The sequence below is a fragment of the Acinonyx jubatus genome, chromosome D2, assembly GCF_027475565.1.
Source record: "Acinonyx jubatus isolate Ajub_Pintada_27869175 chromosome D2, VMU_Ajub_asm_v1.0, whole genome shotgun sequence".
In the NCBI taxonomy this organism is placed as follows: domain Eukaryota; kingdom Metazoa; phylum Chordata; class Mammalia; order Carnivora; family Felidae; genus Acinonyx; species Acinonyx jubatus.
In genome coordinates this window covers 79319736-79391421 of record NC_069393.1, presented here as the reverse complement: position 1 = coordinate 79391421, position 71686 = coordinate 79319736, and the positions used below count along the sequence as shown (strand labels likewise).

The following is a 71686-nucleotide window of genomic DNA, read 5'->3' as shown; positions in this document are numbered from 1 at the left end:
AATTTCAGGTAAACTGTGAAAACATTTTTAAGGGTAAGAATGTCCCAAATGTTTAGTGGAAGTGTGGCCCGTGCAGTTTGAGACCTCCTTGCACTAATCCATGTAACGTTTAGTCTTCGAGAGACCACCTCGACCCGGGGCATTGCCAGTTGAATAGTGGTGCAGCATGACAAAACAAGGCCATTAGGAGAATCTTTTCAGAATTCTGTGATGAGGGGTGATCTCGAAAATCTCACGTACCAAACACTGTTCACAGATCATCTTGCAACACTTAGAAGAATTGTCGAGGGGCGCCTGGGTGGCTCAGTCGGTTGAGTGTCCAACTCCGGCTCAGGTCCTGATCTCTCGGTCCGTGAGTTGGAGCCCCGCGTCGGGCTCTGTGCCGACACCTGGGAGCCTTGTTTCGGATTCTGTGTCTCCCTCTCTCTCTGACCCTCCCCCGCTCATTCTCTGTCTCAAAAAATAAATAAACGTTAAGAAAAAAAAACTAAAGAGAAAAAGAATTGTCGAGCTTAAAGAATGAGTTACAATATTTTATAAAAAGTGTCCCACATTTCCTCACCTTTTCTGTGATGGCGCATAGCTGTCATTAGGATGTTTTCGGAGAAAATTTCACAAAAATAAACAGACTTAATCTATTCCTCTGAGATAAAGGTGGTGTCTGAACAGCGAGTGAGAAAAGTCATTGGTTTAAAAAAAAAAAAAACAAAACCTTAGAGAGCATTTTGGAAAATAAATGTTTACAAATCTTTCCAACATTCTGTGATTTTGTTGCTAAAACTGACCTATACTGTGTATAAAAAAACTCATTTCCACACAGTCAACTTGAGAGCTGAAATTTCTCACCTCCTTTAAAACTCTTCCAAATGGAGTTTGTTTTAAATTTATTGAGGGGGGTGCCTGGGTGGCTCAGTCCGACTTCAGCTCAGGTCATGATCTCGTGGTTCACAAGGTAGAGCCCTGCGTCCCGCTCTGTGCTGACAGCTTAGAGCCTGGAGCCTGCTTCAGATTCTGTCTCCCTCTCTCTGCCCCTTCCCCGCTGACTCTCTCTCTTTCCCTCCCTCTCTCTCCCTCTCTAAAAAATAAACGCTAAAAAGTTTTTTAAGAAGGAAACAAGTGTATTGAGGACTTCTAAGGAGGACAGTGGTTTGGATCTGTTTTACCTAAGGCGGTGTGGGAGGGAAGGGAGACAGCAGAGCAGACGACATACAGAGACGGCAAGCCTGCCCTGCACACCCTGAAGGCTTGTGAAAACCCTATCCACGTGGTAATTGTTTTGTTCAATACCACTCATTGGCATTCTTAGAATGCCCAGACTGACCTCTTTGTCAGCCACCAACTGATTTGTTTACCCCAAACATGCGCCTGCAAAGTTCACTATTCCCAGCTGCCAGCAGGTGTCTTCCTTTCTGCTTTCTCTTATACATCCTGTTTTAAATTTTGCTCCTTGACAACAGTCTGTTGACCTGTCTTCCTCACCGAGGGGTAAACAAATTGCATGCAAAACAACTAACTTAATAGATCTGAATTATTCCTTGACACCATGTAATTGGTTTGCAAAAGACTGACGGGCTCAAAGAAGTTGGAAATGTAACCAAATTTTAGCTACAATGTTTGCATCGTCTATGGCTACAAGTGAAATGAGCAGTTGGACTTGGTAAGCTCTGAAACCATGTGATTCAGTCCTATTTACTTGCCTTTTGAGATATTTTAAGTAACGGCAGCCATTCCAACTGAGTTTTGAAATAAACTGAGCTTAGAAGGACACTTTAAGTTGTTCTGTCACAAAGTTTTCCACCAAGAGCCACAAAAATAAAATCGTGTCACCACTTTACTCTCGTTTAAAGAATATCAGTGGAACAGAACCAGTTTGAAGTCAACACGTAAAACACAAATATTTTAAATATTGTTTTCTCCTTTTGTGTTTTCATGTTAATGTGCTACTGTGACTGGGTCATTTACAAGTAAGTAAATACACAGACATTGAGGCTGCACGTCCAGAACATTTTTTGAACCAATAATAATGTGTGATAAGAAAGTTTATAGACAGCTGTTTTTAGAAAGACTGTTTAGGTACCCTCGGCTAAGAGTGAGAAGGAAGGAATTCTCAAATGAATCTTCAAATCAATCCCTCAATCAGGCTCTGCCTGTGGGTCCCCCTCTCTGCCTTTCTAGTTAAGGGCTTGGCCTTTGCAGACGCTAATGAATCGCTGAGCTATTAAGCATTTACAAGGAGCCTTCCAGTGGAGACAACAAAAGGAAGGCATCACTTAGTGCCAAAGTGTCAGATATCAAAGCCACCGACAGGACAGACATTTTTACTAAACATTTCTATATTTGTCTTCGCATGGGCATTTTACTTTCTCGGTGTCGTGCAGTCACAAGGCACCCAGTAATAGAATCCACTGCATGTAAAGGTCGGGCTGAATGATAAACCACCGGATGAACCATGGGTGTTAGCCACATATGACAATTTTTTTACATATTTATTTACATTTTTCCTCTCTAGGAAATGAAGCCAGAATCCACAGATGTCATGATCCATCTACATACATGTGTTTACTACCCAGAAGGCAAGGATATTGCATTTTAAAAGGGTCTGGACTTTTGTTCTTATCACAAATGACTTGAGTGGCTCTGACCATTCACGTTTACCCGGAGTGAAAGTGCCAGTGAAAGCTTTGCTTCCTGGAGAGCTTTGAGATTCTGGTACAAAAGGCATTTTATAAGCACAAAGTGGAAAAGCATCATTTATATTCATTTGCTGCTGTGGCATTTCTCTCTGGAATCTTCCTCTTGTCTGTCAACATTGTACAAAAAGACTGGCCTCATCTACATTACAAATATCATTCTTTTAATGGTCTGCAAGTAGGAAAGAGCACAAGAAGGGAGGGGGCGGAGAAACTTGAGGTCTCCTGTTGGAAGATCTAGGCTTGTTTATCCCTAAAACTGGGTGCACATCACCAGTGTGGATGCTGTGAATTGTTTCGGAAAGACTGGGGTATGGAAGTACTACAATGCTTTGCGTGCGATGAATGTTTATATGCAATTGCAGCGACTCATGGGAGGATCGCAGCCACGGGGAAAATCCTCAGAGGGGTCATTTAGAATGGAACCAATCTTTCTGGGCAGAGGGTGATCTGCATTGGCCTCCACCTGCCACAGGAAGGCTTCCGGAGCGGAGACATTTCCACTGAGATGTCTCCTGGGACCTGTGGCAAATCCTTCCTCACAGGGGACTCTACTTGGTGTGATTTAAGAAACATCAAGGACTTTATGTCCCAGAAGAGCTCAGTGCGCGGCTTATCACACACACGGGTTAGGGTTTGCCAACCGGGTTAGTTGAAGTTGAGCCCAGCTCTGAGGGGCCCCCATTCTCACCCGGGGAATGTTCTAGAACATGGGACATTACTCAAGAGGCAGGGCCTGGGATGGTGTTACTTGGCTCAAAGGTCTGAGCGTGAAGACCATGTAAATGAGTGGAGGCGAGTGTAGATTCGGGGGGGGGGGGGGGGGACAGGAGCTTGGAGGACAGAAGTGCAGCCACAGAGAAGGATGGTACCCGGAGGAAGAGAGACCTGTATCCCAATCCTGTCTCTCATACCTGGGGCCTCCTCTGAGTCTGCAAGCCAGCTGCTGCTGCTTTTCCTCCTTTGCCTTCTTCTTCAGATCTTTCCATCACAAAAATTTCAAAGATACACCTAAGTAGAGAGGATGGGAAGGCGAACCCCTTTTCACCCATCACCATCACCCGCCTTGAACAGTTGTCAGCACACATCCCGTCTGCCTCCTGCCCCCGACCCTCCCCTTCCTCCAATTATTATTGAAATTGGTTCATTCTTAATTTAATTTTTATTTTTTTTATTTAATTTTTATTTAGAATCCATTTTTAATTTAATCTTCCCTGTTGCATTTTTCTGGCCGTTTTCTCCCCTCAGTCACTGTCTTAAGTCAGTCTGCTGAGTTGGCTCTGAAAAGACACATTTCTCAGGAGAACCCTGAGCAGTTCTGAGAGAAACGCTGGGGTTGATCAAACAAGGCATGCTTCGTTAATTTCAGACACTCACTGAGTCCTAGGTACAGTGCTGGGCTGAAGACAGTAACGCAACAGGGGCCTCTGATCTAGTTCTGGGGAGAGGATAAGGGCCGTAGCAAGTACTCAGGAGTCGCAGGCAAAAATGTGAGCCCTGAAAAAGGAGAAGCTCCCAGGTGTGGTAGAACTTCCAGGATGTGATCATTCCACTTGGCTGGGAGGGGTGAGGGTGGAGGGTGGTCAGGAAGGGCTCTGGAGCCTGAGGCGCTCGGGGGGATTTGGAAGGTTGGGCAGAGCGTGGGATGGTGAAGGAAAAATGCTTGCCAAAGGGTGGAGGCGGGAGCAGCCCAGGCGAGGGGGCAGGGACAGGAGTGTCACCCCACTGACAGGTACGCACGGTGCGAGGGACTTGGTGGGAGGGGTGGGGCATGGGAAGGGAGGTGATTAGTTCTTCCTAGGTTATTAACTAAACCATTCTTCTTTTTTAATGTTTTTAATTATTTTTGAGAGGGAGAGTATGAGCAGGGAGGGACAGAGAGAGAGGGGGACAGAGGATCTCAAGCAGGCCCTGTGCTGACAGCAGGGGACTCGAACTCACGAACCCGTGAGACCGGGACCCTCGCCTAAGTCGGACACTCGGCCGACTGAGCCACCCAGACGCCCCCAGGCGACACATTTTTTAAACCTAGAAACGAAGCTTGTATGTGACTCTGTGCTTCATCCAATGTCAGATAAGCCACAGTCCTTTCCCACCGAGTTCTGAGAAGATAGGGGTTTTGCCTCTGCAATTAATAACGTGGGCAGAAAATTCCTACTGTTTCCTCCATGTGAAGGAGAGCAAAGAAGATGGTGAGCTTGGTGAAATGTTCACATTTTGTAAATGCAATAGAGTAGTAACTTGATTTTTCAAAAGAAGGTTTTCATTACAAATGTAAGCACTGTTACGTTAGAAAAGTCAAACAGTAAAATGCAAAAAGGCAAGAAACTGCATTGTCCCGTGACCCAAAGAACATAGTTTTTAATATTTTAGCATCACATAATGATTTTGGAGCATGTTTTCAAACCGAATGATTTCAATTGTTTATCCCTGCCCCCCTCCACCCCCGTCCCCATTCATTATGCTTATCAAGGAGTTTTGGCATTAAATATTTATCTCTCTGTTGACTTTAAGGGTCACTTCTCCTTTGAACTCAGATTTCAGATGGGATAAAGGGGATCATCCTGATATTAAGTGAGAGGTAAAGTTTATTCTCAGATATGCACGAAATAGTCCTGTGTCTGGGTTTTTTTTGGGGGGGGGGGAGGTGGTTGACAGGGTGTAGGGAAAATTACAAACGGAGGTCTGCATAGCATACAGCCAAATATCTCAAGTTATGTGTTAAGCCAACAAATTATTAAATAAAACAGATTCTACCCTCTTTCCTTGACTAATACACCTTCATCACAGCCACCCCTTGGCAACTATTAAACTACCTTCTATCCTCTGACCTAACAGTATGCCCCTCACCCACCCCTTGGGCGTAGGAGTGGATACACCAGGTCCTTTGGGGGACAGGCTTGGGGAGCAGCCTGCATGGGCCCTAGAGCAGGCTTGGAGCTGTTACAGCAGGTTGCCGGGAGCTCCGGGTGGGTTCATCTCTCTCTGGTGAGGTATGTAGCCAGAGAAGGGCCAGAGCAGGTGACTCTCTGGCCCTGATCGGAGTGAGTCATTCCATATTTCCTACGTGCAGGTGGTATGCACAGGTAAGTGAAAACAGTCTAGTGGGGGCATGCAGAAAATCCAGGTAAGTATCCCCAAAATGCACATTTGCCACTATGAATTGACCCAGTCGGGAAAGTCAGGGAAGAAGTAACTAAGCCAATGAGGGGAGAGAAGAGAATTCCAGGCACAGGGAAAAGCAGAGGCAAAGCCCTGGTGGCAGTGGGCAGAAGCGCCAGGGCTGGGCACAGAAGGAAAGGCAGGGCTGAGGCTAGGGCAGAAGCCCCAGGAGCTCGAGATGGCAGGTGGGACTGGAGAGACAGGTGCTTTCTGCCCAGGAAAGGCCTCTGTTGGCTTGGTTAAGAATTTTCTCTGTATCCTCAGTGAACGGCTTTGAGCTTAGCTACAGAAATTAGACAGCCGAGCCTTCCAATGCAGATGAGAACCTCCAGAAATGAAATCGCACCGGCAGTGAACTAAACGAAAAGAGACACCTTCCCGCAACCTTGCACAGGACGTTTATCACCGCAAACAGGCTGGTCGCGCACACATCACCTGCAATGGCAGAGGATTATGGATGAGTCGGTTGCTATCACACAAGGTCTTTCTGTGCTTAGGGTTTACATCAGGTGGTTACTTGCACACCATTTGGGGGGATGTATTTGTACCTGTATCTTGCCAGCATGTTTGAGGCTTCAGTTAGTTGACATCTAAAAACAAAATCAATTTTCAGACAAAATACCCATAAAACAAGTGAAATGCTATCATAAGTTTTAAGAAATTAAAATGTAATAAATGTAGCCTTCTATTCTAAAGCAATTTCATCTAGAATAGATAGTAGATACTGTAGAGGTATTTTTTTCCTGCATCTCTGTCAATTACACGACAGTGACTCTTGCTACTGTATATTCAGAAATGTATTGCTTGAAGTAGTTTCTCATGAAAAAGGAATTTTTTCTTGTTGGGGCTTCCTTTACAGTGTCAAAGAGCTTAAAGATGAATACTTTGTGTGTTGACGTTCAGCCATAATTAAGCCTTGACAATGATTATTACTTTGGGTATAAACACTATCAAATTTTCATTGGGCGAGTTCTTTTTTAATTAACGTTGAGTTATGTTCTGTTTATTATCCTGTTTGCTTCTGTTTCTGTCATTTTCCAGTTGTCTGCTTGAATCTTGTTTTTTCATAGTGAGTTAGCAACTGATAATGTGTATCGATTTCAGTTTTGCTTCTAATTTACATTTTTATCTCTTTGGTGGATGTATTTGGCTTAATCATTTTATTTTTATAAGCAGTTGTACAATTTGTTAATTTAGCCGGATGATTAAATTTGGCTTCTAAAGAGAGTTTGTTTCAGAAAATGGTCCCTGAAGTAAATTAGCACTTGGCATTTCCAACATATCAAAGGGACTGGTCTCTTAAAGATAACCGAGAACGTAACTCTAAATTCTCAAAAACGGATTCCTAATTTTCAAACCTTGGACTATATAGAGCTATGTATTCCAGTAGGTGGTGCAAATCGACTCTGTTTCAAATGGAAATGTAATTTAGAATTGTGATGTAACTATTTTCACTATAGAAATAATATTTCAACATGTTTTCTCAACTGCAAAATTATTTGTCTCTCTTTCTAATGGAAGCTCGATTTACCCTTTCGATGCTCATTGTCTTTATATTTATTTCATTCCCGAGGTACCATTATAATGATCACTGTCATAGGAGAGGTGGAGGGGAAATGGGGGGGGGGCGCTACAAAAACTGGGGAGACCTGTTAAAAATTGTGAATACAGAGGCGAGTCATCTGCTTCTGTGCTCAGTTCTACAAGGAACATAACATCCGCATCAGCAACATTCTTAACTTTTATGTCTCCATTCACTGGCTGGACACCCTGTTTTGTCTTGTATAAAAATTAGGGATACTTCATTCCTAGGAATCTGATGTTCTCATACCAGCACATAAAATATGTATACAAGGATATTCACGGCAGCATCTTTTTCAAATTAGTTTTGACTTGGATCACTGTAAGAGATGTGCAGGGAGAGGCAGCGAGGACTGAGAGCGGGACCCGGGAGACACCTGCCTCTTGGTGGTAGAGGGTTAAAGAACATATATACAAAGTATCGAAAACACAGGTGGCTGGCAGTAAGCCCCGTATAATGTTAACACGACCAACTTAAAAGTAAAACAACACAACAAGGGCTTTCATGACCAGCAGCTGTCTCTTGCCACACCCCTCCCTTCTTCCCCGCGTGCCTCACCTCCTAGTGGCAAAAGCGCCCGCGACTCGGCTGTTTTCTCCTGCTCTTTGCCACCGTAACTTTGAATATTATTCTCACACAGCTATTACTCTGTAACCATTTTCTTTTGTGGCACTAAGCGCACCCATAATGTTGTGCAACCATCTCCACCATCTAGAAGTTTTTGCCTGCCCCAAAAGGCAACTCTGTACCCATCAAACAGTGACTCCCCACTCCCCTCTTCCCTCCTAGCACCTGGTAAGCTATGAATTTGTCCAACGTAGGTATGCCCGATAAGGGGAATCACATTATCTGCCCTTTCGTCACTGGCTTATGCCACTTAGCATAGTGTCTTCAAGTTTCACCCGTGTAGCAGGTGTTAGAATGTCCTTCAATTTTAAAGGCTGAATAATATTCCACTGCATGTATATGCCACATGTTGCTTATTCATGCACCTATCTACGGGCATTTGGGCCGTTTCCACCTTTTGGCCACTGTGAGTAATGCTATGAACACTAATGCACACATTCCCGTTTGAGCCTCTGTTTGCAATTAATTTTGGCAGCCGTTTCTTGATTTTGCCACTTTTTTATGTGATCTTTTGAATTTCAGACATGGTAAATCGGACAGGTGAGGACGTAATTATAAACAACTCCCTACCTTTCCATGCACACACTCCCCATCACCACGCCCACACAGTTTTGAATAAATAAATTAAAAAAAAAAACAGTGTTTCCTTTATTATAACATTACAAATATTGTTAACTGCTGAGGCAGACATGTTCTTGTTCCTTGTCTCTCTTCTGGAACACTCGTCATTTTCTTCTGGAAATAACAACAGCATCGATTTTACATTTTCCGGGTTTTCTGTGGGTCGTCATTACATTTCCCTTAAAGCTCTGCTACATGTTTCCCAATGATGAGTCCCATCTGAGCAGGCCGGGGAGAGTTTTATTTTGTTTTGTTTCAGTCTTTCCTGTTTTCCCTCTTTTCCCAAAAGCACAGTGCCCTCCCGCTCAAGCCTGCGTCGGGGGTTTTCTTGCACCTCTGCATCCCGTGGCTTCCCTTTTCCACCATCCAGGGCCTTCTTTTCTTTCCCTTCCTCCTTCTTGCATCCCATCTTTGTTGTCTGAAGCATATCTTCTGCTAACTTTCTGAGAAAAGGTACATGGGGAGATAAAAATGTTGACTTCTTTCATATGTTAGAAATATAAATATAAATATATAAATATATTATATATAAATATAAATATATTTATATAAATATAAATATATAAATATAAATATATTTATATAAATATAAATAAATATATAAATATATTTATATTTATATATAAATTATATAAATTTATATATAAATATATATAAAATATATCATATATTTTTATAAATATATTATATATATAAATATATCATATATATATAAATATATTTATATTTATAAATATATTTATATAAATATAAATATATTTATATAAATATATTATATATATTAAATATATATTAAATATATAATATATTTATATAAATAGATATATAAATAAATATTTATATAAATATACTTATATTTATATATAATATATAAATATACTTATATTTATATATAATATATATAAATATACTTATATTTATATATAATATATAAATATACTTATATTTATATATAATATATATAAATATACTTATATTCATATATAATATATATAAATATACTTATATTCATATATAATATATATAAATATATTTATATTCATATATAATATATATTTATATTTATATATAATATATATTTATGTTTATATATAATATATATATTTATATTTATATATAATATATAAAAATATATTTATGTTTATATATAATATATATAAATATATATAATATATATAAATATATATAAAATATATGTATTTATATATATTTATATAAATATAAATATAAATTTTTAATGTTTATTTTTGAGAGGGGAGAGAGAGAAAGAGAGACAGAGAGAGAGCATGAGCAGGAGAGGGGCAGAGAGAGGGAGACACGGAATCAAAGCAGGCTCCAGGCTCTGAGCCGTCAGCACAGAGCTCGATGCGGGGCTCAAACCCACGAACTGTGAGATCATGACCTGAGGTGAAGTCGGACACTTAACTGACTGAGCCACCCAGGCACCCCCATTTTTAAAAAAATTTTTAAAACGTTTATTTATTTTTGAGAGACAGTGTTAGAAATATTTCTTCCTGCCCTGACTACTTTGGTAGATGGTTTGGCTGGGAATAAAAATCTGGATTGGGAAGCACTTGTACTCAATATCCTATAAAGTACCTTTGTTACTGGTTTTCCCTTTTACTGTTGCTGTTGAGGGATCTTATTCTGGGATTCTTTGTATTGTTGTTTTATTTTGAAAAAGTTCAAACCAACCTAGTATAAAAAGTAAAGAATGGGACAGTGAATACCCCATACCTAGTCTCATTATTGTTAACATTTTGCCACACTGGCTCCCTCTGATTTCTTCTCCCCCCTTTTCTCTGCCCATCTATCTATGTGTGTATGTATGTATGTATGTGTGGAGTATCCATCCATCCATCTATGGGTACATTCACACACATATATATCTGTATGTGTATAATTCCTTTGATGGCTATTTGAAAGGTGCAGCTCTTCTAAATACTTCAGCATGGCTTACAGGAACAAGGACATTTGCCTATATTTGCACAATACTTTTATCACCGAAAGATATGTAGCACTGGTGTAACAAAGCCCAATACAGAGTCCGTATTTGAATTTCTCCAACATTCTACACTCATCCTTTAGAGATGCCTTTCTTCCTTCTCTGACCCAGGATGCAATTGAGGCTCCCACATGGCATTTGTTTATTGTAGTGGACACCGTCTTTCCCTACTGTCTGTCCCTGCCTATGTCCTGGGACCAATCATTGTGCTCAGGCTGACTTCCAGCTGTGAAAAGCCACAACCTCTGTGCCTGAGGGCTTTTCTGCGGACCCGCAGATTATTAGATGTTCACTGAACTGCCCCGTTTTAGTCCTGTGCCTCCCTTACCCCCATGCCTCATCTCCCCCCTGTGGAGACCCTCCGTTGGCTTTCTCCAGAGGAGAAGCCTCTGCTCTTCTGCAGGTGCTGGTATCCGAGTAGAAATGGAAAAAGCCCTTGCTTGGCTACCTAGGGTGGGAAGGGGGTGAGATTTTAGCCCTCTGGCTACAGATTTTCAATGAGTATTTTCAGCCCCTGCCTTGCCCTGCCCCCCATATTCCACAATATTTGTGTCCCCAAGACTCTGGGTCCCAGGCTCTCTGTCACCTGGCTACCTTTCCATCGGCACCTGGGATATAGCGGCTCCTCTTTGTTACAGCAGCTACTACTTCTCCACCTGCTTTCCACACACCAAAAACTTGCTGAGGTCTTTCTTTTCTTATTGTCTCCTCTTTAGTTCTCTTTGTTCCTGTTCTTATGGGTCTACACTTTTGAAAAATCCCTTCATTGGAGGGTCTCCAGAAGAAACGTGTGATAAATTTGCCAGGTTGACTCAAAACTTCCCCCTGTAGCATTTTTAATAGAGAAAACATGGTTCATTCAAACTATGGGGCACCTGTCATGTAAGAGGAGTTAGGGATGTGGTGGAAAGAGCAAAACCAGGGATAATTCCTGGGTTTATGGAGCAAATAGTCTACAGGGGAGGCATGAATACATGACATATTACAAACTGTGACAGGTGCATTGCAGAAAAGTTCAGGTTTCTACATGAAACTGGGGGAACTAACTTGACCTGGAGGAAGTGATGTTTAAGATCTGGAGGATGGACAGGCGTTGGGTAGACATAGGGGCGAGGTGGGTGTGGGGCAGAGCAGTGCACAAAGGCCATGTGGTGTCACAGGATGTGGTTTGTGGAGGGGGGTGCAGAAAGGGAGGGGGAAGATGGTATGAGATGCAGCCAAAGACAAAAGCAGGGACCAGAGCAGTCAGGAGTTTGTGGACCCTGCAAGGGACATTGTCTTTATGCTGCGTGAGAATGGCCACTGACGGGATTTTATCTATCTATCCATCTATGTATCTATCAATCACCAAAGTGATTTTAACAGTTGACATGGTCTGATTCACATTTCCAACCTATGGGGTGCAGAATGGCTTGGGTGCAGAGGGCCGTGTACATACAGGGATTCCTGGAATGAGGCAGGCACCCACTTGAGAAATAGTGATTGCTTCAACCAGGTTGTTGGAAGACCAACTGGAAAGAAGGAGATGGATGGATTTGAGAGATGTGCGAAGACTTGGGGATGGCTTGGATTTGGGGAGCAGAGGAGAGAAAGGTATGTCGATGACTCCTAAGTCTTTGACGTATGGAACTAGAGGGATGGTGATACCATTCACAGGGGCAGGGAACTCTGGAAAATAACTAGATTTAAGAACTATCAGAAACAGGGGTGCCTGGGTGACTCAGTTGGTTAAGTGGCCAACCTTGGCTCCAGTCATGATCTCACAGTTCGTGAGTTTGAGACCCACGTCGGGCTCTGTGCTGACAGCCTGGAGCCTGCTTCGGAGTCTGTGTCTCCCTCTCTCTCTGTCCCTCCCCTGCTCAGACTCTGTCTCTCTCTCTCTCAAAAATAAATAAACATTAAAAAAAAGAAGAAGAACTGTTGGAAACTGTTGGAAACAACCGTTGTCCATCAACAAAATAACAATCAAATAGAGCATTACAGAGTCAAAATGGCAGCAGCCCATGGTGTTGACCAACAGAAAACCAGAAAGCTGAACAGGCTAACAAGGAAGAATTTGGACCATGATTCTAGACAATAAGGTCTGGGTCAAATCATGGATCCAGTGATTGACCCAAAAAAAAAAAAAATCCTTCTTATAAAATCCCAATCCCAGTTTTGAGAAGACAGAATTGGAGAAGTGTCTCAGGAGGAGGAAAAGTCAAGGAGGTTGGCTAAGTTGCTCCTTTTGTAATTTGATATATCCATTTCCAAGGGAGGTCAGTCATCTCTGGAGGACCCCATCATCCCAGATGACCGCAAGGAAGAGACAAGTTGGCCTCCGACACTGGATGGAGATCTATGTGGGTGGGTTGTACCTGGTACCAACTGACTGAAACGAGGAGCGGGCCAAGCAGAGTCAGGTGGCCTCTGAACCTAAAAGGGTGGGGGGCTTTCGTGAGGTCTAGTGAGGGGCTGTGCTCCAGGTGGGCACTTAGCTGCCTCTCTAGTAAACCCTCCCAGGTCCCCAACCCCAACTACAGCCCTTTCTGCTCCCACCGTCTATCCATCAGGGGTCGGTGGGAAACAGCTTGCTCCAGATGGTTTAATGAACACACTTTATTTATTTTTTTTCTTAATGTTTATTCATTTTGGAGAGAGAGAGGGAGACGGAGCGTGAATGGGGGAGGGACCGAGAGAGAGGGAGACACAGAATCCAAAGCAGGCTCCAGGCTCTGAGCTGTCAGCACAGAGCCTGATGCAGGGCTCAAACTCTTGAACCACAAGATCATTGACCCGAGCCGAAGTCAGATGCTTAACCGATTGAGCCATCCAGGCGCCCCTAACGAAAACACTTTAATGAAGGCACCACTCAGGGAGGTATGGGCAGGCAAAGGTCCCATATGGGATGGCAAGACTCTGTCACCTCCCCGGGGCTGAAAGAGTGAAGAGAGAGAGAATGGTGTTCCTGGAGCCCAGTGAGCACTGGAGCCAGGGAGGAGGTAGGGGGAAGCGAAGATTACTGGAGAAACTGCCAGAGCAGGAAGGAAGCAGGAGGGGATGCCTGTGCTTCCTCTCCTTTCCTTGGTCCCATCTCCTGTCACTCGAACCTGCCAGGAAGCCAGACAGCAAAGGGGATGCTGTCAGCAGGGCCTGAGAAGCACGGGTAATGGGCCAGGGGCACATGGAGAACCCCTGCACAGATCCCTTCTGGAACGTGCCACACTGTCGTCTGAACTCTGCAGTGACCACAGCCTGTGCCACTGTGGCTTGAAGACGCCTTCCTCTGTGTGCAGCCTGATCTCAGGATACGTATGCCCAGACCCCACTGCACACCCCAGATCTGGCAGGGAGGATCGCATACACCCACGCTCAGAATGAACGTGGAGACTTCTCCCAGGGCCAAATCGAAATGGCTTTTGGATTACCCACCATTTGGCCAGATTATTTGCACCATTGCTTCTGTCCATTACTGAGGAGAGCCAGGAGGGGTCTGGACTGTCCTTGGTGTTCCAGGATGACCTTGAAGGGAGCTGATTACAGTCTGCGTGCGGAAAAAGAAGATGTTGGACTGTCATTCTTTCCCTTACCCCGGTTCCGCGAAGCTCAATCATTGGCCTGTGGCTGGAACCCACACCGAAGAGCCTGTCATTGCCGGTGATTTTCCTGGAAGACCCGAATTCAGACTGAAGCAAGGCTTTCCATCAGCAAGTCTGTACAGAATCCCCATTTGCCTTGGAACTTCCAGACTTCCCATTCGGTGCTTGGGGGTCCTCTCTTGCACAGCGCCCCTCCTCACCCTTCTCCTGCCAGGTGCCACCTGCTTCACCCCACCATCTTCAAGTCTTAAAAAGGGTGGATGGCCAAAACAGCGGTAGGAGATCTTGGGTCAGAGCGGAGAGGAGAATAAGAGACGGTATCTAAGGTCAGGGCCTGGGAGAGCCCTTGGGAACCAGGACATCTTTTGGGGGGACCCCCAGATTGGCGTGGAAAGCCTCTGCCTCTGCGTCCGCCACAGCCTCCTTTACATCTGAGAGCTCTGGCCCTGTGGACAGCCTTCCGGAGACCCAGACCCGGGGCGGAGCCCCCAGCTCTGGCCCCGCCCACCTCTGACTTCCTAGACCTCTTCTTCCTTCTGTCCTCAGCCACCGCTGTGTTCCCATGGGTTTCTTGACAGGATCCGTGCACTTTGAAGAATCAGCGATATGTGGTAAAACGTGCTAGCATTTATTTACACCTAATTACGGATCAGGAGCTTTTCTGGGCTTTTCACCCGTATCCGTGACTTTAATCCTGACAACAGCCCAAACAGGTAGGTACTTCGCTATTTGTTAAATTAGTTATTTATTACTTTTTAAAGTTTATTTATTTATTTTGAGAATTCGAATCCATGGACGGTAAGGTCATGATGTGAGCCGAAATCAAGGGTCAGACACTTAACCGAATGAGCCGCCCAGGTGCCCCAAAATGGAGGTGAGTTTCTAAATACCTACATCTTTTCGGCTCAGGTCATGATCTTGAGGTTTATGGGATTGAGCCCCATGTCAGTCTCTGTGTTCATAGCACAGAGCCTTCTCGGGATTCTCTCTCTCTCTCTCTCTCTGCCCCTCCACCGTGTGCGTACGTGCTGTCTCGCTCTCTCTCTCTCAAAATAAATAAACTTAAAAAAAACTATCCCCATATTGCAGATGAGAAAGCTGAGGCACAGAGGGGTGAAGTAAGGTGCCTGAGATCACACACCCGGGAAACGGCAGTGCTGGGGCGCAAGCCAGCCTCCCACACCTAAGCTGCGTTCTTACCACAGGCAACACTGCCATTCGGGTGGCTTTTGCTTTCCAGGATGACTTAGGGAACAGACGACAGGTAACTCTGGATGTGCTTTTTCAAGTTCTATTTTACTCCACTGGACTCGGTTAGAAGAAAGGTTGGCAATTTTTTCAGACCCAAGAGTTTCCTTGCGCCACAATCCCAACAACACGGTCAACAAAGATGCAGGATGAGAATGCCTTTCTTTTTTTTTAAGTTTATTTATTTAAGTCATCTCGATACTGAACGTGGGGCTTGCACTTACAACCCTGAGATCAAGAGTCACAATCTCTTCTGACTGAGCCCGCCAGGCACCCCGAGAATGCCTATTTTTAACAGAAAAATATATAACTTTACACTGATGATATTGATACGATGACTAATAGGGAAATAAATATGGAACTTAACAACTCTGTCAATGACGTCGAATTGGCAGCCCTTCTGCCATTTGCTCTTTAAAAGAGTTTTTAGGGGCGCCTGGGTGGCGCAGTCGGTTAAGCGTCCGACTTCAGCCAGGTCACGATCTCGCGGTCCGGGAGTTCGAGCCCCGCGTCAGGCTCTGGGCTGATGGCTCAGAGCCTGGAGCCTGTTTCCGATTCTGTGTCTCCCTCTCTCTCTGCCCCTCCCCCGTTCATGCTGTGTCTCTCTCTGTCCCAAAAATAAATAAACGTTGAAAAAAAAAATTTAAAAGAGTTTTTAAAGAAGTTTTAGCTTCGTTACCCTGCCTGTCGTAACCCCAAACACAGAGACTGGGCCCTGTGGGTAACGAATGAGTAGGTCTTGTTAACAAGAAGGAAGCCACACTTAGGGCCAGAAGACATCACTCCAACCTTAGGATTTGTGTCTACGGCGGCCATCTGTGACAGCCACAGGGGGAGCAGAAATTATAGATTGAACAGTGGGGCCATCGTGGAAGTCCTGGAATTTGCCAAAAGAAGGCCTTTTCAGGGAGGGGCAGTTGGTGTTTTGGGGTGAGTTCAAATCCAGCGTGTGTGTCCGGCGGCCGGGATTGGAGTCGAGCGCACGGAGACCAGATACCAAGGGGACCCGGGAGTAGGAATTCTTCCTTCCCTCCCCTCCCCAGTTGGGGCTCAGCTCCTACAGTGTCATTCTTGGGCAAAATCCATACCAAGAGGTCCAACCTGCAGGAGATAAGGGTGACAGGTGTCTGAGGTGTGCTCAGCAGTGGTGACAGCAGGGGACTGGCCAGGAACTTGGATGAGGAGGAAGCAGGTGGAGTGGCCCCTGTCTGGGCAGCAGACTCTGGGGCTTCGAAGGCATTAGCCAGGTCCCAGGTAGGGTTCCCTCATCTCAGAGGAAGTGCATTTTGTGCTTTTTTTTTTGTCCACCACCTTCCTTTCCCATGGGCCCTCCCCTCCCCCTATGCCTACGAGGTCAAGTCTTCTCTCTTTCTCCACTTCTCCCTCAATCCTCACTCCTTTTGCACCGAAAGAAGGACACTTACTGGCTCAGGCACTGGCTCATTCAAGGTATTGCTGGCTTCAGGTGCAGGTTCAGCGGGTGTAATGAGGAGCCACAGTCCCACGGCCCCTCCGGGCGGGTCCTGTCTGTGGTTGGCTTCATTGTCGAGGTCGGGAGGTGGGAAGGTGGCAGCAGAGATGCCCGCCCACATGCTTGTGGGTTCAAATTTGTCAGGAAACGTGGAGATTCTTTCTCTGTCTTAGAACTGAATTTACTTTACTTCGATTGGCCTGATTTCCTCATGTGCCCACCCAGAGCCAAAGAGTATCACCAGGGGAACAATGCTCTGATTGGCTAGTGCTGGAGGGAAGGACAGAATCAACTCCACCTAACCTGGGTGGACCGATGGTGGTGACAAGCAGCAATGGGGGTTATTACTGGAAGAAGGGCGATGATAGATGCTGGAGAGGGAAGCCCCAAATGTCTTTTTTTTTTTTTTTTTAAGAGACAGAGAGAGAGAGCAAGCAGGGGAGGGGCAGAGAGAAGGAAAGAGAGAGAATCCCAAGCAGGCTCTGTCCCGTCAGCACCGATGTGGGTCTCAAACTCACAAACCATGAGATCATGACCTGAGCTGAAATCAAGAGTCGGATGCTTCACCAACTGAGCCACCCAGATGCCCCACAAATGTCATTTTTACCCCCAGTTCCTCCTGTCTCCAAGTCTTCCATCACTACCCCTTTAAATTAAGATCTGTTCCCTAGGACTGAACCGTGGCCTGACCACTTGGCTGGTGCCCTTGGGGCCTTCCCTAACCCCTTTGAGGAAGAATGTATCAGGTGGTCTATTTAGTGTAAAAATGAACACTGGTATTGAGGAACTCATGCCAAAAGCTTTTTCATAGCAGAAGGATAATATCTTAAATCAACACAGTCTATCTTTTGGGGTCTGATTCCCAAGAATGGAAGCTTTGAACGTTTCACGGTTGTGTTCAGAGGGGCCCATGGACACCTTTTAGCAGGTTCTAGCCTTCCTACTTCAAGATCTCAGCAGGGTTGCTGCTGCTGGAGCTTGGAACTTCGTTATTCCTCATTGTCTGACTTCAAGGTCTCACTCTTGGTTTAAGAGTCTAGGTTAAGGCCAAGTGTCATGCTTTAGCAGGCTTTAAGCTTTATTTGATTTTACTTCCCATAATGCAAAGGCTTACTAAGGCAGATTTCACAGAGATCGATGGGGGAATTTCTCCACCTGCTGCAAGGGTGGGATGGAAATGCTTCCATGGAAACGTGGATGCATTCCTCAGACAGGCTGGAAGCCCTCAGAGTAGGGACCACCGATTATGCACCGTGGTATCTTCAGCACCTAGCGCGATATGGAGCGTTGCCTGCAAAACACTTTTTCTGGAATACATGCAAATTCATGACTTGACCACAGCCAGTCGAGCTTTGTTCTTAGTAGACCATCACATGCATCACTGTGTTTTATAGCTTAATTTTTGTGCCCTCTGCTTGGCTGGGTCTTGACCTGTTCCAAGACATTGATCATAAATTACTTGCTTTCCCATGCCTTCTCTTAAAAAATCTTCTAATTTTGTTTCTGACCACAATAGCGATACATGTGCATTTGGAAAAGTCCAGTGAAGGAAAAAAAAAAATGAAATTCAAGTAATCCTAAAACTTTTTGTGTAACCTTCTGTTTTCCTATAAGTATGAATATATATATTTTTTTTTACAAAAGAAGATCATTCTATATATGCATTTACCTTTTTTTTTTAATGTTTATTTATTTTTGAGAGAGAGACAGAGACAGAGCACAAGCCAGGGAGGGCAGAGAGAGAGAGGGAGACACAGAGTCCGAAGCAAGCTCCAGGCTCCCAGCTGTCAGCACAGAGCACGATGCAGGCTCAAACCCACGAACCACAAGATCATGACCTGAGTTGAAGTCAGACCCTTAACCGACTCAGCCACCTAGGCGCCCCTACCTTTCTTTTCTAATGAGCAATATAATGTGAACATTTTTGTGTCATTCTATGTTTTTCGACGACTCCATTGGGTTCAACTTTATGATTCAATTTTTTTTTTCTCTAACAAATAGTATAATAAGCATGCTTGGGGATAAATCTTTGTGCAAATATATGAGTATTTTCTTGGGGTGAATTCTCGGCAGTAACATTGCAGGATCATAAAATATGGATATGTTTAAGGCTCTTTGGGAGCTATTGCTACCAAATTACTCTTTGATGCCAATAGTAATTTCTTAATTCTGGTCCCGATGCTGGTCCCGCAGCACCGTTGAGCAGTGTCTAAAGTGCTCCTGGCTGCCCAGTCCGGCCTATGTTGCCAAGAGCTGACCTTTGTCGATGAGACTTCTGCCTAGTGTTTCTTTGTTCCTTACAGATGAACGGGCCTTTAGGGCTCCACGTTTCCCATGGCTTCTTGTTGAAATGCCTCTTTTATTTATTTAAAAAAAAATTTTTTTTAACATTTATTTATTTTTGAGACAGAGAGAGACAGAGCATGAACAGGGGAGGGTCGGAGAGAGAGGGAGACACAGAATCCGAAACAGGCTCCAGGCTCTGAGCTGTCAGCACAGAGCCCGATGTGGGGCTTGAACTCACGGACCGCGAGATCATGACCTGAGCTGAAGTCGGACGCTTAACGACTGAGCCACCCAGGCGCCCCGAAATGCCTCTTTTAAAATTGATGGTGATCGCAACCTCCAACTTGAGATTGTGGTTATTCGGGAAGGCGGTGAGGTGCTGCCTGCTGCTCAATCACTCAGCTTTCCTTCCTGTGGATTTCCCAGTAAGCAAATCCAGTTGATTTCTCCCCCAGGGAGGGCCTGTAGGTAAGGGCCCCCTGGCCTGAGAAGAAGACCTTCTCTCTAGAGCCCAACTCTAGTGAGGGTTTTGCCTGGTGGAACTATTCCCACCACAGGGATTATTTTGCCTGGGTGATGCCCTGGTCTCCCTCGGCGATTTTCCTAGGAAGTGAGCTGAGGTGTTCTGCAAGGCAGTGTTGCAAAAACTGTGGGCTGTTATTTGTGGCCTTTTCAGATGCCAGCAGTAATTGGCCAGAGCAAGAAGTGCTCCCGACCCTGGGCCGTCCATGCACAGGTCACAGATGTTCCGGCCAATGAGAAGCGAGAGCTCATTTGCTCTAAGGGCTCATTGGCCGATGGTGCAACTTCGTGCCTTCTATTTTAAGGCTGTGTCTCTAGCCCCAGCTTGGAAGGCTTGCTTGAGACATCTGGCAACAATGATCAGAATGCCTTTTTTTTTCAAGGAGGCTCACAATCAATTCATCTGTGGACTCACAAGGAAAGGCTCATTTAGTAGAGCCAACATGTTTCAAAGAAAAATATATTTTCATTAACTAGCCTCAAAGCAGTAATTATATGTTCAGAGAACACAGTAAAAATTTATTTCTAAATATTTGGCAGCGAAAAGTTGAAGGCGGTGTGTGCGTGCGTGCGTGTCCAACGTGTTGCATGTGTTTTAAATAAATCCAGCATCTCCCCTCAAAAAGGAAGCAGGAAATGCAAGTGTAGACTTAATTTTTAGCAACAGGATGTGTTTCTAAATGCTGCTAATATATCATAAGGAAGATGTCGGTAAAGGCTTTGCGATTGCGAAACAAACGAGGTATTTTTTATTTTATTTTTTTTTAAAGGACGGTGGTGTCTAAACAGGGAAAACCAAATTTCAACCAAGGATCAGAAGCAACAGAGGTATCTTTGCCTGAGCTGCAGCTGAAACTCGGATGCTCCCCGGATCTGATTCACAGTTTATAATCACAGTTATCACAGAACCATTAAAAGCCTATTAACTTGAAGTCCCACAATTCCTGCAGGGCAAGGGCAAAGGAAGAGCAAAATAACTTCGAATGTAAATGTAACGCAACGTTCGGCAGAGGAGAATCTCTTTTAATTACGCCAGCGAAGGAAGATGTCTTGTGGATACATCCACCCTAGCAGATGGCTGATGGAAAAATACGACACGAAGTCTTAGGACGCTCGGGATGTTATGGAAATGATTTCTCTGTGAAGAGCCGGGGACAGCATCCGCCTGTTCCAGACCCCTTTCTGAGAGCAGGAAGAGAGGAGGGCTTGTTAAAACGTGTTGACTGCTGGGTAGGCTGGCTGGACAAACAAACCCCGTGCAGGGGCCGAGCCAATCAGCCTGAAAAGAATCCTCAGCCTCGTTCGGTGGAGGCGAAAACCCAACAAATATTCAAGCCATTGTCATATGAGAAATTTGATTTCATGTTTTTCCACCCTTCAGTGCCTTCGCTGACATTTCCCCTAACAACGTTATTATGTGCTGTGCAGTAAGACAGTGCAGTCAATAAGCTGTCTTGAGACCTCAGATAAAACGCAGAGTTCTTATCTCACCGCAGAACAATTACAGGCATCACCCGGCAGCGAGCTGTGTGCACGCCAACGATGGAGCCTCTTCCCAGACCTCTGGGGCCACCGTGGCAAGGTGCCCACCGGCCCTCCGGGGGCCCCACTCACGCGCCCCTGGCGGGTGGACCCAGTCCCCACCTCGCCTTCGTGGAGGAATGCTGGAATCGCCCGGGGAGAGACAGCGCTTTCTCTCCGCCGTCTCTGACTCCGAAGCAACCAATTCCCATCAATCCAGCCTCACCTAAAACGAGTTCTTGCTGCCTGAATTACCCACGTTCACTGCCCAGCTTGATCTCGTTCCCGCAATGGATAAAGCAAATGGCTCAGTCCAGGGGGAGTGGGTTATTGACTAAGTGCTTAATTAGGCGCACAACCCTGATGTGGCCATTCTCCTACACTCAAGACGACTGGACCGTGGCACGGCAGCACCATGAATCTGGTTTGCTCTCATCTGCCCGAGCCACAGTGGAATCAATGGGGCAGCAATCTAAATTAAACATTAAGACAAGCACACTGCAGTATGTTTATGTAACTGTGCAAAGAAACAGCGTGTGTCTCGGGGTCCTCTAGGGGAAACATTATTTACTTCCCTACTTCCATATCAAGCACACTGAAGGTTTGTGTGGTACCGTCTAGAAAGGGTTTGAGCACCTGACGGAAGACCTTCTAGCCTCCTATCGGTTTCTGAATCTTTAAAAGTCTAGTACGACAGTGATCACGGTCCAAGGATTAGTGCCTCTCTGCAGGTGCAACAGCAAACGTGCCCACGGGGCTTTCAGACCCCACTTTCCTTTCATAGAAGGATTGAGCATCCAATCCTTTTGAGTATCCAAAGGATTGGATTGAGTATCCAATGCCAGCATGGCCGAGAGAGGTCTCACGTGTTTCCTGATTCTCCACGGTGCACTTGTCGGACTTTACGTGCACGTGAATCATCTGGGAGTCTTGTGAAAGTGCACATTCTGATTCCGTAGGTCTGGGCAGGGACCCGAGAATCGGCGTTTCTAATAAATTCAAAAGTGGTCCCCGGGGAGCTGCCGGTCCAAGGACCACACTTGGAACAGCGTGGCCCTGATGGGCAGGTTCCTTACTTTACAGCCAACTCAAACGTTGAGAGGGGAGGAGGGAAAAAAAAATAGAGCCGATGTTTTGGTGATAAGGTAAGTTGGAAGCCAGAATGGGAGGCAGAAGGATACAAGGAACAAGCCGGTCCTCCCTTGGGTGAAGGGGTATATCCACGCTGGCTTTAAAGCCATGTCCTGTCTGATTCCTCCGTCAGGGTATCATTTACGGAGCCAATGAACAGGCAGTGTTGCAAGACTTAATGCTGTATGTATTTCCGATTGGCCTTTGCAAGGCACCCCCGATGGGCAGAAACGCCCTGGAATATGAAGAAAGGACAGGAGGAGGAAAGGACAAATTGGTGGTCATCCACACCATTAACTGAGTTGATGAACCTCAGGTCCCTGTAGAGTTGGAGAAAGAAGGGCCTAAAGCCAGAACTCAGCCCATGTCTGTCTTTTACGACGTTCTCTTCTTCTTATCTTTGTAACAAGGCTCTTTTATTAGCTTGCAATTTCCTGCCAAGTTGATGAAATCTCCATTATGGTTTATAGCACAAAATAAGAGGATAAAGGAGATTTTAAAGGGCCTATGGCTCTCTCCTTCGTTTGAGGACCCTGCCTCCGCCGCTGCTCCCGCCCGGTGGCGTAGAGATGAACTTTCTGTCACATTCCGAGACACTGCTCATTTTCTCTTCAGCTGAAAAATATATATTTATTTTGCCGGTTTGCTCTACGATTCTGGAGGCCGGCATTTTCCATTTTAGTGCTCTCCGTTTTGAACCACACATGTAATTACCGCTGTCTTTTATTCTGTGTTTTCGGAGGACTCTCCCATTCAAACCGCGAGAGGGGACCAGAGCAGCCGTCGTTCCAGGGGGGCGAAAACAAAGCGTCAAGCCTTCGCGACAACCTCTACAAGCGCGCAAACACACAAGTGGAGGCAGGAATTGAAATCCCAACGAGCGGAGAAGCGGGCGCCCAACTAAATGCTCCCGCTTGTCTTTTTCAGCATTTGGAGAGAGGACAGACTCAACCCAGGTGGTGCATCTTGGGGGCGTCTTATTTCTTTTTAAAAAAATTTTTTTTCCAACGTTTATTTATTTTTGGGACAGAGAGAGACAGAGCATGAACGGGGGAGGGGCAGAGAGAGAGGGATACACAGAATCGGAAACAGGCTCCAGGCTCCGAGCCATCAGCCCAGAGCCTGACGCGGGGCTCGAACTCACGGACTGCGAGATTGTGACCTGGCTGAAGTCGGACGCTCAACCGACTGCGCCACCCAGGCGCCCCGGGGGCATCTTATTTCTAAGGTGCTTTTCTTTAAAACGCCAAAGCTCTCAGGAGCCTTTCTTGTGGTTTCGGCCCGCTCCCTGTGTCCCTACCTCCTTCGGGCATTGGCTGTCGGGTCAAGGTCACAGAGGGCAAGTGCCTGTGCACCTCTCTGGACCACCTGGACACCCCGAGTGGCCTGCCTTCTGCTCCTCCCCTCGGACCACATTGAAGCCATGTCGGCTACCCTTCCTTTTTTTTTATTAAAACAATTTTTTTTTAAATGTTCATATTTGAGAGACAGAGCGCAAGCTGGGGGTGGGGGCAGAGAGGGAGGGAGACAGACTCTGAAGCAGGCTCCAGGCTCCGAGCTGTCAGCACAGAGCCGATGCGGGGCTCGAACCCACAAGCCGTGAGATCGTGACCTAAGCCGAAGTCGGACGCTCAACCGACTGAGTCCCCCAGGTGCCCCGGCCGCCCTTCATTTCTTGAGTGAGCCACACTGAGCCCACTGCCAGGGCCTGTGACAGGCTCTCTGCTGCCTGGCATGCCCTCCCTGGCTCTGTGCAGCCTTTCTTCGCTTCATCTTCTCCCTATCTCCCTGGTCACCTTTATGATTCATTCAGGTCCCTCTGTCATGTGGCCTTGGAGCACCTGTGCCTCTCTGTTACTACCCTTTGTTCGTGTGGCGATGTCTCTGTCGCCAGGAGGGTCTGCACCACGAGGACAGAGGCAGGATTTACCGTGTCTTTCGCTGTCCCCGGCACATTTTGCCAGATTGCCTCACTTGGGTGACCAATTAGCCAAATTATCAATTACCAAAAGCTTCTCTGGAAACAATTTGAAAGGCTTAGAGCAATTCATGTTTCAGCAGGGTTATCAAAAATTCAGTCATTACAATGACAGTGCATGTAATTTGAATTTGGAGTATCATGTGTACGTCAGCAAAGTCAAGGGTTTTTGTAAATGTCCCGGTGAGTTAGTTTCTTTCAATTCAATAGATTTCCTTTGTCTTTTTTTTTTTTAATGGGTGACAGAGAGAGAGGGGGAATACAAGAGGGCGGAGGGCGAGAGAGAATCCCAAGCAGGCTCCATGCTGGGCCGATATGAGGCTCGATCCCGTGACCCTGGGATCATGACCTGAGCCGAAATCAAGAGCCAGATGCTTAACCTGCTGGGCCACCCGGGTGCCCCTGCTTCTTCTCTTTCACTTTAGTCTTACTTGTCTGGATCCACTGAATTGTTTTCTTGGGTGGAAAGGAAAAAGATGGAGTTAACTTTCCAAACAGTTTGCAACGTAAGATACAACGAGAAATGTGCTCCCGTTACAGGTGCCAGAGTGCTTTCCAAGAGGGTGTGCAAACCTGTTGTGCACCCATTAAACTTTCCATTAGTACCATATGAATTAGGAATCCTAATAAAAAGTACAGCTGAGTCACCTTGATTCGGCTGCTATTTGCAGAAAGAGTTCAGATAGATAAAATGTGTTTTACAATTCAGATGCCTGAGAATTTCTCAGATGGATGGGCTTTCTCCACGTGCAGGTTAAGTTGTCCAGGGTGCATGAACGTGAATGTGAAGATGGAACATTCATTTGGTGGAATGACAAATGGGATAACGCCCATGTGTGCAGGTCTGAGTGTTTGTGGGGGCATCACAGGTGGGCACGGGCACACACATGAGAGCATTCCTCCAGAGTGCCCATGGTCCCACCGCTTTCTCTCCTAGAAAAGATACCCATCATTAAGTAAACAAGGAATGGCTGGCAGACCACACTGGAAACACATGGAAGAGATAGACACATCTATCCTTCATAAACTCCTTAACACTTGAGATGTGCAAGGTCTAAAAGTCAAAGTACACACAACTGTTAAGTCAAAAAAATATATGGGGTGGGGCGCCTGGGTGGCTCAGTTGGTTAAGCATCCAACTCTTTAAAAAAAAAATTAATGTTTATTTTATTTTTGAGACAGAGAGAAACAGATCACGAGTGGGGGAGGGGCAGAGAGAGAGACACACGGAATCCGAAGCAGGCTTCAAGCTCTGAGCTGTCAGCACACAGCCCGAAGTGGGGCTTGAACTCGTCAACTGCGAGATCATGACCTGAGCCAAAGTCAGACGCTCAACCGACTGAGCCACCCAGGCGCCCCAAGCATCCAACTCTTGATTTTGGCTCAGGTCATGGTCTCACAATTGGTGAGATCGAGCCCCGCATTGGGCTCTGAGCTGATAGCATGGGGTCTGCTTGAGATTTTCCCTCTCTCTGCCCTCCCACACTCGCTCCCATGCATGTGTGCTCACACACGTGCTGTTTCAAATAAATAAACGTTAAAAAATATGTATATTGGGCAAAACTATTTGCTGCAAATGTAGATAGTTCACTGAAAATAATTTTTGGTTCATCAGTAATTTGGGGTACTGATCATTGGATGTATTGGTAAAGTCATAATTCGTTATTCATGAAGACTAATTTTGGCGATGCCTTAGTACTGTTTGAAAACAGTACTGGCCTATAGTGGGTGTTGGGTAAGTATTTGTTGACTGAATGAATAGATTCTGACACAAGCTCACACCATTGTCTTCATGGACAGTCTGTAACGAGCCGTCTTGGGCCACTGCACTCCAAGCAGGGGCCCCTCGTGTGCAAAGCACAAGGCAGGATGAAGCATGAATCTCTGCTGACCTCAGCGCCAGGGACTCAAGCGCTCTGAGTGCTCCAGAACTTGTGTGCAGACTGAGGCGTCGCCAAGTTCAGCCCAGTAATTCAAACCTCTGCAAATAATAACATCAACAATGAACAGCCCGACCCCCATCTGGGGCTGAGAAATCCTAGCTGCAGAAAAATTGAATTTTATTTTTCCTGGCTGGGAGTCCTTTATTCAGTTTTGATTTCCTTGGACAAATTTGTTAAGAATTTTGAACAATCATTCAGAGGGGCGAAATTAGGACACACCTTAGCCAGTGATCATATTCCTTGTTTAACAGAGCGAATGACTAACTGGAGAGGAGATGCAAAACATATTTAAACATGAGATTTCCGTTCTAAAAACTGTTCGGCCCTGTTGGTGGAGACCAAGTGAACGCACACGAAATACCCTGTTGGAAATGGCACTTTTAAGCTCGAAGTCTTTGGCTTCCTCTGTCCTTCTTGCTTTCCTCTCGGTTGTGGGGTGTCAGAGGGGCACGTTCTGGGCTTGTGCCCCCTCTCCCCCCACCTCCCACCCCGTCACGTGCGTGGCAGAGGGAAGGTGGCCTAGAGACAGGCATTTAGATGGGCCGTTTTATGCAAATCAGCACTGCCCAATAATTTGGCAGGGTCGAGGAAGTGAGCTCTGTTTCCTGCTGGCATTGAACTTGGTCTCAGTACCTGGGGGGTCTAGTTCAGGCTCAGTATTGGCTGTGTGACCGTGCGGAGTCCCTCTGCTTGTCTGAGACTCGGTCTCCTCTTCTGTAAGTGGAGGTGGTGGCCAATGCCTGTGTTGGCCTTGGTCTGCCTCCCAGGAGGAACCAGGTGGCCCATTCCAAGACAGAAGACGGTCTAACGAAGAGTGTCCTTGGAGAGATGTGGGCAGGGTTCGGGGGCTGACAAGGCCCAGCGAGAGCCAAAAGCCTTGCCCACCCCTAGGCCTAAAGGGTTGGGAGAGGTCGCTGTTAACAGCAGGGGCTGGAGCCGTGGGCCAGGGGACACCAGACTGATGGGAGCAGTGGATGTAGGTAGGACAACACAGCTCCTTCCAAAGTCTGGCCTGGGAGGGAGGGATCCTGGGAGATCAATCCTTTGACCCAGGGAGGGGGCCTGGAGCCTGTGCGCACATCTCTTCCCAACTCCATGTTCGTCGGTGTTAGCTTAAAAATCACGGTACAAGTATTTACACCATGGAAATTGGCCAACAGCACTACAAATCGGACTGTCTTCCAGAGACCTGGTCATCAAGCATTGACCAGCAGCCCTCGCCTTGTCCGAGCTCTTCCTGCCTTTTCCTTAAGGCTGTGCTGTCCTCACTTGTCTGACCCATCCATGGGGCTTCCTCAGCCGGGAGCCTGGGGGGAGCAGCCGCAGGTAGCCTGTGCAGGAACCCTCAGAGGGCTTAGAAGACCCACAGCCCTCCCGCATTGTGATGGGGGCATCGGAATTCTATGGCAACAGTGGGCCCCCCTGGACCTCCCCTTCTAGGAGAGGCCAAGGGTCAGGAGCAGGAGGAGGGACGTCTTCCGGATGCAGAGAGTTTACGAGGCAATGGGGACATAAGGGAGCCAACCTCAGCCACCTTCCGCTTCCCGCAGAAAATGGTCAGAGGAAGACGCTTCAATCCACCTTTAGACAAGGACGGAAGATGGGTAAGAAAGATGGGGACTCCTCTCGCCTTCCTCAGGTCACGTGGGTGTGGCCAAGCTCGCAGAACTGGGTCTAGATCCCGCTTCTGCTTCTCCTCCTGGGATCCCTTTTGAGGAATCGCCTCACCTAGCCTCGGTTCCTTCACCTGTCGAATGGGACTCTCATAGCGTTCTCAGGGGGACTAAATGAAATAAATCTGGTGTGTAAAACACTCAGCACACTCGTGAACGTCCATTGGGCAGTCGCTGCTGTGTGCTTAGTCCTTCTAAATCAGTCTCTTTGTCTGTTAAATGGGATCATAGTATACACCAGGGTTAGAGGGTTATTGTGTGGATTAATGACACAATTCATATGGAGCGGTTAGTAGGATTCACGGAAACAGAGTAACCATTCATTACTTGTTAACTATTATATGTATTAATGTATATACATATACATATATATTGTTTACTCCTTATACACCCTGCTTCATTCTTCAAAGATTTACAGTAATATATGGAAAATATTCAAAATAAAATAGGAAAGTATAAAAAAATAAAAATTCAGAATCAGTTTGAATATATTTTAGAAGAAGAGGCTGAGACTGGGAAAATACAGAACACATACAGGCCATATGGCCTACATGACAGCTATTTATATAATATCATCAGATTTGACACTGAGATTCCTGGCAGCCAAAGTAAAATGGGAAAGAGCGTGAACTACATAACACCAGTCTCCAAGAGAAGAATACAAGTTTCTCAGACTAGCTTCCCTTCTTTCTATCAGCTACAATACCCATGAGGATTGTGTTGGCCTGGCTATCATAAAAAGCTGACTACAGCGTCGTCACCTTATAAATAAGGGTTTGTATTTCGCGAGCAACAACAAATCCAGAAGTAGGCAGCTCAGGGCTGGTACACACGTCCGTGGGGGTCATCGGGACTTTTTCGGTCCTCTGTTCTGTTATCCTTGGAGTGGGGCTGTTCAACTCAGGCAGGTAAATGAGGGGGGACGGTCAAGGAACAAAACGACCCCTGGCACCTGTCCTCTAAGTCTGTCTCTTTGGTGGGGGAAAACAAAGTTATCCCAGGGGCCCCGCCCCGCAGACCCCCGCTAGCGTCTCTTTGGGTCACGTGGCTGAGCTTGCTGCACGGGAGTTTGGGGAGGTATTTTTTATACGCCACCTCAAACAAAGTCAGGGTTCTGCTATATGGGGGAAAGCAAGAGAGAGCGTTTCGTTTCCTCTTGTGATCCCACAACTTCCCAGAGCCCGGTCGCGGGTCTAGAGGCATTGCCTCCCGAGGTCTGACTTGAGCACTTGCTGTGGGGCCCTTCTGCTGCCAGCACCCAAGAGCATGAACAGAATAGTGCTGATCCTGAAGCTTCCCAAAGTAACTTGCAGACAAGTCGGGGAAATGAAAGAAATTGTTGGCTTTGAGTCAGCAGCGGCCCATTTGGGAGGACAGTAATTGCCACATTAGAGGTGACCGTCATTTTGCAGTTGACCTTGCTGGTTGAAATGTGGCTGTCGCCGGGTAGGAGAGGCTTTCTCCGTACACTTTCACCTTCCTGTTTAATATTGCAATCGTTGCGTGATTGAATGCAGCACAAATTTCACTGCCAACTAGTTAAAAAGCTGTATTTCACGGTTACAATATCTAACAGAAGGGTTTATGTCACAGCTATCATGTTATCACCATTCAATATATATTTTAAAAGAGTAAAATTAAAATGCTAGAGCCGTGGTTTTTTTTCCCCCCCTCAGTGATTTAGTCCATAGACTTCCGGAATACAAATGAACTCAAATCAGTTGTCACTTAGCTGGGGAGAGCGATGGTTCCTGATGCTGCAGAAACTCCCACCCTCCCAGCCCCACCCCTGATTTTCCATAGCTGCCCAGACAGGAACGTTGACACAGCCAGACTGGAGGAAGAGAGAAAGGAAAGGTTGCGAGTCTGGAGGACCTCTGTATTATTTGTATTTACTTTGGAAAAAGAATTGTTTTAAGACATGAAAAAAATGTAACAGAAGGAGTTAGAAGCCTATAGGTTGACTTTGGCAAATGTCTAGGGTATCTTGCTAAGTGGGAAAGCAAAGAGCAGAACAGTACGTATCGCACGGTCTGATGTTTGTAGAGTGACGGAAACCTCCTCTGCAGGTGGCCGTGTCGGCGTCTGTGAGTGCGCAGCCGCGAATATTGAATATTGTGATCTGGGGTGACAGAAAGGTGGGGAGAAAGTCACCAAAAATGACTGTTCAATAAGGAGGCGTTCGTGGTGTTTAGAAACCGCATGTATACTATGATCTTAGATATGCCACATTATACACAGGTACACACACACATCTACACGTCCGTGGCTGCATGTGCATGTAATGGGGATGTAGGCCAAGGATGGTCACCATCTGGGGTGCCTGGGTGGCTCAGTCGGCTAAGTGTCCGACTTCGGCTCAGGTCACGATCTCACAGTTCGTGAGTTCAAGCCCCGCGTCAAGCTCTGTGCTGACAGCTCAGAGCCTGGAGCCTGCTTCAGATTCTGTCTCTCTCTCTCTGCCCCTCCCCTGATCGTGCTCTGTCTCTCTGTCTCTCTCAAAAATAAACATTTAAATAAATAAACATTTTTTTTAAAAAAAAAAGATGGTCACCACTGAGTTCAGGGGAATTTGATTGCTTTACGTTTTTATGTTCACATCTTCTTAAACCATGAGTACGTGTTACAACGGTAAACGGAAACAAATACGATTATCTTTGTTGTGGAAAAAAAGAGAATGTAATGGATGCATTTAGTTAAGAAATGTTTAAATAGTGGAACATAATAGGGGAAAAAAGTCGTCCTCCTTCCAGGTTCCTTCCTCCATTCCTCCTCCTTCAGAGAGCCTTGATGCTGGCTGCTGGCTGGCCGGGCCCTAGCTCCCGCCTGGCAAGGCGGGCACTGGCCGGGCACTGCTCTGATCCCCATCCCATCTCTCCTCGCTCCACGTGCAGTCATTCCAAAGTGTTTCCTGAGAGTTCTTCGATTCGGATGTGTTCTGTAAGTTAGGCATTGTGGTCTTGCGTGCATGGATTATTTTTTTCACATAAATGGCGTTGGGCTATAGATCTCATTCTGCTTCTTTCTTTTTCCCACTCAGCACTGTGTTTCAAAGGCCGCTCGGCCGCTGTGTGTCACCTAGCCCAGTGCTGCTCATTGCTGCCGAGAACACCCCACCAAGTACACATCATGTAGGACGTAATCTCCCCCCCTTTTGACGTAAACAGTCACGTACTGAACGCACTTGCACAGGCAGGGAACAGGAGCCACCTGAGTATACAGGTACGCTGTGACGTGAGAAGGCATGAGGGAGAATGGCAGTGTTGGTCAAGTTCCTTATAATCCGGCAGAAAGCAAGGAGGACTGGCCTGAGGCCTGGCGGTAGGTTTGGGGACCAAGGAGGGGACAGCTGTGAGCAAAGATACAACCTGCTAACGGTCATCGAGCACTCTCTGGTGCGTGCACTTTCTCTTTTAATCGCACCCACGCTGTCAAAGAAGTGTTATTATTCCAATTTACAGACAAGGAAACTGGGACGTAGAGAAGTGAAGTCTCTTGCATAGGGCTGACCTCATAGGAGAGAGAGCCGGGATTGGACTCGGGAGCTTTGAATTCACAGTCTGTGACCCAGCCACCAAATTCTGCTTCCTCCCTTTGTTGGAAGGCCTCGGTGCTCTGACCCCAGGGATAACCCCTGGCTGGAGAGAGCTGCCTCCTCAAAAATCACCCCCTCTTCCTAGATCAACCCACACTTGGTGACTGATCGATGAGGGTGCAGAAAAGCCCAGTCCCGTCGCCCTAACTCAGGATGATTCTGAGAGGCCATCACGCGCCCAGAACTCTCTGTGGGGTGGATCAAGGCCTCTCTTGGGACGTCTTCCCTCTGCCCCGTCTTATTTCCTTCCTTCCTGTTCATAGGGAGATGCCAACAGCCTCCCCAGATAATCTTTATTATTACTATTTTGCTTTGTATCCTATCCCCTATTTTTTCCCTCTCCCCTCTACCGTTCTACCTTCTCAGGGCAGAGTCAGCTATGTTTCTCCTCCACCTCCTACCGGGGGAGGTTGGCTCACCCCTGTGAACGTGGGCTGGGTCCTCAGCCCCAGTACGGGGAGCGCCCTGACAGGAAGAAAGAGCTCAACCCATTTCTGTCTTCTCAGAGCACATCAGCTTTTGCTCACAGGTCACACCCCCCCCTCACCGGGCCACAGAAACATTTCCAGGCTCCAGCACAGCAGGGGCGGGCCCCGGTAACTTGAAACAGCCCGCAGTGATGGCCTTGGGCCATTACAATATTTTTTGGTCTTGGAAAGAATACTTGCAAATTACGAAAATTACGCCATTTCCTTCGCCCACCAGAAGCACCCAAATTGCATTTTGATCACGTTACAGAGGAAGCCCCGATACTTGGCTTTGAGGTTCAGATGTGTCTGGTTTTAATCACGGCCTGTGATGGTTTTCTAGTTCCCTCAGATTGGACTAACGCAGAAGACACCAGAATCCATCACAAGTGCTATGTTAAAAGAACCCCACAGCCCACGTGTGTCTCAGCAAGTGGAGGGGAGGCTACCCCCAATCTACAAGGTTCGAGAGAAGGTGAGTCCCGAGTGCTGGCCCGGGCCACGCGTCCCTGTGGCTCTCCAAGGGGGCGGCACCCACTGGCATTCCTGGCCTGTCAATTCTTCCTCGGAAGGAACTACTCTTTCGTCATCTTTGGGTCCTTAAATGCCGGTAGCATCCCACCTCCTATCCTGGTCACTCTGACACCCCAAATACTTCCTAGAAGGAACTGCCTCCTGGCTCAGACAATCAAGTTAGGCTCCTCTGTGGACAGGAAGACACCATCTTTGGTTACAGCTCACAGATCGTTAACAGGCACGTTCTGCCTCCCTGGCCAGTTCACCAGCGACTTCAGGGGCACGAAATGGCCTCAGGGAGAAGCCAGTGTGGACTTCACCCTTAGCTAACTCACGCAGCCAACTTGGGCCAGGATCCTTATCGGTCAGAGGAAGAACTTTGGTCTTGATGGCCTCCAAAGTCCCTTTCCAGCTTTCAATTCCACGAGCTTATACACTTGTCCTTCTTTGCCTCCAAAGAGGGTGTTTTGAAAGAGAATTTTTATGATTTTCCGCAAGGTCACCAATGAGGTTGACTTTTAAAGCCTTGAGTTGACAGGCACACCCATGACCTCCTGTCCCTCGCCGTCTGCTCCTCTCCGGTGATGGGTTTGGTTCTGTCTGCAGGTTCTGCCAGCACGCTGGGGTTCTGATGTGTCTTTTTTCCAACTCCTTCCCAATCTCTTCTAGCAAGCGGCAGATAACAACTTCCCCTTCTCCGTACACGACAATCGCTACAGCTTTCAGAGCTCTGGATGCTACCTTGACTCTGTGAGTATCTCCCTCCAGAGTACTAGCAAAACTGAGAGCGCCTCTAGTTTGCTAGACGATTTTCCCCAACTCGGGAACAAGGTCATGTGTGCACCTCACACTTCTCAAAGTATGAACTGCCCCATTCGCGAGCTTTCGTGGGAAGGTCTGTAACGGGAAAGAGGGGTTTCCCAGGTGTGTCTCTGGTGGACAGAACCAAGCCCCCCCGGGACAGGTCAGAGGGAGTCGAGCTTACAAAGTACAAAGGACTTCCCATAACTGGAGTTGTCTTTCCCCTAGAGGGGGTGAGTTGCCCTCAGCGGAGAAAATAAAGTCTGAGAGCACGTAGTGGTGGTTAACACAGCACCGTGCCGTGGAAACCTATATGTTGTGAGTGGCACACGCGACTGGAAAGGTTCTAGTAGCCCCGTGGAGTAAAAAAGAGGTGACATTAATTTTACTAATGTATTTTATTTAACTCGATAATTCCCCAAATGATCCGTTCGACATGTAATCAATGTAAACATTACTCATGAGATATTTTACATTCCCCAAGCGAAGTCTTTAAAATCCAGTTTTGTGTTTTATTCTTGTGACACCTCTGAGTTTAGAAGACCCACATTTGCAGTGCTCATGTGGCCACGGGGCTGTCAAAGTAGGCAGGGGAGGGTTAACACAGCTGAGGTAGAGGGTTGGATCACGTGATCTCTGAGACTCTTTACCAACTCTGAAAGTCCATGATGATGACGACGACGACGTGAATAATACCCACCATTTGTAAAGCATTTGCCCTGTGCTAGCATCTCCTACGATCTCATTGAACCATCATGACAACATTGCTGGCTAATTACTCTTATCATCCCCGATTTAAAGATGAGGAACCTGAGAACAGTGATGCTAAAAAGCTTGCCCGAAATTACTCTTTCCTCCAGGCTACCATCTTTAAGATAAATTGAAGTGGTTTAACCTAAAAAAGAATCTGGCTTTCCCTGGCAGAGTGTTGAACACAGAGCGAGAATACCCACTCTGCCTGACTCTCTAAATGGAATGTTTAACATCATTTTTTAAATTATCAAAGTAACAGATGTCCTTTACAACTTTCAAAGAATACAGAATTAAATAAATTTTCTTGAAAATTTGCACTCTTACTTTCCCTCCTCACAATCCTACCTTGATGACTCACAGATAATGGTTTGGTGGGCAAAATTTGAGAATTTTTTGCAATTCACATGCAAATATACACATATAAGCGTATATGTTGTTAATGATATAAACAGGATTGTACCACATATATTCTATCAGAGCTATGTTAGTCTCATAGAAAACACTGGAAGCTTTCCAACTTCCTCTACATTCTGGGCTGGTTTATATAAAGTGTGGAATTTCAGTTTAACGAGGTTTAGGTAGAATTTGCCCATAAAATTACTTGAGTTTGAGAACGTTTTTAGTTTTTGTTTTTTTTGTACTGTTTTCCCTTTTTAATTTCTCCATTGATTATTAATCTATTAAAACTGTCTATTTTTTTTTTTTTTTAATTTTTAAGGGTTTATTTATTTATTTATTTAGAGAGCAATTGAGGAGGGGAGTGGCAAAGGGAGAGGGAGAGAATCCCTGATTCAATCTCACAACCTCTCATGACTGTGAGGTCATGACCTGAGCCAAAATCAAAAGTCGAACGCTGAACCGACTGAGCCACCCAGGTGCATTGTTAAGATTTTATTTTTAAGTAATCTTTACACCCAATGTAGGGCTTGAACTCACAACCCCGAGGTCAAAGTCACACACTCCACCAACCGAGTCAGCCAGGTGCTCCCCAACTTTCTATTTCTTCTTGAGTAGATTTTGTTGACATGTGTCTAAAGTGTATTTGTTTCCAAATCTGTTGGTGTAACATCTCCTAAAATACTCTTAGTTTGCTGTTCTTTTATATCTTTTTTGGTTGCGTGTTTAATTCATATACTTGCAACTGTTTTTGTTAGTAAACCTACTAAAACTAGGAATTTTCCTTAGATTATTGCTTTGGCTACATCTGAACATGTTTTTAAACTAGAGTTTCATTATTATTTGCTTCCAAATAGTCTATGATTTAATTTTTAACTCTAAAAATAATTTAGAAGAATGTTTTGAATTTTCTACGTAGCTAGAATTTTTTCAGATCAACTTCTGTTGCTAATATCTAGTTCTATGGTTTATATAAGTTCTATAGAATATGAATTTTGAATTATAAAGATTATCTTTGTTATCTTGTACATGATTGATTTTAACAAAAATTTCATGGGTGTTTACAAAGTTGGTTGCAAAATTCTTAATTTTATTAAGGCCATTATTTATGTTATTCAAATCCTTCATAACCTTTTCTTAATTTTTGTCTTCATTTGTCAATTTTTCCTTCTAAGATTATTCTTGAGTTTCTAAATTTTTTTAACCTTATGTAATTCTTTCAACCTTATGTAGTTTAATATCATATTTTTCTGCATAATAATTCATGAATATTTTATGTTCTTGGTGGCTCTTATTATTTATCAATACGAAGCACCTTTTACATACTTTAGTGTTTTTAGGCATGAATTCTGAATTGCAATATTAGCTTTGCCACTATTACTTTCCTTTTTTTTTTTTTAATAATTTATTGTCAAATTGGTTTCCATGCAACACCCTGTGCTCATCCCAACAGGTGCCCTCCTCCATGCCCACCCCCCATCAATCCTCAGTTTCCCCTCTTCCCCACCCCCCATCAATCCTGTTTATTCTCAGTATTTAAGAGTCTCTTATGGATTGCCTCCTTCCCTCTCTGTAACCTTTTTTTTCCCCTTCCTCTCTCCCCTGGTCTTCTGTTGAGTTTCTCGGGATCCGCTTATGAGTGAAAACATGGTATCTGTCTTTCTCTGCCTGACTTATTTCACTTAGCATAACACCCTCCAGTTCCATCCACGTTGCTACAAATGGCCAGATTTCATTCCTTCTCATTGCCAAGTAGTATTCCATTGTATATATAAACCACATCTTTTCTATCCATTCGTCAGTCGATGGACATTTAGGCTCTTTCCATAATTTGGTTATTGTTGAAAGCGCTTCTACAAACATTGGGGTACAAGTGCCCCTATGCATCAGCACTCCTGTATCCCTTGGGTAAATTCCTAGCAAACACTATTACTTTCCTATTGCTCACATTCATTACTTACATTATGGTTTATTTCTTTGTCTTTTACTTTTTAGTCAATTTGTATTTTTTAAAAAAAGTTTCTTTTATGTTTATTCATTTTTGAAAGACAGAGAGAGACAGAGCAAGAGCAGAGGAGGGGCAGAGAGAGAAGGAGACACAGAATCCAAGCAGGCTCCAGGCTCTGAGCTGTCAGCACAGAGCCCGACGCGGGGCTCGAACTCACGAACCGTGAGATCATGACCTGAGCCGAAGTCGGACGCTTAACCGACTGAGCCACCCAGGCGCCCCTGTATTTTTTTAATTATAAATAGAATAGAGCATTTTTTTTTAAATCTAAGAGTCATTGTTTCTTTGTATAAGAATTCCATCCATTCCAATTGTTATGATAATTTATGTTTTGGGTTTTATTTCTGTTGTTTCATTGTCTGTTTCCTATTTACCATGTTTGCACTTTGTTTCTTTTAATTTGTCCCTCTCCTGACTTAGCTAGATTGAATTTATTTGCTCACTGGCTTCTATTGTCTACCAGTGGCTACCCTTAACTATAAATGTTTAAGAAATGCATTGATATTATATTATCCTATGAATATAAAATGTAATATCTATAGTTACCCCCCAACTCCCAGCCCCCAAAGGTATGGCAAGTTCTTCAACGTACTGACCTTCCTCACTTTAGTGGCCAGACTGTGCTGTCCCAACTCACGGAGGTGCCATTTTCATGGGATAATGTTAAGTGGCACCTCCTGGGTTTCACAGCTATCAAATTGAAATCCTACAAATTTCAGTTCCAGATTTGTTTCTCTCTCCCCCCCTTCCTCCCCCCTCCATTCCTTCCTTTTTGTGGATTCTTACCTGAAGTTTCAATATATTTCAATTTTTCATAGTTACATTATCAGCAAGTATTTAGACGTGTTTACATTTTTTTTTATTTTTTTATTTTTTAGAGAGAGCAGGGAGGGGCGGAGGAGAGAGGGTGAGAGAGAATCCCAAGCAGGCTCTGTGCTGTCAGCTTGAACTCACAGGCTGTGAGATCATGACCTGAGCTGAGATCAAGAGTCAGATACTTAACCGACACCTCAACAATCTTCTGGAAGGATTAGGGCTTCTGTTGTTATTCCCGGCAAGTAGTTAGACTTAATTACAAGCTTTACTTGTTGCTGTCCTTGTACCTCTTTCCCCTATTCATTTTGTCTCTTTCTTTTATTTTACTTCACTTTTTTTCCTGGACTATCGGCAAGTACCTTGTTAGAAAGGTGCTCGGGCAGCATCTTCCCTTGGTGTCTCTAGAACCAGCCTCTCCCGTTCTCTCTGCCCCAGCACCAGGGACACATCTATGGGGACTACATTCCTCCTCAAACCCCTTGGATCTGGAGCCTCTACACTGTCCCCGTGAGGTTCCCCACAAATAGTCCCGTTACTAAACTCTCTTCCAATTACCCTAAATTGAGGGTGCCACCTGCTGTCACTCTGAATGACACTGGTCCTTATGAAACAACAAACTCACTTTGCTACAGAGGGTCCTTGTGTGATTTTTTTCAGCTTCCCGTGGGTTTATCGGATGTCACTCCATCATGAGTCCAGGACGATCTATAATGTAAAGTCTGGGCAATCTCATGTCCGTTTCCTTCTAGTCTTTTGTCGAAGCATAGTGTTTTCTTCTAATTATGGGTCAGATCGAAAGCACAATTCTGAATACAGAGTAATTCTCAGGTTCACATGTGAGGTCCTGAGAGTTAATGAGGAATCCTGTGGGCAGACCCCCAAGGGTGTTGTTTCCTGAGTGGGAAAGAGTTCAGCTTCCCTCGGAGTGAGAACCATCTACCCCATTGAATGCTGGGATGCAGCCAGAGGCAGATTCACCGAGGTGCCACCTGGGTGCAGAGAACCTGACTGGGGTGCCTGGGAGTCTAGGCTGGCTAATAGGCTGTTTCCAGCTGTGGTCTCTCTGGTTCTGCCCTCTATGTCTCTAGAAGACCAATCCCCTTGGCAAGTAAATCCATTGGTGGAAGTGGAAGGTTACGAGAACAATAACGAAACTCCACCAGCATGCTTTCGGTGTTGATTTATAGGTTGGTAAAGGATACCTCTCATAGCCATTGCCATGTTGTGTATTAAGACATAGGCTATCATGTAGCTGGTTTTATTAAAGACTTCAGAACTCTTTGACTTTGAATATTTTTCTCCTAATCTTCTTATAATTCTTCTCCAGGGCCTGGGACGTAGGAAGATCTCCCCAGAGAAAAGGCAACACGTTTCAAGAAATTTCAATCTGTGGGCATGTGACTATGTCCCATCTTATCTTGATGGCTTTTCAAATAACCAAATATCTTATGTCTGTCAAGAAATCGTGGTGGTCCCAATTTTCAGACGCTTCCCAAAGCATTATAATGAGATATGGAACTCTTTTAAATTTATTCCTCAGAGAAGCTATACAGAGGTTTTGAAAAAGAATCCCAAAGTAAGTTTTACTATTGACAAATTTTTGGTTCTTCACGGGAGCCCTAAATCCTTCCAGAAGATTGTGGATGAGTTTTGTAATATTGGTATTGCCCTGGACATTCTAAAAGCATGTGTTTTCCGGTCCAGCACCACTAGTCGAAATAGGATTTACATTAGAGGTTAGAGACTGTATACGCCTTACGCGGAGGTGAAGTACTCTTGCAGTGATAAACAGAGACTAAAGTCCTTATGTGGAGAAACAAGAAAAGCTACAGATTACGTTATCATCATATCATTATGTTGTTATGTTATCACTCCCCACCTTGAAAATATTTCTGTTTTTTAATAAGGTTGAAAAACATTCAAGTCCTTATAAAATAAAGACATGCGAAGATACACACACTGTAAATGAAAGGATTTTGAACAAAAAATGTATTTGAAGGAACTTTGAAATTGCCACATTACCTTTGGGTGAAGTTTTAAAAATTATGTAATTAATATATGATTCTATTTTTCTTTTGAAAGTTCAAACAATACAGAGGAACCAGAAGTCCCCCTTGATTTCATCACATCTCCAATCCTTGTCCTGTCCCCAGAAGTAAGTTAACCATTTGTTTCTATTCTGTGCTCTTGTAATGTGTAACTACATATACATTTTGAACATAAACTGTTATACAGACCATAATGCTCTATACCTTTCTTTTTTTTTAAATTTTTTCTGATGTTTATTTATTTTTGAAGGAGAGAGAGACAGAGCGTGAGGGAGGAGGGGCAGAAAGAGAGGGAGACACAGAATCCTCCGAAGCAGGCTCCGGGCTCTGAGCTGTCACCACAGAGCCCAAAGCGGTGCTCGAACTCAAGACTGCGAGATCATGACCTGAGCCGAAGTCGGCCGTTTAACTGACTGAGCCACCCAGGCGCCCTTTTTTTTTTTTTTTTCTTGGATTTTCTATGCAGACAATTATATTGCTCGTGAAAATGGTAATTTATGTCATTGATACCATTTATACATTTCCCCCCGCCCCCTGGTTTTGCATCAGGCACAATTTGAGTATTAGCACAGATAGTCCTTATTTTGAACTTAATCAGGCTGCTTCTAATGTGCCACTCTGAAGTCTGACTATTGCTGTAGGTTTTAGATAGATAATCTCTATCTAGTTAAGAATCATCTCATTTTTCTTAAATTTATTATCTATTTTGAGAGAGAGAGAGAGAGAGAGAGAGAGCATTCACATGCCCATGAATGAGGGAAGGGCAGAGAGAGAGAGGGAGAGAGAATCCCAAGCAGGCTCTGCAGGGTCAGCACAGAGCCCGATGCGGGCCTTGATCTCACGAATGGTGAGATCACGACCTGAGCCCAAATCGAGAGTCCAACACTTAACTGACGGAGCCACCCAGAATGATCTCTTATTCTTTATTTCCTGTTTTCTTCCCCCTAAGATATATTTTTTTAAGTCCATGTAAAGTATGTACATGGGAAAAAGAGAATTAAACAATGAAATACCGTTTCCCTGATGTCCTTGACCTCAGTCCCCATTTTTCCTCCCAGTGTCAGCCCTACTGACACTTTTTTGTGTGTGCCTATGTTTCCAGGCAGCCTGTATAGATCCTCTCTCTGCCTCCCTCTCCCTCTCCCTCTCCCTCTGTCTCTCTCTCTCTCTCTCTCTCTCTCTCACCCTTTAACAAACATCAATGGCAGACACCGTTCCACTGTTGGTCTCTGCGGTTCCACTAACAACTGCACTTACGAATGTGTCTTTGAAGTTTGAAAGTAAGTATCAGTACCTACAAATCTACTTCTTTTGTTAAGCGCGGCCGCCTGGCATTTCATTACACGGGTGCGTCGTGCTCCCGGAATCTTTTGGTGGGCATTTGTGCAGTTTTCTGTCTTTTCCTCCTGTAAACACCTTGATAGGTAGATATTTGCAGCCATGTCCAAGCACTTCTGCATGGCAAAATTCATAAAAATAAACTCGTTCAACTGAAGAACACGTGGATTTTAAATTTTAGTTTACGTTACGTTTAAAAAATCTTAAGATCAAATTTTCTAAAAGGGGCTATGCTCCAGCTTACAACTTCCCTAACAAGATACAAGATACGGGCGCTTCTGTTTCCCACACGCTTGCACAGCCAAAGTTTTTTTTCGATATTTACCCATTTGTTAGCTAAAAAAAACCAAAAAACAAACAACAAAAAACAAAACTGGCATCGTATTTTGATTTGCATCTCTTTCATTGTGTGTGTGTGGCTATTGAAAAGCCATTGGTGTTTCTTTTGCTGTGAACTGTTTTTCTGCATCTTTCACTAGTTTTCCTATTGGTTCTTTTGTCTTATTCTTCAATTATTTGTATGGTTTCTATTTTTTTTAAGTTTATTTATTTTGAAAGAGAGAGCGAGAGAGCAAGCAGGGATGGTGCAGAGAGAGGAGAGAGAGAATCCCAAACAGGCTCCATGCAGCCCTGATGCAGGGCTTGAACTCACGGACCGCGACACTTAACCGCCTGAGCCACCCAGGCACTCCTGGTTCTTGATGTATTAAGATATGGAGGCTTTTGTATCAAATGTGTTGCAAGTGTTTTATCTAGTGTGTTGGTTATTCCCTCGTTGTTACTGTATGTATTTCTAATTAATAGACTTTGAGCAGTTTTAGGCTTACAGGAAAATCGGATGGGAAGTATGCAGTTCCCATACACCCACTCTCCCCCCTTCCTCACCTACCACGGTTTCTCCTATGGTTAACATCTTGCACAGGTGTGGTATGCACTATATTTTTAGTTCTGCATATATTTTCGTGTAATAGGATGTATGAATCTCCTATTTAATGGCTTCTGGATTTCATGCCTTGCTTAGGACCTCCTTTGAGACTATGAAATAATTCTAAGAGCTTATTGTAGTTTTTTTTTTTAATGTCTGTTTATTCATTCATTCATTCATTCATTTTGAGAGAGAGAGGAAGAGAGAGAATCCCGAGCAAGCTCAGCGCCGAGCCCCACGCAGGGCTCGATCTCACGACCGTGAGATATCATGACCTGAGCAGAAATGAGGAGTTGGATGCTTAACCAACTGAACCACCCAGGCGCCCCAACTTTATATATGGGGCCCCATATATATATATATATAGCGCCCCAACATATATATATATATATATATATATATATATATATGGGGTGACGTTTTAGCAAATGACGTTTTGGCGCCTATTGAGATGATCATATAAATTTTCTATATTAATCTGTGAGTGTAATAAAGTATATCCATGGATTTTCTAATGGTGAACCGCTCTAGCATTCCTAGAGACAAACTGTAGTTAGTTGTTTCTGATATGATGTATTATTCTTTTGATAAATTGAGGATTTGATATGCCATTTTTAAAAGGATTTTAAAATCTATTTTTACTATGCCCTGACACTGCTTGTACAAATTGCAAGTGTCTATAGAATTTGCTACTAAATCTCCCAGACCTGGTGCAGTTTTCAGGTACAGATCCTGATCCTTGAACATCTTTTCAATGTATTTTATAGAAATTAGTCTGTATCTTCTCTGCCTTTTTTTCTTTTTCTCTAATTGTGGCCACTTTTTTTAAAAGCTTATTTATTTGTTTTTAGTAATCTCCACACTCGACGTGGGACTCAAACTCACGACCCCAAGATCAAGAGTTGCCCACCCCTCCAACTAAGCCATCCAGGGGTCCCCATCTAAATTTGGTTGCTGTTATTTGTAGAGGAAATCATCTGTTTCATATGGATTTTTGAATTTTGGGTATTTAACCTAGTTATTCTCTCTAATGCTTTAAAGTTACATCCTGTCCTTCGACACGTTAAATGTTGGTCACATGTCTTTGCTCTGTTTACCGAATCTACATTTTCGCCGCTGCTGTTTGCTTTTGATCTTACTAATTTATGCTTTCCTGTTTATGTATTCTGTTCTTGGGCTTATTTTTATTTTTCCTAGCTTCTCCAGGTGAAAGCATAACTCAATTATTTGCAGCCTTTCCTGTTTTCTTGTAAATGTAGGCAAGGCAATTTCTTTCCAATGCAACTTTGTAGACACATCATGCTCCTCTACTTATTGTTAATTTTATTTTTATTATTTTTTTTACCTTGTTTCCCCCTTGTTAAAAAAGTTTTTATTTACATTCCAGTTAATATACAGGGTAATATTGGTTTCAGACGTACAGCGTGGTGATTCAATGCTCCTGTACGACACCCGGTGCTCATCACAGCACGTGCGGTCCTTAGTCCCCATCACCGTTCCACCATTCCTGCTGCTCGCCTCCCCCCTGGTAACCACCACTTTGTTCTCTAGAGTTAAGAGTCTGTTTCTTGGTTTGCCTCTCAGACACACAGATCAATGGAACAGAATAGGAAACCCAGAAATGAACCCACAACTCTGTGGTCAATTAATCTTCGACAAAGCACGAAAGTACATCCATTTTCAAGTAGCTTGTCATTTTCTTTTTTCACCCAAGAATTAGTACGAAGTATGTTTTCTGTGGGGTGCCTGGGTGGCTCAGTTGGTTGAGCATTCAACACTTGATTTTGGCTCCAATCATGATGTCACAGTTCGTGAATTCAAGGCCGGAGTCAGGCTCTGAGCCTGCTTGGGATTCTCTTGCTCTCTGCCCCTCCCCCGCTTGCTTAGGCACAAGCATGTTCTCTCCCAAAATAAATAAATAAATAAAAACCTTTTAAAAAGGACTATATTTTTCCGTTAATTCTTTTGTTATTTTTCATGGTCTGTATTTTATTAACTGATTAATTTTTGCGTTGTGGTCAGTAACTAAGATCTGTATAATTTTTGCTTACAGAAAGGTTGAAAGTGCTGTGGCTTAACACATTGGTCAGTTTTTGCAACTGTTTTATGTGTTTGAAAAGGATGTGTAATTACCCCTTAAAAATTTTATTTTGAAAGCAGTATAGATCTGTACAAAGTTGTGGGGTTTTTTTTTAAGTGTTTGAGGGGGTGAGGGAAGAGCAGAGAGAGGGAGACAGAGAATCCGAAGCAGGCTCCATGCTGTCAACAAGGAGCCTGATGTGGGATGAATTTCCTCCCATTTTCTCTCCCCCCACTCCTACTCCCAGGTGCCCTCACAAACCCTCAGTTGCCTCACTCCTGCCTCGCCTCGCCTCTCTCTGCCCAAACACCAGCAATCGCCAACAGGAGTTACCCCAAACTCAGTGTGCTAGGGATGAAATTCACAAACTCACGAGAAAGGTTTGCAGAACCGTATCTGCGATTGGGTGAAGGAGGGACACAGCGATGGGGGAAGATCAGCCTCCGCTCTTGGGGATTGAAGAATGGGGGGGCATGTTTACCATCGACAAAAACACAAATTAGAGAACTGGCCCTTAAACCCAGTCTTTTCTCATTTAATTGTTTTCTACACAAAATGTAAATACCACTGTCCCACGACCTCACCTTAAGGGCTCAATCCGGTGAACCAAGAACAAAGGACACAGCACTTTAATGGAAGGGGAGCCCTCAGGGACTCAGGTGAACTCCCCAAGTACAATAACCCACTTTACCGAAATAAAAGTCTCTAATAACTTGGCACAATGTCAATGACTTGCCATTGTTGGTTCTTTGTTTTAGTGCGTTGTTTTGAACAGAGGAATAAACAGCCAGTTAAAGAAACCCCAACTTACTAATCAATTACATGCAGGTGTTTATAGATTTCTGCTGTCTTAACGAATGAGACTTGGACTTGTGCCATCCTAGAAATGACTTAGATGCTAAAAGAACAGCTGATGGTTTGGCAATACTCTTTCAGAGCAATGCTGCCTAATATCCCTCCCGGAGCCACACCGGGAAGCTTCCGTTACTTACTGTGCATGTTGGAAGCATGTGCCTAGCGACTGGCTTTCTTGTTTATAAAAATCAGATCTCAGGCCCTTAAAGATCAGAGTTAAAAGAGCAGAGAGATGATCTCCTATTTGAAGCCCACCCTTGAACACTGTCTATTTTTAGGCAGAGAAGCACATTCTCGTTTGGTCTGTTTTGACACTTAGGACTATTTTTAAAGACTGCCTTGTGCCGTCTCTTTGTTTTGCACGTTTTGTCGCCGTCTTCGGCCAAAGCCATCCCTGTTCTAGTGGCTGCGCACCAGGTTCAGATGCGGTGGCTGGCTGTTCCTGCCGTGGCTGATAGGCTAGCCATCCCCGGAACAGGGTCCACTTGGCATTTTTGCGGTCAACTGCAACTCGAATCAAAGTTCAGGACACATCGCCGCTGTCCCGTGGGCCAAGACAAAAGGACGCTTCACCCAATGGAGCATTTTTTTTTTTTTTAATCTACAGAACTGGTACCATATTGAGGACTCCTGAGGTGGGGGGAGCTGTGTGTGGGGGAGGAAGGGCTTGAAATGACAAGCTAAGTATAGGTTCCCCATATGTTCCGCTGAGTTCATGAAAGAATCCATGCTGTTATGGTAACACCCTGAGGACCATAAAACAAGCAAGAAGAATCCATTTCCTCCTCTGGGCTCTTTGCTGCTGCCCACAATCTTGGGTCCTAATGCGATATCCGGAGCCCAAGATGTGGGTCGAGCCCCTTTTAGCTCGGGTCTGGGCTTGGTGGCTTAACACCACGGCTCAAGTCCTGCTTTTCTCTGGGCGGAGTGAGGCTGGCACTTCCCAAACACACAGGGTAGTCATTCTCGAGTGCCCGTGCCGTGCGGAGGACTCGGAAAGCACTGTGTAAGTGTGAAATGCTGTACGTTGCCTTTATAAGTACCTATCAAAACAAACGAAAACATCTCATTTAACACCCAGTATTTAAGTAAACACGTTGCAAATATACCAAAATAATCCCCCCCAAATATTAAACAACAAATCAACCCCCTGTCAGAGCCTGACTCACTGAATAAATGGAATGAATAAAATTGTAACTCACACGCTTGACTACGGCTCTATGAAATTGTCGAATTTGTGAGGTGTAGCGTGTGATTTCTGCACAGAAGAACCAAAATAACTTCAAACGCTGTCTTCTCTCCCCCAGTCGAAATCAAACAGATCTGCAGGTTTCCAAATTGGGCCATACCGGCACGAGAGCACACATCACATTTTCTTCCCTTCTTTCCCTCCCCCCTGCCCAAACAGGAGGCAGCGTCAGAAAGTCAGATCCAAGAAGCTTTGTTTCGGCTCCACCTGGGCGCTGGTCTGGTCGTGTCGCTTGGAGCCGTGGAGCTGGTTCCCAGGGGAACGAACGAGTGTGCTCATGACCCAGGGTCACAGGGTTGTTCGCGGGATCGTAAGTGACCGCGGTAGCATCTGGCCTTCCCTGCCCTAGAACACATTGCTGTTCCTTAGGCCTGAAGGAGAAACGTTGAAGCTGTCGTAAATATTCTCCCGCCGTTTATAACCTTGGTCAAAGCACCCAGGACCCTTGTCAGCCACGAGTGACGTGTGCAGTCCTTCTGCACACGCCATGGCGGTCCCCAGAAAGGACGGGCAAGTCTCAACAACACCCCATGGGAGAAATCAGATTGTTCCCCTGAGAACAGACAGGCACCCAGGCCTGGGCAAACCAATGCCTGACATCTGTCACATTCGGGATCTTTAAAAGGAGGGATTTGGCTCTGTGCATCCACAGTCACTGGAGAGCTCAGCGTCTTTAGCCAATCAGGACAGTTCTGATCAAAGCAGGTATGTTTGCCAACTCAACCTGGCCTAATTTCTAGCTCCTTCCTAACAGGGCTCTGCCCCCTTCCCTTTGGGCCTCGTGAGCCACGTTCTCACGGGCACCAACTGAATAAATGTAAGACATGCCCAAACACCTCACGTGTTGACTCATCACTCAACGACTGTTTTTCGAGCCTCTGCCTTGGGCATTGGGGAACAAGGCTGAGCAGGGACAGACTCGCCCTCCCTCTCAGAGCGTGCCGTCCAGACTCCCTGTCAGCCGAGGAAATGCAGCCACCCCCTTGCAAGAGTCGAGGTTTCAAGCTAAGAATGCCGATTAAATGTGGATCGGGCAGTAATACTTTCAAAGGTCGTAATTATAATTTTATTAAGCTGTGATCAGGGAGATAAGATAAATGTCATAGAAATGTGTTTAATATTGGATACATAGGATATTAAAGAACAATTATGAATTTGTGTTTCTGGTGTACATGAAAATTTGGATTTGTGTAAGGGCGGGCAGAAGCAGAGCCTAATTTTTTATCTGCTGGATGAGAAACTGATTTTAATTCTTTCCCTGCTAATTAAAGGAAAATTAGAAAAACAAACGATTTGCTACAGCACTAAGTACGTTTTGATTACTTATGGATATAAGCAGTTATCTGGGTTTCATTTATTTACCCACGGAAAGCCTAACGATAGGTGAAATTACGAGTCGGGTAATGGGGAGGGACTGTGGGCTTACTCAGCTGAGGGGGTGAGGTCCGTGTTCCCACCGATGGCTGGGACGTGAAGTCGAGGTGCTCCCCCCTCCCCCGTTCACGCAGCGAGGGCTGTGCGGGGAGACAGCGGACGCACTGGGTTGTTCGAGAGGTGATGAGAGAGTGGAGGGAGCAGAGTCAGGCTCGAGGTGCCAGGGGCAGCACAGGAAACTTCCAGCGGGCAGCTGGGCGCTGGGGTTCAGCTCAGGAAGAACACCAGATCTGCAAGGAGGAGATAGGATGACAGCTTGATGCGGGGAAGGGGGGTCGACAGAAGGCTTTGTTTGTTTGTTCGTTTGTTTTGGCTTAAAACAACCCAAATTTATTACAGTTTTGGAACCCAGAGCCAAAATAGGTCTCAAAGGACAGAAATCAAGGTGTGGGCAGGGCCACACCCCTTCCCAGAGGTTCTAACGGAGAGAATCCAATTCCTTTCCCTTTTTGGTTTCTGGGGCCACCTTGGTTTGCAGCCCCTTCCTCCATTCTCAGAACCAGAGTGGCTCCAAGTCCTACCCATGTGGCCTGGTTCTGTCGTCATATTCCCTCTCAGCTTTTTTCTTTTTTTAAACCAAGGGAAGAGTAGCGTGTACGAGGCAAAGAAGGGAAGCACGTGGATGGACTGAGACAGCCTGGGGAGGAGGGGGAGGTAGGTGAGGCCAGAGCAGTGCTGGGTGGGTGTGCACCCAGAGGGGGCCGGCCTCCGGGCGAGGCTCAGGGGGCAGGCATGGAGAGGAAGAGAGGAGAGCAACCTTCAAGGGCGAGGGAAGACTTCAGTCCCTCTGGAGTGACCATGGTCCTAGGGAGAAAAAGGGTAGGGCTGCAGCTCAGAACCAGGTGCCTGAAGCAGAACCTTGTGGAAGGGGGGGGTGGGTAGAGTTGTCCTTTCGGGTGATGGCCGGAAAGCCAGCCACGGGGAGATGGTCTGGATGGACACAGGGCTTGGTCCTGCTTTGGGATTTCCCAGCAGGTGGATGCCAGGGGATGGCCTAGGGCAAGGCTTTTGAGGCTGGCTGCACCCTTGACCTCCTGGGACCTGAAACCCGCTGAGGCCGGGGCCCCACCCAGCTCAGTTACATCGGGTCCCTGTGCTGGGGTCTGCTTTGGTATTTTTACTTTTATTAGTTTTTTAATGTTTATTATTGAGAGAGAGAGAGAGAGAGAGCGCGCGCGCACATGTGAGCAGGGGAGGGTTAGAGAGAGAGGGAGACACAGAATCCGAAGCAGGCTCCAGGCTCCAATCCGTCAGCACAGAGCCCGTCGCAGGGCTCGAACTCACGAGCCATGAGATCATGACCTGAGCCGAAGTCGGACGCTTAACTGACTGAGCCACCAAGTGCCCCTGAGTTTGGTATTTTTAAAAAGCTCCCAGATGATGGCAGGGCCAGTGAGGCTGAGAGCTGCTGGAGGGACAGAAGGACACATACTGTCAATACACCCGGGCTTTTGGAGAAGCTGGAAGAGTATGGGGATGAGGGAATGGCACTGAGCAGGCCGTGGGGCATAGGCGTGGGCACTGCCACGGTGCCACGGTGGGGCGCAGGCGTGGGGCACATCTGTAGAGCTGGAACACGGGCTTTCAACGAGTCATATCTGTGAACTTATTTAGAACTTTTGCAAACGTATCAAAACTGAGTCTCGTTTGGTTATTCATTTAATGCGTCACCTTTATAACATGGTTGAGCAGTACAGGATGTGTTGAGATTTGAGGTGTCCTAGAAATTCAGGCTGTCCGGTCACCAGAGAGAGAGAGAGAGAGAGAGAGAAGAGTCTCTGGGGACTGGGGTCCAGTCTGGGCTGCGATGGAACCCCCAGCCCGGAAGCTCATTCACGCAGTGAAGGTGCAGCAATGGCCAAGTGTGTGTGGAAAACAGGAGCCAACGTGCGGGGCCTGGCAGGACCTTGAGCGCACAAGGTGATACCAGGACGCTGCCAGCTTCTCAGGCCTGGATGATGGCAGTGTTTGGGGACAGCAGAAGACTGCATACTTCCCCTGTCTGCCATACCCCCATTCCCTAGGACCCAACATCTGCCTGGCATACAGAACATGGGTGCAAGGAGACTGCCAAAAGAACATTCTGGAAAGTCTCTGCAGGGGCCATTTGTGAAGGGTGGTCCTAGCTTACTGGGTGAGAGTGCAGCTCTGGGACCCAGCTCAATTGTTACCTTTGTGGGCTAATCACATCACTCCTAACTCTTGGTTTTCATATCCTTTTACGGAGTCTAATTAGGGGCCCCACCTCCTAGAATTAAGGATTACAGGAACAGGTGCATGCAAAGCGTTCTTCAAAGTGCGAGGCGGGGCGCCTGGGAGGCTCAGTCGCTTGTGCTTTCCGACTCTTGATTTTGGCTCAGGTCATGATCTCACGGTCATGAGATGATACCACGCATTGGACTCCTCGCTGAGCCTGGAGCCTGCTTGGGATTCTCTCTCTCCCTCTCTCTCTCTCTGCCCCTTCCCCACTCGCGTTCCTGGAAGACCCTGATGGCCAGTGAGGCCTGCAGGCTGACCCCTCTGGGTCGCTTCTCTTGGATGAGTGGAGCACTGGGACGGTGCCCCCCTTCTGTCAAGACTCTTTGCCATTTGCCATTCACAAAATCGGGTCCCTAGTTACGATTCTCCGGCAACAAGAGTGGATTGCATCGATTCCTAGAGAACCAAACAGTATTGGGTTGGCGATGGGTCTGATGTGGCCTTGACCCCTCATCCTGCCTTGTGAAGGGAAGACCTGGCCATTCCAAACCCCCCCCACCCCCCCCACCCCCCCCACCCCCCCGCCGCACTGCCCTGGCTGGAAGCAATGTTTCTTCTTTCTCCTCTGAGCTTCCTCACAGCCCTGAGTGCGCGGGTAGGTTAAGTATCTGCTCCCCCATCCTCCCAGGCTACTGGCACCTGGTGGACAGGCTCACACCCTTGCTTTTCACCTTCACCTTGGCACTTGCTTAGCTCATCCTCTGACGCTCACTCACGGTTCAGGACACTAATGAATGAGGGAGTGTCTCCAAATAGCCAACCATTAAAACTGGTGCTTTTTTTAACCTTACGATTTAAAAAAAAAAATTTTTTTTAGCGTTTATTTATTTTTGAGAGACAGAGACCAAGCGTGAGCAGGGGAGGGGCAGAGAGAGAAGGAGACACAGAATCGGAAGCAGGTTCCAGGCCCTGGCCTGCCAGCACAGAGCCCAACGTGGGGTGCAAACCCACGAACTGCGAGATCCTGACCTGAGCTGGCATTGGCTGCTTAACCAACTGAGCCACCCAGGTGCCCCGTAACGTTATGATTTTTTAATATTTTTTTAATGTTTATTCATTTTTGAGAGAGAGAGAGAGACAAAGTGAGAGCAAGGGAGGGGCAGAGAGAGAGGGAGACCCCGAATCCGAAGCAGGCTCCAGGCTCTGAGCTGTCGGCACAGAGCCTGACGTGGGGCTCGAACCCACGAAGTGCGAGATCGTGACCTGAGCCGAAGTCCAACGCTTAACCAGCTGAGCTGGTGCCCCGAACCTAATGATTTTTAACAAAACGGGCTTTTTCCATTCTAGAAACGGCAACGATCATTTTGCTTTATAAAGCTGTGGCAGGTGGGTAAAGACGGCTCTAGGGGGGCGCCTGGGGGGCTCAGTCGGTTAAGCCTCCGACTTCGGCTCAGGTCACAATGTCGCAGTGCGTGAGTTCGAGCCGCGCATCGAGCTCTGGGCTGATGGCTCAGAGCCCGGAGCCTGCTTCCGATTCTGTGTCTCCCTCTCTCTCTGCCCCTTCCCCGTTCATGCTCTGTCTCTCTCTGTCTCAAAAATAAATAAACGTTAAAAAAAAAAAAAAACGGCTCCACAAAGAGGACAGCGTTTCACCGAGGCCACATTTAGGGAAAAGAATGCTCCGGTTTTTCCCCTCTGAAGATAGGTACTCTTCAGTTATTTATATTTAATCACTGTGATAACAACTTTTGCTCTGAACTAAATATATGCAGAGACGCATTTCACAAGCCCCCTCCTCCTCTGGGCTGGGAGAGCAGGGAGCCGGCTTCCTCGGGCTCTGCGCAGTGGCCGGAACCATCTGCGCGGTGGCTGGAACAGTCTATAGTTTAAGTCCCCAAGCCCTCAGGTGCTACACAACATTGATCAGACTCAGAAAGTGTTTTTTTCAAAAAAAGCACGTATGTAACAGACATCTTTTATCCTTTCCCTTAAAAGACTGGACAAAAGCCAGCTTATTGTTTTTAAACGTCTGTACCGCACCCCCCCCCCCCCGCCCCAGTTTTTGGAAATCAAAGAAACTCATGGTAACTGATGTCCAAGGAGCAGACTCGAACCTTAAAGGCAGCTGAGCGACTGACTACTAATGGCCCCATAAAGCACTGCCCGGCCTTCACCTAATGCCTAATTACTCACCGGCATGCCTTTGCGTCGCCAGTGTCTGCTCAAACAATGCAGCCAAACAAGGTGGAACTGTGTCCATTTATGGGCAAGTCAAAGACCAATAAATAAAAAGTTTAATTTCCTGATTCCCTGAAGTCGATGGGGCTTAGAAAATACTCCCCAATCCTTCCAACAATGTCTCTCAAAACACCGTGTGACCAGCCACCTCGTCTCACATTTCATTGCTCATAAAAAGGAATCAGATAACGCTAAGTGAAAAAAAGGACACGAAGTGCACTGTGTTTACAGCTAAGAAACTATCCGCTTTGGGCTGAGGACTGGAACCCTACCATCGTTATCAGACCTTCGTGATGGGCGCAGGATCCCGGGAGATGGCTTCCCCTGTTTTCGAAATTTTCTGCTATCTTAGTTTTACAGCAAGCCCCCAAATTGAAAGTGATCAGCAAAATAATTAGTGAGTTGTTTATCAGGTGCTAGTACTCAGGACCAGCTCATCACATGAGGGCTCCGATGTGAATGAAGCAAACCAACCGAAAACTGAGAAATCCATTCAGGTATCCTCGGATTCCGTTTCTTAGCTTTCGTCTGGAGGGCTGTTGACTCCTGAACAGGTATCTGAAGTTCCTATCACTAATAAAAAGTAATCCTTCCTTAGGTCTTTGTTCCTTTTTTTAAAAATTTTTTTTTCAACGTTTATTTATTTTTGAGACAGAGAGAGACAGAGCATGAACAGGGGAGGGGCAGAGAGAGAGGGAGACACAGAATCCGAAACAGGCTGCAGGCTCTGAGCAGTCAGCACAGAGCCCGACGCGGGGCTCGAACTCACGGACTGCGAGATCATGACCTGAGCCAAAGTCGGATGCCTAACCGACCAAGCCACCCAGGCACCCCTACTTAGGTCTTTGTTCTTATTGAATTCTTTTTTTTTTTTTATTTATTTTAATGTTTGTTTATTTATTTTGAAAGAGAGGGGGGAAGAGAGAAAATCCCAAGCAGGCTCTGGACTGTCAGCGCCGAGCCCAACACGGGGCTCGATCTCATGACCCGTGACATCATGGCCTGAGCCAAAAGCAAGAGTTGGCCATTGAACTAACTGAGCCACCCAGGCGCCCCAGCCAGTTACGGAATTCCTTAAGGTAATTAATGATATTTGGGAAACTTTCCCCTCTGTAAGTATGATATGGGAAGATGAGGCAGTGAACTGGGGGTGTGATTCCAGGTCTAGGAAGAAAATGGGGAGAAACTAGCCGGGCTATTCACATGAACTGTCTAGAGAGAGCAGACTGTGCACAAAAATGGACAGAACCGATTCTGACCCGTTTCAGCCCACACCGTCGGGCTGAGCAAGCCGACATGATCTTCTCATCCCGGGACCACGTCTGAGGGTCTCACCGCTGGGCTGCTGCGGGGTCTGCTGACGCGGGAAGAGGTGGGGACAGAACATCAGCGGGGCTGGTTCTCTTACCCTGAATTTTTTCAACCGTTTCTCAAATGGGGGTCCTCAACGTGCCTCCCCGGCCCTTCCCCCTTTTCCGCCTCTTCCCTGCATGCGTTTTGTTGGCCAATCACTTACGCAGACAGCCATGGATTCGGAGGTCCCACGCGAGGCATCAGAGATACGACACGAAGAGTCGCGTCCCTCTTGGAATGCCAGCCTGCTTCAGAAAGGTCTCTCCAGTACTTTCCTCCTTTCCATTCCCACCAGCACTGCCCCAGCCACCCCTGCTTTTCAGCTTCCGGCTGTCATCTTTTGGCGTACCTCTTGCTTCTTGGATGGCCACCAAACACAGAGGGATTCTTCTAAAATTTACCCAGGTGCTGGTGCCCTTGCTTAAAAACGCTGAAGACTCATCTCAATGGATCGAGTTCAGCCTCCCTGCCATGCCCATTAACTACCACACCCACATGCCACCAATCAGGATACTGGTACCTGTCATTTCCCAGGCAGATGGCTCCTGTTGACATACTGGCCCTTGGCTCATGCTTTCCCTCTACCTACAGTGCTCTCCCAAACACCCCACAGAGGAGGTCCTGGATGCCGTTCACCTGTTGTTCAGGACTTAGCTCCAACTTCACCTTCTCAGGATTCTCCAACTCTCCAGCCCTGCCCTCCGTCAGCTCCTTTCTGACCACAATGCAGAATGTTCCAGATCAGGGGTGAGTTCTCTGTCCTACAGTTGACGGCCACACCGTGAGGGCTTCTGGCTACACCGCTGTCCCGAGAGAGCTTGTGGGTAGTGAGCCAATACCAGCGTGTGGTCTTCCTGAATACGAGGCTATTTTTTTTTTCCAGAACCAAAACACTTATATTTTTAAAAATGGAAAACCTGAATTAAGACTTGAGTTACATTCAGATAATTATAGGCAGCAGTCAATTTTCAGATTAAAGGAGGTTCCATTCGTTGAGAAAGCATTCTGACCCCACCCTTCCTTCAGGGTATCTGATTATGGCTTCGATGTCTGTTTCCAGGGTTACTAGTTTTTTTTTTTTTTTTTCTTTGAGATGTTTTTTTTCTTTAATGTTTATTAGTCATTCTTATTTCGCCCAGAAGTCCTTGATGGAATCTCTTAAATTGCAGGTGGAGGCGGGGGTGGAGAATGGGGGTCTGGGAGGGAGACGCCTCAGAAGAGAAGAGAGAAGTCCCCATTCCTCCCTACCCCCCACCCCCACCCTGACCACCTCCCACCCATCTGTGCTGGCATCCCTCCTCTGCCCTCCCTTTTTCCTTCCAGAGCTAGATCCCGGAAGATCTCGCCTCTTTCCTCGGATGATTCACTCTATTTGGGACATCTCCCTTAATCATTCTCCCGGACACACTCACGCAGGAAGGAGAGGGGACTTCAGTGCCACATGCTGGCCGGGCGGAGAGCATGCCAGGGCCCGGTGCATGGAAGTGAAGGCAGTCACACCTTACTGAAAAATAAAGCACAGTATAGGTTCATTATTAAAATGTGGGCAGTCTTCAAGATGACCCCAGTGATCTACGCCTCCTTGTGTTCATGTTCCCTAACATACCGCATCGGGGCTGGTCCCTTGTGGTCAACAGAATCTGGTGGAGGCGACCCTATCTGACTTCTGACGCTGGGTCATAAAAACGGGCAGAGCTTCTGCCTGGCATTTTTTCTCCTGGGGACACTCACCCTTGGAACACAGCCACCATCCTCTGAAGAAGCCCACGGGCCCTCACGAAGAGCCACATGCAGAAGAAACTCCCCGGCGTCCGGCCAGTCCCAACCCCCGGACAGCGAACGAGCCTTCAGATGTTTCCACCCCACGGCCTTTCAATAGTCCCCGCAAAGCCCCGGCCAGAGCAGCCCCTGTCTGAATTCCTGGCTCACAGGTCGCTTGTTTTGTACCATCACATTTTGGGGGGTCACTCGTGAGGCAGTCCTAGCAGCTGCAGCAGGACAGTGAAATGGATTGAGCTCCAATGACGCCGTCACCAAACGTGAGCGCCCCTTGAGGGCTCTACGCCCTAGCAGACGTGGTGTTCAGCAAGGGCTCGTTGGAAGGATTCGGGACGATCTGGGGACAGGGCTCTGTGGTGAGTATTCACGGCCATTCAGGACGCTGGCTGGGGCACCCCATTTCCGAAAGTCTTGAACGTGCACGGTGGGCGGCCATACAGACGAATACCACAAGAGGGCAGGTGTAGATGCTGAACTAGGGTTTCGTGGACTTCACCTTCTCTCATACTGCCTTGTTTCCCCCCCTTTTGCATTTCACTGATGATTTTGTTTGATATCGATCGCTGCCCATGGATCAGCTCCATTTTGAAGAAGTGAATCTACGTTTCAGAACCCAACCTGATCCAGGAAGGAGTGCGGTCGGAGAGGCTCCCTAACAGTTAATTTAACAATGCCGTATTTGTATTTCTTATAAAATATATTTCTGTAATGACAACACCTACGATTTCATTACGAAGAAAAATTGAGCTGCTATTTTTAAATGTCAGTGGGATAAACATTTCCTGACTTTATATCACTGCGTGAACGCAGATGTGCTATTTACTCAATCTCATTTATTTCATAATGGGATTAAATAATGCTTCATTATTTCATAATGAACAAAGTAATATTGTGATCTCGAAAAAAAAAGAAGCAATTACACTTACTTTTCCTTCACCTCGGAACCCCTTCCCCCCCTCCATGCATTCTGACATTAAAATGAACTAATTTGTTGGGTAATTTAAAGTCGGCTCAATTTCTCCGGGAAAGATGAGGAAACGGGCGTCTCAGACCCTGGGGTTTTTCTGATTACAAATCGTCTCCTCAAAACATTTCTTATAAACTTCAGGTAGCCTCGCCCCTCAGAGTGCATCTCACCGGCTATGCGGACAGTGCTCTTGGCGTCTGGTCAGCACCTGTCTCTGCAGGCTGTTCAACCGCACCTCCGGAGCCCATAGTGTTGAATCATCCAAGCCTGATCGGCACCCCCTCGCCCCCCGCAGCGTGCCCCTGCGGAGCCACCGGATGGGGCCACGGAGATCAGCAGGCTGCCAGTTTGGATGCGTAAAGTCGTGTGACCCCGGGCACCTCAGCAGCCTCTCTGAACCTCAGCTTTCCTCTCTGTAAGATGGACCCATGCTTCTGTTTCTCTCCAGGGGACGCTGCAGGGACTGAGAGAATGGGCCACAGCTCTGCACCTGGGGACGTGTACATGCTGCCTGGGACAGCAGACGCGGGGCAGACAGCCAGCTAGTGTTCTTTTTTACTGCCCTGCTTTTGGTTCTGTAACAACCTTTATGGATTGATTGATTAACTGATTTATAATTTTTTTAATGTTTATTTTTGAGAGAAAGAAACAGAGCGTGAGTTGGGGGTGCAGACAGAGTGAGAGGGAGACACAGAATCCGAAGCAGGCTGCAGGCTCCGAGCTGTCAGCACAGAGCCCGACACGGGGCTCGAACCCACCAACGGCGAGATCGTGACCTGAGCCGAAGTTGGACGCTCAACCGACTGAGCCACCCAGGCGCCCCTATAACAACCTTTACAGATGACTTTGAAAGCAAAGATGCTACGTCTCTCTTCCTAGCTGTGTGCCACGCATGACCTCCCTAAATGCTTCCAGAAGCTTCCTCCGGAACAGGTGCTCCTTTCTGTGCTTCTCTACTGCATCTGAAGGTCCAGCTATCATTCGGGAAAAATTCCACATGAAGGAAGCCTTCCCTCCCGTTTTCCCGCTCGGGGTTGGCGGAGACGGTCTATTACAAGAGGCGGCAGTTTCTAAAGCGGCCCATCTTCCACTTTCAACTCTGAGTCCACATGAAGTCCTTTCAAACTCTGCTTCCTCCAAGGTCAAACACCCCAGGTCAGATGTCTTCATAGGGTAGAGTTCTGCAATGGCACACTTGAACTTCTTTCCCTTCCAGGTGCCAAATGTTTCTTACCATTACACGGTCTGAAATACATAGTAGTACAAGGTGGTTGTTTCTTTTTTTTTTTAAGGCACCAATAACTTGCATAACCTTTAACCCATGGTCAGCATGAGGAAGGTCTGGACTCTTCTTTAAGGGCACTAACTCCATCATGGGGCTCCGCCCTCATGACCTCCCAAAGGTCTCATCTCCAAACAGTATCACATTGGGGATTAGGGTTTCAACATAAGAATTTGGGGAGGACACAAACATGCTGTCCATAACAGTATATCAACAGCCTCCCATTTCCTGAGATCGCAACAGGATGGCGCCCCCTGGAGTTGTACGACGCAGCGACACACAATTTTGGCGCTCAAACACTGGTGAAATAAAAGACATGATAAATCATGACATCTCTGATTCAAAAACATTTTAAGTATTTTTATTAACCATTTTTATTACCGTTTTATAAAAATGCAAAAGGCAATGCATAAATTTAAAAAAATGGCATTTTCAATTAAAGACATGCTTTCAAAGAACTTAAGTTGATGGATCTTTTTTTTTTTTCCTGAGTGACTTTAAGCATGACTTAAATATTCTAATAGGCCAATGGCTTATTGATCAGAAAAACTTGGGTATTAAATTACTGGCTGCATACTGCCCTAGGAATCCCATTTGTCTTTGGATTTTAGGGTGATTAATTTCACAAAGAGGCAAGCTATATTTTCATCTTTGTAACATCTAAAAGCACGATCTGATGTTCGTTGTTCTTCTGAGCAGTGATGTTCCAAAGACGCGTGTCTGGACCCACGATTAAGCATTTCAATTTTGTGGCAAGTGTCAATAGGCTGCAAATTCAGATCAGTGAAAAACGTCTCACTTTACATGTTTTTTTGTTGTTGTCGTTGGTTTTTTTTTGGTTGTTTTTTTTTTTTTTTTTTTTTTTTTGGTCTCATTCTCTCAAGCTTCTTCTCCTACTAGAGATACAAAACTCAACAAACCCTGTCGACTCCGGAAAGTAGCAAAGAAGGACTGAAGTTAATTTAGTGCTTGACGTGGGACCGGGGACAACGTGCCAAGGTCACATGATTCTTTTATTTGGAATCCCACCACCCTGCGCTCGGTGCCTCCAGACTCCCTGCTTCCGCTCTCCGTCCTGCGGCTGCCTGGGCCCCAACCAGCGGTGTGCGTGTGAGGGGGAAGCCAGAGCCCGCTGGGCCTCTCGGGCTCCGGGCCACCGGGGTTCAGCCCGTGGGGACCCCAGGGCGCCGGGGTCGAGGTGCGGGCTCTGTGGCTGTCGGGGCCCGGCCGTGAGTCTCCCCTGGCACTCTGCGGTCTCACTGTTGCCGCAGGCCCCGGGGCCCGGCAGCCTCGCCCCCCCAGAGGCCCTGCCTCCCCCGTCGCCCCTCTTCTCCCCTCTCCGTGGCTTGTCCTGTCGTGGCCCTCAGCACCCGAAGAATCCCACCAGGACATCTGCTTTCTGCGCTGGCCTTTGACTTGTCATGGGGAGGGAGAGGCCTTAGTCCTCACTGTATCGTCGCTGCTGGCGTGGGGCAGGGACGTCACCGATCAGCGGGCTGAATGAGTGAATGAATGAATGAACGGATGGATGAGCAGAAAGCACGTGGGCAGTGTGCATGGAAGAGCTTTGTCATCAGCAGAGCGGCAGACGACCAGTGAAGCACAGTCATCGGTGATGACCATTTTCTTTTTAGTCGTCAGATTCAGGGCCTCGGCCCGGGTCACAGCCGGCGCCCAGAAACGAAGGCCGGAAGGCTGGGGGAGCCCATGGCTGCAGGCCGGGTGCCCAGGAAGCAGACTCAGGAGGACTACAGAACGCAAGACGCTAGACTAGGGAGAACCCGAGGGCCGGGGGAGGACGTGGCACCCGCCAGAGGAGGAGAGCTGCGAAGCGGGTGGCCCGATGACGGTTTTGGCTGTCCCTATGGGGAGCCCTGAGCTAGGACGGCCCTTCGGACCGGTCCCGACTTGGGTCGCGACAGCTTGGCCTTTATCCGCTGCCCTGGTCAGACGTTGGGTGTGGGTTGCCCCAGGAAGGGGCGTGAACTTGAGCGGAGGTGTGTGCTTTTGGGGTCTGGGCAACCCACCATAGTGTCCACTACACCAGCTCTTAGGGGGTCCACGACCCAAGGGAGCCTGTTGAGAGCCGAGGAGGCTGGGCTTGCCAAATCCTTCGCCGGCAGCGAAGACAGGCTTCAGTTAGGAAAACACAGCCTAGCGTATCCACGAGAGTCGGCCGCCAAAGTGCCGGCAAAGACTGGGCCAGGTGCCAAGACCCTCAAACACCGGGGCAGGGCCTCTGGGGTGCTGGCAACGTTCTGTCTCTTGCTCTGGGTGTGGGGGTTACCCTGGGTTGCGCTCTTGTGACACGCTGACTTCTCTATATACATTATGTAAATTACATCTCAATAATGCTGTTCAAATTATTTTAAATGTTTGTAACAAATGTGTCAGGGTTAACCTTCCAGTCTGCCTCCCATTTCTCCTTTCAGAAGAGAAAACATTAGTGGGGTTTTACGACACGATTCTGCCAGCCCCCAGATGGGAACAAATTATTTTAACACGAAACTATGAACTGAGCCAGAACATCAAAATTCTCTCTGGAACGAACCTGATCTTCACTCTACGTGTGGACACCTCTCCGTTCTCCGCGTTAGCCCATTATTAGCTTGCATTTCACTCGAAGGAACATTTAAACACTTTTATGGGGGGGGGCGGAGTCTGCACCATTTTCAGTCCCTCCCAGCGCGCCCTCATGGTGCACCTGCTCCGCCAGGGACTGTGTCCGGGTCGAAGGAGGCGCGGGCCCTGCTGACGAGGGGACCCAGTCCGGTGGGAGGCTGATGCACACTTAAGAGCGAAGTCAGTGGCTGAGCCGGACGCACAGGGCGAGGATCAGCATGAACTTTCTGGAACGGGTGCCCCCTTGCCAGACTTGGAGAGATCGCCCTCTAACCGCCCTGGCGCATCGCCTGGAAACCTCATTTTGCTTGTGTTCGTTTCCCTCCACAGGCCAGGCCAGCCCGGCCTCCTCGTGGCACGGCCCCTATGTTTGAGGCTCTTGCCTTTCTGTATTCATACTGGTGCCTTATCTTTCTATGCAACAAGGTGGCTTGCTCTCAGATCCCTGAGCTTGCTGTTGGAGGGACAGAGGCTTTCCCAGCATCCTCTGAGCCTGAGCCTCCTGTCACAAAGCCCCGTTTGCCTGGGTCCCCTGGAGGCTGCTCCATTAAATTCATACGGTGTCAGTTAACTGCTTTCTTGCCTCTTTATTTTTTTATTTTATTAAAATTTTGAAAAATGTTTATTTATTTTTGAGACAGAGAGAGACAGAGCATGAGCAGAGGAGGGGCAGAGAGAAAGGGAGACACAGAATCCGAAGCAGGCTCCAGACTCTGAGCCGTCAGCCCAGAGCCCAACGCGGGGCTCGAACTCACGAACCGCGAGATCATGGCCTGAGCCGAAGTCAGACGCTTAACTGACTGAGCCACCCAGGTGCCCCTTTATTTATTTATTTAACCACAGGACTGCACATCTCCTGGGTATCAGGTCCTCCCGCAGAAGTTCATTCCCTATCCTGCTCCTTTAAAACTTCCAACTAAGATTAGCACCCCAGTAACAAGGTAGGCGGTGACCTGGGGACACCCCAGGGCCCGAGTGGTGCCGTCTGCCTGGCTCTGCAAGAGCTGACCAGTAAGGACCCACCTCACCTCCTCCCTTCTCTCCCGGCAGTGTTGAGAACCGAATCCTTTGGTTCAGTTCGGATTCCGAACAGCTCAGGAGCGTAGGACGTGAAGCGATCTGCTTTCCGGTTTCTCCCTTTGTTGTCTGGTCACAGCCCACTCCCAGCGCGGCCCCCCGCACTGGCCCGGGCTCCAAGGGGAAATGAGGGTCCGGCCAATATTCACATAAGCACCCGGCGCCATCTCCACACCCTTTGACTCTGGATCAGGACGTTCTTAGGATGATACCGGGCAGCGGAGGGTCCCGGGAAGACACGAGGAGCTTCGACAGCCAGAACACATGTTGTGTCCGCGGACGCTGGTTTACTGTGACCTCGTTGAAGCCTGCAACGGTTCACACCGGGAGAAGCATTCCAAGACTACAGTTTGCCCAGCTCAGTGTCAAAAAAGATGCTGCAGATAGTTCCGAGAGCTGAGACGCAAGCGCGAATGATACCGCGGGGGAAACACCAATGCCTTAGAAAACCTCACAGCCTGTCCACACATGTCTGAATCCTGTCCACACATGTCCACTCTGAGGCGAGGACAGGACAGCCACCATTAGTATGTCCCTCGGGTCGTGTCTCCAGAGCCAAAGCAAAGAGGCACCTGATTACTGGTAAATTCCAACTGCATAGAGAGCCATTGACAATAGTCGACCTCCAGTCTTTTCCTAAATGTGCTGTTAAATTCCTGGGTACATATTTGCTGATATAACATTCACAGTGAGGCTGCAAAAAAGGTGAACTTAAAGTCTCGTTCTCATACTTACCTGGAGTCACTTCAGACCTGCCTGTCCACGCTCACAGGGCCTCTCACCTTCATGTTGCACCAGAGTGGAGGATTTGGTTGATCAGGACCAGGCCCGGCTTTTCCCCTCATTTAGAAACTGGCAAATCACAGGGGTGATTTCAAGTGAGCTTCATATTAAAGATACTACTAAGAAGGAAGGGGCTAACGCAGAAAGATGAACGTCCCCCAGTATCACCACGCTCCACGCAACCGTGGCAAATGCGGCGTGAAAACTCGCCCATCGCGAAGACACGCAGAGAGCCCACGGGCAGGTGAACAGATGCTCCACATCGCGCATCGTCAGGGAAACGCAAATCAAAGCCACGATGAGATAGCACCCCCACACCCATCAGGATGACTACCACTGAAAAGCAACAGAAAACAACGAGCGTTGGCAAGGAGGTGAAGACACTGGAACCCTGCAGCCTGTCAATGGGAACGCAAAATGGCGCAGCTACTGTGGAAAATGGTACGGCAGTGCCTGAAAACATTAAAAATAGAATTGGCTTATGATCCAGCCATCCCGCTTCTGGGTATTCATCCCGAAGATCTAAAAACAGAGTCTCAGGGAGGTCTTTGTACACCCGGTTCATGGCAGGGTTGTTCACAACAGCCAAGAGGGAGAAGCAACCCAAGTGTTATCATTGGATTAATGAAGAAAATGTGGGTGGGAGATAGATCTATGTACAGACAATGGAATATTATTTAGCTTTAAAAAGGAAGGAAATCCTGTCACGTGCTATTACACGAACGAACCTCCAGGACATTATGCTACGTGAAATAAGCCAGCGGCAAAGGGACAATACTGAATGATTCCACTTATATAAAACCCCCGGAGTAGTCAAAATCACAGGACCAGAGAATGGAACGGTCACTGTCAAGGGCAGTTGTTTAACGGGCATGAAATTCAGTTTCACAAAATGAAAACTTCTGGAGACTGGTTGCACAGCAATGCGAATACACTTTAACGATACTTAACTATGCACGTAAAAGTGGTTAAGACGGTAAATTTTATGTTATGTGTATTTTACCGCAATTTTTAAAAATCATGCAAGGTCGCCTCCTCACAGCAATTGTCACTGGGTAGCGTTCTGTCCGGCAGTGTCCTGCTGGGGTGTGTATCACCCCAGGTATGCGGAGTCCTTGACTGTATCTTCCTGACCCATATCCACCGTGGCCCCCGGGGCAGGGGCTGGTAAACAGCACAGTTTTACTGAATGTCTGAGGAAGACAGGGAGAGAGAGGGAAGAAGGAATGAATAGAAAATCCACAAAAGATAAATTACAAATGGACGGTAACCAAATGAGGAAATTTTCAGCTTCACTAGTAATCAAAGAAAAGCCCATTAAAGCAACAATGAGTTTCCATTTCTCACTATGAAATGAGCAAAGATATTTATTATTATAATTTAAATACCTAACGCTGGCAAGGATTTGTTGAGATGGGTCATTTCAGACAGAACTGGCATATTTCTACAAGGAAATGGAGTAGTACCTACGAGCAGCCCCATAAAAATGCCTATCTTTTGACCCAATAATCTCCCATCTAAGAACATATCCTGAGAAATCAACAAGATACGTAGACAAAGATTTAGGGGCAAAGATACTTATCACAGAGTTACTATTAGCAGCTCAAAGACCAAAGGAAACTATCTGGCAAATGGAGAATCTCAGGCACAAGGTGAAAATTATATAGCTATCAAAAAATCATATTTAACAAAAATATTTAATGATGTAAGAAATTTCTACAGCGATATACGCAGGTAGGTTATACATATAATGAGATCGGTTTCATAAAAAAACCAAAACAGGGGTGCCTGGGTGGCTCAGTAGGCTGGACGTCTGACTTCAGCTCAGCTCATGATCTCACAGTCCGTGGGTTCGAGCCCTGCGTCAGGCTCTGTGCTGACAGCTCAGAGCCTGAAGCCTGCTTCAGATGCTGTGTCTCCCTCTCTCTCTGCCCCTTCTCCACTCGCACTCTGTCTGTCTCTTAAAAATAAATACTTTTAAAAAAAATTTTCAATAATAAAATAAAACAAAACAAAACAACCAACAAGCCTCAGAGAAGAAATACAACACATCAAGATGTAATCTGTGATTTCTGGATGACGTGATTATCACGAATATTCCTGTACCTTTCTTTAGCTTCTAAATATTCTAAAACAACCATTTGATCTTTTTGGAATTCGAAACAAAACGTGACTTGACAAGAGTAAAAGTGTTGTCACCATCTGAGCATCGAAAAAGCGCTCGGGGATGGGAAAAATGACAAGGCGAGGTCCCTGTTCTCAAGGAGCCTTTGCAAGGCGGTGAAGACATCTACCGTGCTGCTCGGGGAGCGCAGACGTGGGGGTGATGAGATGGGACCAGGGAAGGCTCCCCGGGGAGGGGAGCGGTCTGAGCCCTTGTCTGCCTCCTCTGGACCTGCTGCTCGTGCTTCCTGTTGACTTTGTCCTCTCCTGGTATCACTCGTCTGGGACGCTCTGCTTCCTGCCATCAGTTGACAGTGCTTTAGGGCTCATTCTCTCCATGGTATACGTAGGCTCAACTCAGCCAATATAGGATATTCTCCAAGGTTTATCTCCTTAATACCCTCACTGTAGCAGGCTTTCAAGTCAGGGCTTATTTAAATCATCACTTGGCTTGCATCCACTTGGGCAGGGATCCCCTTGCTCGGAGATCAAGGTCTGGGAGGTAGCAGGACCCACATGGCCTGAAGGGCCACTCCAGCAGAAGCCTGGAGTCTTAGGCTGCAGAGGTGGGAGGCGGGTACCTCGATCGGGAAGCAGGGAGAGGAGAGCCACAGAGGGGCAGTGGCTTGTCCGAGGCAGGGGGCCGGCCTCGGGCGAGAGCTGGGACTGTGTCCTAGCTTTCCTGACACCCAGGTGTTGCACCGATACACTGCACCCTGCTGCTGGAAGGGACGCGACCCTCGCTCCCCACTGGAAGACTCATCTCACTGCCGTGGCACACGAGGGGACCGGGACAGGCTGCCGGGCGCGGCTGGCTGCTGGGGGGCGGTGTGGATGGTGGCTCCTTTTAGTGCTGATAGGAGAAAGATGAAAATCATCTTTGTGCGCACATCAGGAGACCATTTGGGGATCTTCCGAAATTTAGAATTGAAAAAAATTACAACCTAAATACAATCTTCTTCTCTTTTGGCTTTATGTGTCCGCCCCCCCCCTCCCCCGCCGCAATATGAAAGAGCTACGTGTCCTGGAGGTTTTAGCCAATGCGATAAACAAATCAAAGCCGTGAATCAGGACTGGGAGAAATAAGACAGACTAAATTATTTTTAGGTATTATGTTCGCCGGTTTATAAAGCCCGGGGGGATTACCAAGCCAGGGGAGAAGAGAATGGCATGGTCAAATGAGCCCAGCCAGTCCCTTGGAGGCTGCAAAGTCAGAAAAAGCCTGGATAGGATCCGACTGTATAGCTATAGAATTATACACATATATGTGTGCGTATGTGTATGCATACATTTACATGTGCCTATTAGCTGAGCTAAATAGATACAGGTAAGGGCCAATAGAAACAGAAATCCGCAGGTGTCCTACACAAAACCAGAGGGGGTAACACATGAGTGGATGCGGGTGTCTGGGACTAACACGCTGGAAAAGAGACTCCTACCTTCATGGGGCTTGCGTGCTACAGCGTGACACAGACATCAGTCAAAGACTCACACACCCCGTAAAACATTCCCATTGCGAAAAGTGCTGAGAGGGAGGTAGGGTGCCTGGGGGGGCTCTGCGAGCTCGTAACAGGGGGGTTTTACCCGGCTGGAGAAGTCAGTTACCACCTGAGGGGTGAGTGTCATTAACGAGCGAATCAAACAGTAAAATGTAAAAATCGACATCTAAAAGAACTAAAAACAGACAAACAAACCACTCAGGGATCATTTTGGGGTAGGACTTATTTCCTTTAGTATAACGCTAAAGGAAAAAAAAAACATTGCTAGATTTTACCATATCAACATTTAAAGCTTCTACACATCGAAAAATGGTAAGCAAAAGGTAAAATACAAATTGCCAAAAAATGCAACGTACGTGAGAGTTGTCACTTTCATATGTAAAGAGATTTATTCGTCAAGAAGATAAAGACACGTGCACCCACACATAAGTGGGCTCAGGTATGTTAAAGTAAGTACAAAAGGCCAATAAACCATATAAAAAATGTGTGTCTTCAGTTGTCATAAAAGGCACATGAGTTACAACAATAGCACGTCTATTATTTTGCTTCTGATATTGGCAGGGATTTAAACACCGGGGTACTAAAATGTGAAGGAAGGCAGCAGGACACAGGTGGGAATATAAATTGGTCCAATCTCTCTGGAAGGCAATTTGGTAATGTTTATCAAATGCTTTAAAAAAGTGTCTACTTGGTAATTTCACTCAGAGAATTTATCTTAAATCAACATGCACGCGCGCAAAGATCGCGTGAAGGATATTCACCCCACAGTTATTTACAACAGAGTAAAACCAAAACAAGGTGACGGACAGAATGATGGACGGTAGGATACGAGGCAGCCATTCAAATTCATTGTCAGAGAACCTCAGGATGTGGACAAATTGTTTGAAATATACGGTTGAATGGGGTGGGGTGGGGGGAACAGTTTACCCAACAGAAAAATCTGAATGGGGACACCAGAGATATGAACCACATGTGTATGGAAACGTGATTTACAGCCTACGACTGGGGTAGCATGACAGAGCCGGAAAGAATGGATGATTAATTCAGTGAATGGGATAATTGTTACCCATGCACACAAAAAATAAGATGAGTGCCTTATGGGACATCACAAACACGAGTTCCAGGCAGAAGAACAATCCGTGAAAAGAAAAACTTCAAAACTTTGAGAAGAAAATGCAGCTCGGTATCTGGCCGCACGCAGAGACTTTCTTAGGACACATAGGGGACAGACAAGCAAGAAAATGAAATTTTGATAAATACTACAATGTTAACACATTTTTTTAAATCTATAGATGAGAAGATAGAACCAAAAAAAATGGAAAGATGGGTACAGAACGGAGTAAATGAGCTCAACCCACATGAAAGATGAGGCATTACGGCAGAAGCTCCAAAGCAGCTTTTCAGACTTTCTCGTGCATGAGAATCACCGGGAGAGCTTTTTAAAACGCAAGTTCTGGGGCGCCTGGGTGGCTCAGTCAGTGAAGCGTCCAACTACGGCTCAGGTCATGATCTCATGGTTTGTGAGTTCGAGCCCCGCGTCGGGCTCTGTGCTGACAGCTCGGAGCCTGGAGCCTGCTTGGGATTCTGTCTCCCTTTCTGTCTGCCCCTCCCCTGCTCACACTCTGTCTCTGTCTCTCTCAAAAACAAACAAACATTAAAAAAAATGTTTTTTTAATAAATAAATAAAATGCAAGTTCTGGGGCGCCTGGGTGGGGCAGAGATGCTGCATTTCTAACAAGGTCCCAGGTGAAATTTATTGTGCTGGTCCACAGACTACATACACTTTGAATAGCCAGGATATAGAGGACTCCTACAGCTAGGTGAAAAAAAGAATAAACACCCCCCTACTCAGTTTGGCAAAGGGTCTGAGCAGGTAATCCTCAGAAGAGGGAAATCGGATGAGCAATGAACACGGATCAGCAAGGATGGGCTGTCTGCCGTGAATACAGACCCACAACAGAAGCTTATTTCTTGCTCATATAGACTAGGCTGGTGGAAGGAGGGGCAAAGTTCTGGTCCTCACAGCCCTGCAGGGTTCCAGGCTGCCGGAGGCTTTGCCGTGTTCGACGGGGGACTTCCAAAGGTGCCCGAGGAACAGGGCAGCTGGAAAGAGAAAGGAGGTTTTCAGGGGCCAGATGTGGCTACTGCTCACGTTCCATCAGTGGGAGCTCCACCCCAGGCTATAGCTAACAGCACGGGAGGCTGGGAAATGTAGTCTAACTGGACCCAAGAAAAAGAGGGACCGTGTTTGGCGGCTAGCTGGCAGTCTGCGACACAAGTGAAGAGATGCTCAGCTCACCCCGCAGTCAGGAAAACGCAATTAAAACCGATACTGGGGGGCCCGGGGGGCTCGGGCGGTTGAGCGTCTGACTTCGGCTCAGGTCATGATCTCGCGGTCCGTGAGTTCAAGCCCCGCGCCGGGCTCTGTGCTGACAGCTCAGAGTCCGGAGCCGGCTTCGGGATTCCGTGTCTCCCTCTCTCTCTGCCCCTCCCCCACTTGTGTTCTGTCTCTCTCTCTCTCATTCTTTCAAGAAGAAATAAACATTTTATTACAAAACATAACTTAAAGATTCACCCATTTCGGTTATATAGGTTGCCAAGCTTTGACAAATGGATAGACACGAGGCTACCATCACAGCCGAAACACAGAAGGTTTCCATTACCCAACAGAGTCCCCTTCTAGGCCACCAAGCTTCAGGGTGGTTCGTTACACAGAAACACTAACCAGAATGACATTCTCCTCGCTCTGCTGTGTACTCATTTCGTATCTATCTTCTCTGCTCTGGGAATCTCCTTTCTTGGGAGCTCGTGCCTAAACGTCTTCTCTCCCATGAGACTAGAAGCTCTTTGGGGGCCAGAAGATGGTTACGGTATTGCATCTCAAGGGGAAAGGCACAGAACAGCGTTGGTCCAGATAATTCCCCCAGGCATATTCCAACACCCGGCAAGCATTTATCGAGCACCTCTGTGCCAGGCACTGCTATGGGCTACACGCGGCGCTGGCGCTGAGGATGCGAAGGTCAACAGAAGCAGACACGACCCACCATCTAGTGGGGGAGCTCACACGTAAATACGATGATCGCACAAAATTATACGCTCTAGTAAAGCATGGCAAGGGCCACAGGACAATGCCTCCCGCCCCCCATGCCCCGTCCTGAGGATAACGGTCTTGTAATGTCTCTCGCACATGAATCGTCATGTTTTCTTGGAATCCATTGCTCGGGGCGGGGAGAAACGTGCTCCTATCATGGCTATTCGCTATCAAGGTTAGACGTGTTCCGAGAACCGCCTCGTTTATGATAATAGTGGACCCTTCCGAAATAAACGCGCGGAGGGCAGAAACAGGCAAAAGCACCAGGCGGTCTCTTCCTTCCAATAGTCTCCGACTTGAAAGCAGCAAACCAGACCTTTCAGGTGAACCCACCAGCCTCACAAACGCTGTCCAAGAGAATTCGGCCTGGGGGACGCTTGCTTGAACGCCGGGAATTTCAAAGGCCTCGCTCGTGCTTCTCCTTCAGTGACTTTATGATTGGGAAAGAAGCATACTGCCTTATAAATATTTCCCATTACGAAACTTTTTGGGAAGCTTCTAAAGCAATTTTAGATCTCAGCGAGGCCTCTTTTCCCTACTGCCCAAGACAATATCTTCCAGGGCTGCCACGCCGAAGCCAGGGAGAGAAACGAGAAATTAAGACAATCTGCTAGCATTCTGCTCGCATTTGCATGTGAACGTAGGCTGCTGTGCTGTTTGATAAATCTGATCTGTGAGAAAACCAAGAGGATCGAAGTTCCCAGCCAGTTGGGCGCTTTACACGTACGTTGCGAAGGTTGCTACAAAAACGGGGTAATCTCCTTCCAAGTATATGACTAATGAGAATACGTATAGCACATCTGAGACAGCGCAAATGTGTAATTATTGTGAGGATTTCACAGACACATAAATATAATGATCTTCAGCTAAGTAAATTGCTAGCTACCAATGAAATAAATAGGGTCCCTTCAGAATTTGAAATAATTTGGAATGGTAGGTGGTGGGAAATGATTCACCTTAAGCTGTTATCTCCGGAACAGTAATGTAGAAATGTATCTGCCAACTCTGAGGCATTTACATTGTTCTTCATATCCTGGGGAGTCTGTCGAAAGAGCCCTGGGCCCTGCCGCCTTCCACCCTCTTATTCCGACGGGTCTCCGCGCAGCATGGCTCAGCACCGGCTAGAGCAGCTAGTATTGTTTACTCTGGTAGGTATCCCAGCCATAATATTTTCCCAAGAAACACTGATGCGTTTAAAGGTCAGGTTGATGCTGATTTGACGGAATAACATAAATTCCTCTGTCTAGGAGTAAAATGGTGTACATGACTTGGTATAAAGGTTAAACTGTTTTTTGTGCACTGGATAGGTCAAAGATATAAGACTTTAATACACAAAGTATAATTACCTGTTTGGACAGACAGGGAGATGTGGCCCGGGGTTTGCATTTTCAAAGAGATGTTTGAAAACTCAGCAATCTATTCACATCTCATCATTCTTGAATACATTTCGTTACAGGGGAAAAGAATCCTATAAGGGTGGTCAGTTAGAAGGACTGTCTCTTTCTTACTCCTGGTTATACAACAGTTGGGATTCTAGAAATTGAGCTTTAGGGCACTGGTAGAGTCTAAGCATATTCTCAGATACAAAGTTCCCTCAGGGCCAATAGACTCCCAAATACAAACATTGTACAGTAGGTTCTAAACAAAAGCTTGGGTGCGCCTGGGTGGCTTAGGTCATGATCTCACCGTCTGAGTTGGAGCCCCCCCCCCCCCGGGCCCCCCCCCCCCCCGCCCCGTGGGGTTCTGTGCTGACAGCCCAGAGCCTAGAACCTGCTTCAGATCCTGTCTCTCTCTGCCCCTCCCCTGTTCTCTCTCTCTCTCAAAAATAAACTTAAAAAAAAAAAGCTTGCTAAGCTAATAAATTGAATACATCTTTTTTTTAAAGTACAAAGTTGGTTTTGATAGATAAGGAGAAAGATGGAGAGATTTTTTTTTTTTTTTTGTAACTAGAATGTAAGATTAGACGCATCTTGGACACAGAGTTTCTTTCATCCATTCCTTCGTTCACCTGTTTGCTTTTTCATTCAACAAAAAAATGTATTAAGCACTCACCCATCACCGCCGTGTGCCGGATACTGAGATGAGCTGGAAAGCCCTGGTCCCACCTCAGAATTTAGTCGGGGAGAAAATCAAGGGAGAGGCGGACATGCGAGGGGAAGGAACACAGCGCGGCCCGCTTCGCCCCCAGTTCCCGCGAAAGGGGAGCAGGTCTCCTTCCCCAGTCGGCAACTCCAGCACACCGACCCTGGTCCTGGTCCCGAGCTCTTCCCCAGGCGCTGTCTGTGCGCCACCGGGGACCTGCCAGGCGCGGCGCGTCCCGCACCCCACCCCCGGGCCTCGCATTCTCGCCACGCGGCGCGCTCTGCGCCCCCTGTGCCCCAGCAGCGCCCCCTTTCCGTCCCCTCTTCCCGCGGGGTCCTGCTCTCGGGTGGTCTCCCAGGCTGGGCGGAGGCAGGGGTGGGGGATGGGGGAGTATGTTTTTCAACACTACGATGGTGTGGGAGCCGTGGATACTCTGTCCTCTCCAGGAGACGCAGGCCTGTCCCGCAGCCCAAAGGCCCGCGCCGCCCCCGCCGTGGGCCCAGGTCCGAGCAGGTGGCCCTGCGCGCCCCCCGCCCCAGAACCCGCCTCCGCAGCTGCCGCGCTCAGGCTGCGGCTTTAGCGGGTCCCCAGATGGGCGGTGAGCCCCGTGCCCACATTTTAGAGGCAAGAATGATGGCACAGCCCTATTCGTGCGCAGTCCGCAGTTGGAGTGCTACTGTGTTTGGAGGCCGTGTTAAAGGAGCAAAACCCCGCGTGGCAGAGGGGCGCAGGGGAGGTGCGGGTGGGAGGAGGGCGGGAACGGAGGTGGGAGCCAAGGGAGAGTAGGGGGTTAGGACCGGCGGGCTCAGCAGAGCGAGGAGTGAAGGAGGGGAGAGGCGGGGGGAGTGGAATGGCGGGGAGGGGGGTGCGAGGGCGAGCTCATGGGCAGAGAGGTGGGCGGGGCAAAGAGGAGGGCAGAGGAGCAGGGCGGTGGACTTGAGGGAGGGTGGACCGGGGATGGGGAGGGGGATGGGGAGGGGGATGGGGAGGAGGATGGGGAGGAGGATGGGGAGGAGGGGGGGAGCGAGGGCTTTCCTGGGAGCTACGCGCCTCCACCAAGGTTTCTGGCGTGGGGATGAGGACGTGGGGTCCTTGGCCATCGGAGAAATCCAAGTGGAAACCGTCTCCTTCTGGAGCGTCGAAGGGGTGGGGTGGGGAGGGTGGTACTTTGATTTAAACCCTCGTAGTTGGAGGGGGTCGGGGGAGCTGAGAACAGCAGACCGCTGGGCCTT

General features: G+C 46.9%; 1 protein-coding gene across 3 annotated transcripts; it reads left to right on the top strand.

Moving 5' to 3' along the window:
• The first annotated feature begins 27776 nt into the window (after nucleotides 1-27776).
• On the top strand, nucleotides 27777-46720 carry TEX36 (testis expressed 36). Of its 3 annotated transcripts, none has more exons than XM_015070093.3 (6): nucleotides 27777-27969; nucleotides 32444-32575; nucleotides 33286-33366; nucleotides 38718-38966; nucleotides 39473-39545; nucleotides 46045-46720. In XM_015070093.3, the coding sequence occupies exons 1-5, from the start codon at nucleotides 27919-27921 to the stop codon at nucleotides 39506-39508; spliced, it is 549 nt and encodes a 182-aa protein (XP_014925579.1). In that variant the 5' UTR covers nucleotides 27777-27918; the 3' UTR covers nucleotides 39509-39545; nucleotides 46045-46720. The 3 variants fall into 3 exon arrangements, with proteins under 3 accessions (XP_014925579.1, XP_026919152.1, XP_026919154.1); XM_027063351.2 differs by lacking the exon at nucleotides 46045-46720 and adding an exon at nucleotides 43117-43509; XM_027063353.2 differs by lacking the exon at nucleotides 38718-38966.
• The last annotated feature ends 24966 nt before the right edge of the window (nucleotides 46721-71686 follow it).

Excerpts from the sequence above, each read along its gene's own strand:
- TEX36 (XM_015070093.3), top strand. The coding sequence starts at position 27,919 with ATGGTCAGAGGAAGACGCTTCAATCCACCTTTAGACAAGGACGGAAGA. Across the intron at positions 33,367-38,717 it reads CTGGATGCTACCTTGACTCT|GGCCTGGGACGTAGGAAGAT; the intron begins GTGAGTATCTCC and ends ATTCTTCTCCAG. Across the intron at positions 38,967-39,472 it reads TTTTGAAAAAGAATCCCAAA|TTCAAACAATACAGAGGAAC; the intron begins GTAAGTTTTACT and ends TTCTTTTGAAAG.